Source organism: Sprattus sprattus (assembly GCF_963457725.1).
Source record: "Sprattus sprattus genome assembly, chromosome: 7".
In the NCBI taxonomy this organism is placed as follows: Eukaryota; Metazoa; Chordata; class Actinopteri; order Clupeiformes; family Clupeidae; genus Sprattus; species Sprattus sprattus.
This window is the reverse complement of record NC_137926.1, coordinates 13655307-13727238: the sequence shown is the minus strand read 5'-3', so window position 1 is coordinate 13727238 and position 71932 is coordinate 13655307. Positions and strand designations below refer to the sequence as shown.

The 71932-nt window shown below is 42.2% G+C and overlaps 4 protein-coding genes across 4 annotated transcripts; 1 reads left to right on the top strand and 3 right to left on the bottom strand.

The window, feature by feature from the left end:
* Positions 1–6035: 6035 nt before the first annotated feature.
* akip1 (A kinase (PRKA) interacting protein 1) lies at positions 6036–8222 on the bottom strand. The gene is made up of 5 exons (XM_080841720.1): positions 8089–8222; positions 7538–7796; positions 7339–7431; positions 6704–6853; positions 6036–6333 (listed from the first exon to the last, which is right to left on the bottom strand). The coding sequence occupies exons 2-5, from the start codon at positions 7706–7708 to the stop codon at positions 6190–6192; spliced, it is 558 nt and encodes a 185-aa protein (XP_080697846.1). The 5' UTR covers positions 7709–7796; positions 8089–8222; the 3' UTR covers positions 6036–6189.
* A 17118-nt stretch (positions 8223–25340) lies between these two features.
* Positions 25341–31967, bottom strand: tph2 (tryptophan hydroxylase 2 (tryptophan 5-monooxygenase)). Its single transcript, XM_080841664.1, has 11 exons — positions 31830–31967; positions 30819–30962; positions 30285–30468; positions 29459–29598; positions 29215–29282; positions 28798–28994; positions 28253–28388; positions 27660–27786; positions 27187–27282; positions 26678–26811; positions 25341–26486 (listed from the first exon to the last, which is right to left on the bottom strand). Exons 1-11 carry the CDS (start codon positions 31950–31952, stop codon positions 26312–26314), a joined length of 1524 nt encoding a protein of 507 aa, XP_080697790.1. The 5' UTR covers positions 31953–31967; the 3' UTR covers positions 25341–26311.
* Positions 31968–33843: 1876 nt separating this feature from the next.
* Positions 33844–47196, bottom strand: tbc1d15 (TBC1 domain family, member 15). Its single transcript, XM_080842739.1, has 17 exons — positions 47128–47196; positions 45949–46047; positions 45737–45811; positions 45412–45556; positions 44657–44861; positions 42353–42455; positions 41953–42159; positions 40971–41099; positions 40023–40126; positions 39649–39743; positions 38394–38510; positions 37735–37835; positions 36675–36774; positions 36457–36554; positions 36214–36330; positions 35662–35748; positions 33844–35435 (listed from the first exon to the last, which is right to left on the bottom strand). The coding sequence occupies exons 1-17, from the start codon at positions 47149–47151 to the stop codon at positions 35250–35252; spliced, it is 1992 nt and encodes a 663-aa protein (XP_080698865.1). The 5' UTR covers positions 47152–47196; the 3' UTR covers positions 33844–35249.
* Positions 47197–47429: 233 nt separating this feature from the next.
* On the top strand, positions 47430–66123 carry vps9d1 (VPS9 domain containing 1; the record flags this gene model as incomplete). The annotated part of the gene is made up of 15 exons (XM_080842702.1): positions 47430–47525; positions 47865–47937; positions 52246–52434; positions 53179–53338; positions 53853–53964; positions 55462–55524; positions 56040–56092; positions 56695–56782; positions 56920–57005; positions 57116–57624; positions 58469–58598; positions 59191–59396; positions 60584–60668; positions 64402–64506; positions 66012–66123. 15 exons carry the CDS (start codon positions 47430–47432, stop codon positions 66121–66123), a joined length of 2067 nt encoding a protein of 688 aa, XP_080698828.1.
* Positions 66124–71932: the final 5809 nt, after the last annotated feature.

Sequence of the window (71932 nt, the reverse complement as noted above, 5' to 3'; positions counted from 1 at the left end):
GTATCTGCTGGTTTACATCTGCTGGAGTAACCTCCATGAAAATATGATACGTGTTTGTAGTTGACTTATTTACGCCAGGGAATTGGCCCCTCAGAAGATCATAAAAATCTAATTAAATTCTTATAATCTCTTTCTCCCCACTCTAACTGTAGCTTTCTTGGAGAAAGACATATCTAATTTCTGTCTTCAGCATAACTGCAGATCGTGAGCCGTGAAGCCCTCTTCTGGAACAACAGCACAGCTCAACGCACTCTCAGCACAGGCCTTATAACGTCCAAGAGATGGGAATCTAAATAGGAATCTATTTAACTCCCACTCATCCAATTCCGCTCTCCTACGGACCTCCTGTATCTGTTCGCTAGTGTCCAAATGATTATCCAACCACTGCACTGATGAATTATAAATGATGGTCAACTATCATCTAGACACACACACACACACACAGGTACACACGAGAGTGTGGATGTGTGTGTGTGTGTGTGTGTGTGTGTGTGTGTGTGTGTGTGTGTGTGTGCTTGAAAGATATTTCATCTTCAAAAAAGTATTTTTTTATCACTTTCCTCATACTCCTTACACACTTGTGTCTAGAAAAAGTGTAAACTACTAAACTGTTAAACTGTTGGTAAGGTACTAAAATGTTTTTTTTGTCTAAGATGTTATGAATACAGGGATGTAGAGGATAATATTTATGAGATTTGTATATAGACCCTATTAAGTAGGAATTATTGTTTAGTATACAGCAGTATGTTAGAATACCTGGGATTTATATTGGTGTTTACTGAATAAGATAAACTAGATGTGTTTGCTTTATATATACCAAAGCTTGTTTTTTTCTATAGAATAGAAATCTATATTTAATTACGTATGGAGTTGTAGCCTATATGGCTTCATTTGCTATACTATGACAGATTATTTTCACTGTGTTGGTGTATTTGTCACTGACATACTGTAAAACACTGAATAAACCATTGATGTCAAATTAGATGATTATCACACTGGGCTATTTAATCAAACAATTCAAAATGTATTTCCTTCTTCTTGAGCAACTAAATTAAAGCAGCACGACGGATCAACAGCTATTTGCTAACGGTATGCTAGCAGCTAAAACTAACGAAATCTCTTGAAAATGTGCTGACTTTGACATTATGACAAACTAGACACTCAACGACTGTCCTTACACAGTCAAACATCAAGCAAGTGCAACACAAGACAAAGCAAGACGGCAAAATAAGCTACTTACAAGTTCGGCAGAAAGTAAACAAGTCAGGCTGTCGGGCTGCGGCAGGCAAAACTACAGAACGCAGTTAAATGCCTATGGACCCTGATATGGCAATGGCACGGAGGCGATTCTCCATATTAAAAGTCATTGTAGCGCCCCAATTTTTTTTAAGCTGTTATTTTAAGGTTAAACTGCTTATTCTTACCCTAATCCTGAAGTTTAATTGTTGCATAATGGGGCTTTAATCTAGAGAAAGGGGAACGGAGTCCCATTAGGTGGACAGCAATTTGTCAAGACGTTTACGAAATTATTTATCATGTTAAGATGTCAATATATAGTGCGTTAAATGTTATGGGTAATGACTATGAATACTTCTGTGAGTTCTGATATTTAGGTAACAATAAACTTTGTTAAGATTTTAATTTAACTTAAGAATTGAGTCGTTCAATAGCATGAACCCATGATGTATTATGTATTTTTAACCTTAAATTTAACTTTTAATACTATGTCCTGTGCCATGGTTCAGCAGCACAACATATTAGAATAGAAGTCTTAAAGTTTTTATTTTGACCTGTGATGGCAGCCTCTATGACTGTTGTTGAATATGGGGCCTTGACTGTAATGTAAAATGCTACCAGTATCTGACTTAAGACCAAGATATTATTAGCCAGTGAAATAAATGTTCAGGGCTGGGCCTCTGTCCTGCTTTCAGTGAAAGACCGAGATGGGAAGCATAACCTGTTGGTCTAAAGATCTTGACCATAACTGCAATTACTGGCAGTGAGATCACTCTACGTAATCTTCAAAAAATATATACATTTCTGTCTTCATGGAGCATTGCAGCTTAAATGAAACATGAACAGAATTGGACATACATTTTCAGAGACTAGATCAATATCAGAAATAAAGATAGTGCACTGTGCCATCAGTGAACTCTGCTAATGCTGTTACTGGAATGTTACGACTGCTGTACCGCACTGTAGCACCTCTTTAACAGTTGTCATGACATCACCAGCCAGACTCTCGCCATGCCAACCAGCACAAACAAAAGGACAGCTCCCCCTGGATAGCTGTCGGCAGGGACAGGCTCTGGGAATGCCTCCGAAAATCTCTAAGGCAATCTGATGGTATGAATTTATTTTTCTGTTCTTCACAGATACATTGGAATTAATGCTGCAGTGGCAGTTTTCTATGATGTATGATATGTGTATTCATTTACATTTTTAAATGCACATCAATAGGCCTTTTCTTCTTTCCTTGCAGAAACATGCTCAATGGCAACAATGTACGTAAAATCCCAGCCAAGCAAGGCCAGCTTCCTTCCTCTACTAATGGGAGTAACACAGAAGAACATCACTTTCATTGTGGACACGTCAGAGGCTATAACTGCTATGTTAGGGGCAGTGAAAGACTTGCTTATCCAGACTTTGCTAGCAAAGGCCTCACTCCGAGATTCACTCTTCAACATTGTCAGCTGCTCATACAAGGTACGTATGTAGAGTGTTTTGGCACCAGCTGAAACACTCAGCTGTTTTCTGTTGATAAAATATTAAATGTATATCTATATGCATGGATAAATTTGATCATTTACAGGGACTATCTGTCTTTCCCTTAAACCAACATTTTAAATTGGAGGTTACGCAACGAATGGAACCGATGTCTGAAAACAATCCCATTAGTAGGCTACTCAAGAAGATTTATGGGATATGTGTTTTAAATAAAACCTGTGGATCTTTTCACATTATCTTGCTGGCAAAAGCCAGACGTTATCGTTCCCCTGGGTACAGCTTGCCCAGTGCTTGTCCAGCTATAACTTTCCTCACTAGGGTCATCAGTGAGGTCAGTTTATATATCTGTGCATTCCATGTCTCCAAGGTAACAAAATGGAGGAATCTCTCTGTTGTTTGCGCTCCTGATACCGTGTTTGAAGTGCTGGGATGGATCCACTCTCTCGACACGTGTCCAGGCAGCGACCTTCTGACCGCTCTGGAGGCAGCTTTCTCGGACCCTCACTGCCAGGCTGCCCATTGGTTGACCAGTGTTTTGCCTGATCGCCCAGAGCATTTCCTGAGAGGGCTGTCCACCATGACACTGTGCCCAGTGCATGTCTTCTTCCTGTCCCATAACAGTCAGTTGGATAGTAGAACTTTGGACTTCCTTCAGTGTCTGACTTCTGCCACTGGAGGGAGCTGCCATCTTCTCTTGCTGGGCTTGAATGGCTCCATAGACAAGGCAAGCATTGAAGAGCAACATCTGTGGTGCACTAACTTCTACCAATGTAGACAAACTATTTAAGATGGGGACATGCATGTAAGACCCTTGAATTATATCTCTTTCTTGTAACATTCTTCTTTTCTTTGTGTTTTATGACAGGTGTCTATGTTGTATGCTGTCGACAGTGCAATAACCAGTCTGAGGAGGTCTGAAGAAAGTTGCTGTGGCTTGGGGAGACCTTTGGCACTAGCCATGCATTCTGTGCCAATCTCCGCTCACAGGCACGTTACTCTTTATACTTGTAGATAATCTGGCTGTCCTAAGCACCCTTTCACAGCCATCAGACGATTACATTTCAGATCATATTTTGACAGACTCCATGACGTTATGCATGATTTTTTCAAATCATAGGATTTGCATCCCGTTTGTTAATAATAATAATAACTGTGATGCGCATAATTGTTCAATTATTATTTGCAGGTTTCAGCAGGGAAATCCCTTCGCTCCCATAATAACTTGCAGTTCAGAGAGGACTTCAGGGTTCTCCCAGCTTTACCCTGGTTGCCGTGTCCTGGCCAGGAGGGAGATGGATGGACTATACTACATGGGGACCATAAGAGAACAAATCCTGGTAAGTTACTCAGGTATGACGGATGCATGCATGATTTCAGTCGCATTTCCAATCCTATACTGGTATCAGATCAATAGAAGCAGTCTTAGACAATTTAATAAAAAATGCAGTTTGAATACTTCAGTGTCAGCTTGAATATCTAGTGTGTAATCCTCCAGAACCACAGGGGAGTGTTCCTAGTGGAGTTTGACAGGCAGGATCCAAAGGACTCCCCAGATTCCACTTCACCATATCAGCTGGTATGTCCACCTGACATGGTGCACCACACCCATGCCCACATCCACAGCCTGGTGCCAGGGGACACTGTTCTGGCTCCGTGGGGTCCGGAGCTATGGAAGTATGGCCCTGGAAGAGTGCTGACAGGCTCGGAACCCAGGGATCCATTCAGAGGTAGGAGGTCAGGGTGTGAAGTGTTAGGAGTAAAAAAAAACTACATACTAAATTGTTTCCAAACCCGTGGCCATTTGCATGAAACTTTAAATGATGGTTACTGGCCTTTATCAAATGAAACGCTTTATCAAATAACCAAAAAGAGACTGGAGTGTGAGAGGTGTAAATTTGGACCACAGGTAGAGTTGTTCAGCATGAGTTTTGTGCTCTCAAACTAAATATCATTACAACACTGCAATGCCACAAAGAACTGGTAAGGGCCTGTTTTATGAATGAAAGGTATAAAGTGTATATTTTGTATTAATTAACTGATATAATTGATTTTTTTAAATATTAGATCTGAGACTCCGCCTTCATCTTTGCAGGGGTCGTAGTGAGTGCCCTCAGGGTTCTCTTTTGGAATGGAATAGAGGCAAATGTCCCTCCTGACTTGGCTGTGTGGATACCCGCCTCTCAACATGAGCACATTGTGAGGGAGCTCCAACGCCCTCTGCAGACCCAGTACATCCACGCCACCACTCACTGTGCTCCTGCTGTACTGCGGGGATGCTGTGTCTGCTCCATGAGTTGTTGCCACTCAGCGTCTCCGTGCCACAGCTCAGTGATGCCACTGAAGACCCTCTGTCTGCCGACCACCCACCACTTCCTCACACAAGAGCAGTGTCAGAGGGAGCAGCTTATGAGGAAGGTTGACCTTAAGCTGCAGGAGCTCCACACAACTGCAGCAACCCCCACCAGACCTCTTTTATCAGCCTTTTCTGACCGCGAGGATGACAAAGATGAGGAAGGTGACAGAGGATACCCAGGGCTGGAGCTTGTAAACCAGGCAGTGAACACAGACCTGTCCTTTCTGGGTCAAACCAGGGCAGAGCCCCAGAGCAGACCCAGCTGGAGGTACTGGAGAAGTAGTCCTACTGAACCTCATCATAAGAAACCCGGTAACTTCCTCTCTGGTACCCACATCACTGACACTGGCAAACTGGAAGGGACACACACATGACTAAACTTGTCCAATCAGTGTAAAACATGAATATTAATTAATATTAGGGACATTCATATGCATGATCTAGACAGAGGTACATTTTCAGCTGTTCCTCTGAAAAGTTGTTTTGTTGTTTTCAGAAAAGCTGGCAATGGGAAGCATCTTGCCTGTCAGCATCGGTTCACCCAAGCTTCAGATGAGACATATAAATCAGAACTCTGTGTTTCAGAAGATTCCCGGGTCAGCAGGGAGAAAGGCCACTATTCAGGAGATATTTAGTCTTACCAAACCTAAACTACACCAGAAAGCTAGACACTACATGTTAGAAGCTGGAAAAACTATGCAAGAATATGCTCAGAATGAGTGAGTATCAGTGTTTTTTTTATGTTTGGGAATAAAAACAAAAACAAATGTAGATTTATATTTTCTGTTTAATACAGTTATTGACCGATAACTATAAAACGTTTACTGTGGCAATACAAGGCAATTTCAGATCACTTAAAATGAATTGGATGTATGTCAAAGTCAGACTTAATTACATAATCTTACAAAAATATATATGAATATTTAAAATGTGCTTTTAATACATTTAATTAATTTACAGAAGAAAATGGCTGAACTAACGTTCAAACAAAGGCATTACCCATCTCAGTAGAGATCTCAATAGCAGCAGAAACACACTCACTCATGTGAAAGAACACAAACACACTTTCCATGTAAAGAAAGTCTTCACTGTTGATCATATGAGAGAGGTCAAATGTTAAAGGTGAGGCTCATGCTTTCTCCAGGGTTGACACGCACCACCTGTGTCTGTGGAGAGGCACCCTGTACACCAGCAGTGATGGCATAGCTTCCTGGAGACAGCGAAATGTGGAAATCCTCAGGTCCGCACTGACTCTGTGCAAACAGGCCACAGTTTTACAGTTAGGGGTGTGCTAAAGACTTCCAAAATAAGTGTATTTAGATACCAATTATGTATTGTGATTCATCTAAAGTATTGTGTTAGTATTTTGATTAAATGTTACAATATGATTGTAGAATCCTTAGAAATATTAAGAAGAAAATAATCTGTGCAAACCAAGTGAAGTGATTTACAAATTGCTTGAATAACAAGAAAAACTATTTGTTACTGAATCGATTTTCCTTTCACCTCTACCCGGTCAGAGTGTAAACAGTGGAACAGGTTTATACAGAAGACAAAATAGGAAAGGAGGGGAAATAATGATACATATGCTATATAGTGGACAAGGAAAAGCACACTGCAAACCTTCACAGAGTCCTTTACAGGTACAGGACTACGTTTCCTACTGCAGGTGGAGGGGGGTGGAGGTGAGGGTCTAGCTGGTCTACCTGAATGAAAGCGACATATATGTTCCCGATCGTGGTCACTGGGATCTGGAACTGCCTTGTAGAAGTTCTACAAAGTAAACACTCATGAATCAGAATGAAGCCTGGCCTTGGCACAGTTACACAACCAAATAGAAATGCTTTGCAGCTGTGATCAAGGCAAACTGAAACTGTGTACATTAAAAAAAAAATATATATATATATATATTAGCATCTCAAAGTAAGTTGAAGAGAGGTAAACTGAGCCTGCAAAAGGTATTGATAAAATAATACCCCCACCCCTCCCTTTAATCATTGGCTAAGGGACAAGCAGATACAATTTTTCAACAATAAAAATGTAGTGCTAACGAGTTCAGTTTTCAATGAAAGTTACATGATGTTAAAGGGAGAAATGTTTTAAGTGAGCCAACAGTGACAATCTGTGAGCTGGAATTCTGCAATAACTTAAATCTGAAAATTCTATAAATTCTTTAGTAGGCCTATTGTATTGGGTGGACTCGTGTTTTGTTAAAGACTTACACTAGAATTTTAGTATTATGACAAATGAAGGTTTACCTTGCACTCATAAGATGTATGATCCATGAATTCCACTACTCTGCCAAAGGCATTATCCAGACTATTCTGTAGATTGACTGGGTCTTCCTGTATCTAAATAAGAAAGCAATAAGCTTATTCACAAAAGATTTAAAGAAATGGAAAGTATTGAAACTTTAAAAAAAATCTAACCAACGTTCGGTAACACCATTATCCTAACCTTCTTATCATCTAATTGGTGTGTCTCCCCAGTAGATTCAGGTGAAGTGCGACTGCCATAAGGGCTTGTGTTCGACCAGCGCACACTCCGTTTGCGCGCTCTCTCCAATACTTCACGTCCGAGTTTGGAAGAGCGGTGAAGCGATGACTCTAGCCAGGAATGGCTCGTCATGTTCGGTGTGGCTGTGCAGAGCCGGCTAGGGCGCCTATTTTCAACCGCTTTACATGTCAAATCCTCGACTTGTCAGACAACTTGTAACCTTCAAAACCGAGATAAGAAAATGACATCACAATGGCAAATTGTTTCAAATCGTAAGGCGTGTCACTGTTTAGCTGAGAAGCGGAAGTTCAGTAGGCTAGCCTACAACAAATGTCCGCTGGTCTTCGTTTAACAAGAATTCGATAGCCTGGTTGAACCCTTAGGTTTAACTCTCAGCCAGCCCTTTCTTATATTGGCTTTTACTCAACTGTCTGCATGCTTTTATGGTCAAGGCTACTGAAAACAACAAACAACAGCTCACAACCAATGCTGAACTATTTTCAGTTACTCACGAAGCTCTCTTAGTAGGATCACTGTGCCGTACGCATAATCGGTGGTTGTTTGTTCTGTACACTGAATACTTGCTCTATGCGTATGCCTGCCACCGCTGTATTGAAGTACCGTGGAATCGTCGCGCGGCTACACGGAAAAATCTTATTGCATTTAGAGAGGGTGACTCCTCGCGCAGTCACTCATGGGTAATTACTTTCTCCTAAACCCCCTACGCCTCCCGCTTCTTTATCCATAACAACACATCCGTACAGCATTAAGACGGTCTTGAAAACAGAAACTAGACGTCTTGAGTCGCTTTCACTTCCAGAAGGATATTCACATATGTATACATACACACGACACACCCATATGCCCACCTTAAGAATGACACCATTACATTTAATCAAATTAAAAGTCAATGATGCAATGTGAAAACTATAGGAACCTCATGACAATTCACTTTTTGCCACTGCATAACACAGATGACACTGATGCACAACTGTAATTTTCTGGGGGCAGTATTAGTGATGCTGGCAACTTACAATCCAGTCTAGATAATGAGACTGATGATAAGACTGTCAGGTGGGTTGCGGGTCTTCCTGTGACTGTGGAGGGAGGAGATATGATGTTTAATTAAGTCTCAGCTGGAGTTGAGCAGTAAAGTACATCAGTGTCTGCGTGAAAGCCCTGTGACAGATGTATTGTCCTGATGCGTCCCTGTCAGCTGACCCTGTCCACTGACCACAGTCAACACTTACCTGATAGCCTGGGTACATGTTTAGGTGCTCTTTCGCCTCACAGCGCGCACACACACACACAAACTCAACTCACACTCAGAAACTTCCTCAACTCATAACTGTATTCACAGCACACATGTGCTCGCACACACACATACACACACCTGAATCCTCCATTTTTCTCTTAGTGCTCGTATGGGGGCACAATGGAGGAGCATGAGTTTATGCAATCCCTTGCAAAGGACATTTCCCACATATACAAACCCCCCCCCCCCCCCACCACCACCACCACCATTTCTGCAGCCTTCCCACTAATGTGCATGCCTAGTGGTTCTGGTGTCAGTCATGAAACATTCACAGGCCCATCTAAAATAAGACAGAATGGGTAGAAGGGAAATAAAGTATGAGGGGAGAGAGAGTGTGTGTGTGTGTGTGTGTGTGACAAAGCGAGAGAGGAACATAAATCTACAGTTTGGAAGGAAAAAGGCAGATTTTTTTTTGCATGAGAACAGCTGTAAGCGGAGTAGTGGAGCACATTTGCGATTTGTAAATCTCTATTTGGAGCAGCCGTGCAGGCCCTGAGAGGCAGAATGCTCATTATGTATTGTCATGTTGATCCAGAAAGAATTCGATAGCTCCTTCGCCCTGCTCCCAACCCCCAATCCGCTGCTCAGCAGTGTGTAAGTGTGTGTATGTGTGTGAGAGAGTGATCCGCTGAGTTCAGCCAAGCGCAACACAATGTAGTGGTGTTTGATCCACGTGCCATCCACACACGCCATCTGCTGCAGTGGCAGCATCACACAGTCACACACGCGTGTACACACACACAGAAAAAGATCACATGTGACACACACACAGTAACACAAACGCATATGCACACTTAAGCACATAATTGGAAGGTCAGCATTCATGACATGTTTTTTTTTTGTCTGAACAACCCTATTTACAGTGGATATATAATTCAGACAAATAAAAACATAATTTCTCAGTGCACACATGCATACATTATATACCCTCAGAAATACTTCCATCTCTCAAGACAGTGTGAGGGATATCAAGACCGAAGAATTGTGTGTGAGCGTTTATATGCATGAATGTGAGTATGTATGCTTGCATGCATGTTAAAGCTGATGTGAGTGTGTGTATGTTGGGGGGGGGGGGGGGGGGGGGGGGTGAATAAGTGACTGGGGAGATGAGATCAGGGATTTAGGAGCACATAAAATTACATCCACACGTGCAGTTCATGTTACATAAGCTGTAGTGCTACTGCTGTCTGCCTAATGCACTGAAGGAGCCAGAGAGAGAGAGAGAGATGGATAGAGAGGGAGGGATAGAGAGGAAGAGTGAGAGAGAGAGCAACAGAAGGGAGGAAAACAAACACTGGAGTACAGGGAGCTCAGAGCCACGCAGGATCATGCATCTCTTCATACCTCTCTTTCTGAGTGTTTCTCTCAACCCTCCCATCCACACCGGCACAGACTCGGACCATATCTAAAGGTATCAGAGGTCGTCAGGCTTCACACTGCCTAAGGATATCTGACATTTTGCATTGAAGACCAGTGTCATAGCACTGCTAAGAAATGCTTGACCCGTTGATACTCACCTGATTCGGCCAAGGCTTCTGGGACCTCTGCAGGACGTTTGTTGTTGTCCACAGATCGGCAACCCCTCGGGATGGGGGTGTTGTGGCCCCAGCTACTGTGGACAGTGTGTGGGGTGAGCTTGGGAGTCTCGTCAACTTTTGGGGCATCCGTGAGCCCCATCCTGCTGCAGACCACCGCAAAGCCCACTGTGAGGGAGGAACTGCCTAATGCTACAGAGACAACCAGCAGCACTGACACAGGTGAACTACAACCTAACTCAAGGTTACCTGTACAACTACAGTTATGTTGCGGGAGAGTGTCATATAAACATAAGCTGCCTTGATAAACTGTACAGCACCATTTATTTATACAGCGTGCTGAAGCAGTAATGGGGTTAGCCCAAAATACAAAACATAGAAACAAAAATGTATATTATATGCATTTAGTGGCGAAAGATGGCAATACTATGAATTCAGTTGCAAGCATATCCACAGGTTTAAACAAAAGTTGACTTTCATTTTTATTACTGTTAGGCAATGAGAACATAAGTGCTACCGTGTTTTACAGTGAGTTCATGATTGAAATATCATTTTTTTTTTTGGGGGGGGGGGGGGGGGGGGGGGTCAAATGCTTAGATAATTACATATCAATTCAAAGTATACAACTTGTAAACATCAAGTTTTAATTAGTTCAGATGAATTTGTTTAATTGAGTAAACAATCCCAAAAGAAAAAAAACAACGATACTCCAATCACACATGCTAGACACAAGCTGACAATAGAAAGGTATAGTAACTCTTAATTACTAATGACAGGGAACAACAAAGAACATTTAATTACATATTAGCACACTGACACTTCAGACAACCCCTCTACACACATTAACACCATTTGTCAGTGAATACCGTGTACACCATCTTTGCGGCAGTTAAGTGCTTATAACGATCCCATTCCCTGACAGTAATGGCTCTTTGACCGTACACACAACTGCGCGCCCAATCATGGCACGTGGCACAAAAAACAAGCCAGCTCCACCCTCCGCTCCCCCTGGACCCTTTCCTGTCCAAAGTGCTGCGCTGCTCATCCTATGAGTGAAAGCAATCGGACCGGTAGGCAGGCTTTCTCTCGCTCCGGACCCACGTGGCAACTGGCAAGTGCTGGCAGTGCAGCACAAGCCCTTTTATCACTAGGACCTTTCTGTGGGATAAATAAATAATGGGGGTGCTAATCTTTATTTAATCAAGACGCTATTCTGAGAGACTTGAGAGTTTTTTCGCAGCCAACAGAGTAGGGAACTGAGGGAGAGTATGGAGAGAATGTGAGTAGCCAGAGGATCTTGCATCTTGCTTTGAGCCGGAAACAACTACGATTATTTTAGATATAGGTTTATTTAGGTTCCATTTGGAGAGTAGGCATCTCCCAGGTTCCAAATGCACAAACACACACATATAAGCACAAACACACCCACACACACACGCACAAACACACACACATATATGCACAAACACACACACACACACACACACACAGGCACAAATGCACACGCACCCAAATGGAATCTGCTGTCAGATAGTAGGCCATGGCTTTTCCCCCTGTGGAGTGATGGCCAGAGTAGCTTCAAACCGAGTTCTGCTTGAGTGGTTATCACTTGACTAAAACCTGCAAAGGTCCTTGGGAAAAAATGCACTTCGATGGAGGAACTCCAGTTTACATGTTTACGCTCAGCGAGGTGACTGTGACCGTACATTTTAAACCCTTAATGTTTCTATTTATGTATAACTAAATATATATTCATTACGGCTTGTGGTGTCTGCTCACAACAGACAATTCTGACCATCAGCAATTACTTCCATCCCACAGATTAAACTTTCACATTGCCAATACATAGTCTGCTTTTCTCACCCAATGCTGTTCCACCTTCATTCACAGAACTGAGCTGTGTGTCCCTGATGCCCCCGCGGCGGGGGTCCTACTACGTGGAGTATGGCACAGGGGTGTCCCTGGGCTCGGTGCTGGTGTTCTGGTGCAGGGAGGGCTATCAGCTTGTGGGTAGAGAGAGGGTCTCCTGCAACCTCCAGAGCCGCGCTGCCAAATGGAGCCACCCTCGTCCAGATTGTGAAGGTGACTGAGAAAGGGGGGGAGAGAGAGAGAGAAAGGGGGAGAGAGAGAAAGGGAGAGAGAGAGAGAGAGAGATGTGTGCTTGTTTATGTCCAACCATGTATCTGCTCACCATGTATGCATGTGTGTGTTTCGGTGTGTGTGTGTGTGTGTGTGTTTGTGTGTGTGTGTGTGTTGGTTTGAGTTTGTGTGTGTGTGTGTGTGTGTCTGTTTCCCTAATATTTTCTTTTAAAGTCTTTGTCATCTGTCAGTATGCCCTTGTGTTACTGAGTGTATGTTTGACCCTGTCTAACCCTCTTTAGACTTCACTGTCAAAACATGACGAGTGTTTACAGTCTATAGTGGCTTGTTGAAATTATGGACTTGCACATTACAAATAAAATAAAAACAAGGCAATGCCTACAGACTTTTCTTCTATAACCCACCACTAATTTCCCTTGACCTTTGGATTAATTCAGAAATGTCATATGACTAGACATATATGTTAATATACATCTGGCTTGGTAAGACTACCTGTGTCTGTTGTGTTTCCATCCTCTGTCATGGTCGTCTCTTCACCTCGTATTCCTTCTCCTCCATGTGGCCAGTTAAGTCCCTACTACACTCACGTATGCTTGTCAAATGACTGTATCGATGCTGACCACAACAATGTCTCCATCCAGGACTACCGAAACTAGACGACCACGGTCTCCGCATGGCTATAGTGGTCTCTTCAGTCAGCGGTGTGGTCATCATCTCTCTGACGGTGGCGTTTGTGATGTGTTGCATGCGGGATCAGCAGCCGGTGAAGAAGAAAAAGACGCAACGCACTGGGAGGACCAGGTACTCACCGGCCTCACCTGCTGACACAGAAATCAAATATCGACTGGACGTTTGTTTTAAGGCAGAGGAACATAGGAGGGCTAATGATCATGAATCATTTTACGTCGTAAAACAGACATTCCTAAATCCCCACTACTCAGAAGTTACATGTAAACAAAAGAAAACGAACACAAATGTTAGTGTTTTCCCTCATCTGCTCCAAACACAGAAACATTACTTAACCTCAACTTATATCACTCTCCTGGTCTGAAATTCAAAGTTTTATACAACAGCATAACGTAAACCAAGAGTGACAAGATGATGTCGCTGCCCTCCTTCTGTAGGGCTAGGCAGAAACGGAGGAACCCATCCCGGAGGAGTGCGGCTTGGTTGGAGAGAGAACCTGGGGACTGGGAGGTGTTCCCCCCACCCAAGATCTTCAATCTGTCCCAGCAGCTAGAGCCCCACGCCGCCACGGGCAGTCCTGCCTATTCGGGGTCCACCCGAGGATACGAGAACAGGGGCTACCACAGGTGGGTTTGAGGTCACGTCTGGGGTGTCACTTCTGTGTTAGAAGAAAAAAGTGCTAGAGATTTTTTTTTTTAAATAATATAGAAGTACATATGTTATGGTGTAAGATCAGGCTGTTTCAGAAAGATACAGAGTTCAGAATACGGCTCATCCACTGCAAAGTATGTATTTAAGTTAAAAAAAGTACTGTTTTAAAGGTAATGAATAGGTCAGCATTAATAAAGTAACTATTTGCTATCCTATTATATCTTCACTGTCCTTATTAGATCCCATTGAAGCAGAGGTACTTTCGGCCAGCTCCTCTCCCACCCTCTGCCTTCTCTATCCCATAATGACCACTAAAGTCTTTTGCATCCTGTTCCTTTCTCTCCCCCTCCGGTCAGAAGTCAGGACAACCTGAGGAGGACCCCTGCGGAGGTGTTCCACTCTGAGACCCAGCTCTACCGCCATCCCCACCTGGTGCTCCAAAGGGCTGCGCCTGGCAGCCCTGTCTACCTGCACATCTCTGCACCTCCGACCCTCAAGGCCCAGCAGCGCCCTCCTGTCTAGACTCCCAAGTCTTTTTGGTCTAGATCTTTCTGTGGGGTAAATGAGGTCCCTACACATTGGAACTGTCCATGTTGTGTACAATTCACTGACTTCTGGCTGGTGAAGACCACCTTATAGCCGGGAATGCGAAACAAGCACTTTGTTTTTTAAGGAGTTTTTCTGCCAAGCACTTTTGCAGTGGGTTGTCCTGTGTAATGGGGTGACTGCTGTTTCCAATGACCTCTCCTGCCTGCCTGTCTACCTGACACTCTGTTTTCCAAAGACCCTCCCTTGTATTTTCAGAGAAGATCATCACTGGCTCACAGGGACAGAAGGCGACGTTAAAACCTGACAATTATTATAAATCAAAAGTGGATTGAGATTATCATTTCCAGCTATCTATCAAGCTGTGACTAGGACTATCTGGAAGAGACTGCTACCTGCAACCCTATCCTGTGATTTTGTTTCCCTCTTACTCAAAAGGCGAAAAAACATTATTCTATTGTTTGTGCTACATACAAATATTTTTCTCTTGCTAACCTTTTTGTCACACTGGTCCTTTTAGATTGCACCTGTACCAAACCAAGAGAGATTAAACTAAATAAATGTACTATTAAATATTCACTATTGAAATTATGCTTATAATATGTTTTATTACAGCAGAAAAATGCGCTTTGTCCTGCCAGCATTAAAATGTCTTTTTGTTTATCACAGACAACCGATACTCTAACCTCAGCTGTAGTCAATGGTCTTTCTGCAGGCATTGCTCTAATTGCACTTTGAAAAGTGTATGTTCAGTGGTCCATTCTGATTCAAATCCTTCTGTAGTCTATTCACATTTCACTTATGTAAAGGTGTGCAGGTGTGTAAAAGAGAGAGAGAGAGAGAGAGTATGTGTCTGTGTGTGTGTGTGTGTGCATGTGTGTGAGTGAGAGAGAGAGAGAGAGAGCGACAGTGAGGGAGAGAGAGAGGAGGGAGAGAACAGAGTAGGAAGTAAGGAAGTCCCTTGTAGTCTATTCTCAATTCACTTATGTAAGGATCACAGAGTGAGGTGTGCAGGTGTGTAAAAAAAAAAGAGAGAGAGTGTGTGTGTGTGTGAGAGAGAGAGACAGAGAGAGAGAGAGAGTGTGTGTGTGTGTGTGTGAGAGAGAGAGAGACAGAGAGAAAGAGAGAGAGGGCGAGAACAAAGTAAGAAGGAAGGAAACAGGAGAGAATGAAAACCAAACGCCAGCTGAGCTTGTTAGTTGATCCCCAGTTTATGTTTCTGCTCACACAATACGTTTAGAGAGGATGGAGGATGAATATGCCATAAAGGTCTCATGGGTTTCTTCAGCCTGTAGATGACATTGTCCATGTGTGCAAAAAGGTCAGATTCACAGATGTCAAAGTGCCGATTGAGATTCACATCGTAGTGACCGGCCTGCCATGACATTGCCACCCTCTGGATGAGCATACCCAGCAGAAGGGTTTTTCGCTCCTTTTGAGGTCCTCATCTTGCTTGATATGTAAAAAAATTACACTCTGGTCAAATTGAATGGGTTTAGCAACCTTTGCAAGATCTTGAGAATCTACAGTGTTCTTGACCAAGCTCCAGAGTGCCTATCTTGGCCTGTGAGGCCCACTCTGTCCTGAATGTCTGTGGAGGCCCTCTGTTGCTCTGCTGCATGTATGAGTGATATGTGGCTCTGGTGCATCCTGTGGATTAATTCAAATTAGAGTGCTGGCCTTATTTGGACTCTCATGTTGGCAGTTGGTTGCTCTTACTACCTCCCTCTGTAGCCAGCCCTGGGTCTGCATTTGTTCAGTGTTTTTTCACACTGGTGACAGGTGCTTTGTTGAATAGGTTTGTTTTTTATAGCTAAAAAAAAAACTATGAAAACCTTGTATGTATTTTTATTGCCATAGTCTATTGGATGTTCATAATAAGGAGGAGTGTAAATCTCTAATAATGAAACCCAGATGATGCATTTTTCCGTGCAGTTTAGACTGTGAATGTTGATTCTGTACAAAGAGTCGTAGGCCCGTATAGATTTTACAAACGGAATAGCTTCGATATAGACTCGTTTCGCATGTCCCAGTTACTATATCAATAATTCAGTGAGATTTGGGGCAGTTGTAAAAAGGGCGCAGTTAATCGCTCGCAGTCACTCGCCTTATTCTCAGATCGCGTCTAACATACTGTGATGAACTCACAGAAAACCCGATCTAGGCCGTGGTATAATTGCCAGCAGCCTTTGATGAGCTATGTTTTACGGTAATTACCTTGTCAAATATTAAAAGAGCATAATTGGGACAATTGTAACAGGAATTTGCCACCATTGAAACAAGTTAATTTGCAAAAATGTGACACCCTTGGTTTGTAAGCGACTATCCCGCGCTGGGATTTTGAAAACAAACGATGTGCAGATTACAATTGATAGAAAATCCCTCAGAGATCACTGTTTCAGTTTGGATAAATCATGGCGGATGCCTAAAATGCTTAACATTTAATGTAACCTTTCACACTGACATGTTACAATTGTAACTCGAAAAGCACTCGATTGCTGTCTTTAGATAGAAAATAGAGAGTGTTACAACGTTCCAACAATTTAATTTACGAGCAACCATGTCTGTCATCATAAACGTCACCTTAGCAGCCAGGACATGGAATTAATGGTTTATGACTTATTCAGCGTTCCAGCGTTTACCTCACAAAAAGCCACATCGTTTCGCCGCGCGCAAAACCGGGCGGCCACGCGACCAACAACTGCGGACAAATGACTACCTTTCTGACTGCTGTTATAAAGTAGTTCTTTCAACAAAATGAATGATTCGCATCGGAAAGCCGATAGGTATCTTATGAGCTTTCGTTTCAAGACAGTGTTAAATTCTCACCATGGAAGTTCAGGTAGGGTATCAGACCTGTTCATCGTTCCTGAGGGCAAGCGCCTTTTTCAGACTAATATTTAGCCGCATCTTAATAGCCCACACCATGTAGACGAATTAAACAATCACAAATTAATAGGCCTATAGTTTAGGAGATTTCTGCTGCATTAAATCAAATGATTGATGGAATTATTGATTATGTTCTGTGTTGGGCTGTAACATAATCCTTAAAAATCTTAAGAATCAGAACACTTGAACATTTGAATATATATATATATTGTAAAGTGGTCTTCAACCTACAGATGGTTCAAATTAATATTAATTTGTACAATTCCTGCCAAGCTAATGTAATTTGCTTTCTCTGGCAGAAATGAAGGTTTTGCAACCAGTGTTAAAATCCACATTTAGAAATGCCTTACACATTTCTCCAAATGATTGCAGCCTATACGTTTACGAGTGATTATCATTGTCTTTCTCAAGTCCTTAGCAAGTTTTTGAATCCCTATACTCTCTCTATGTTTGTTGGTCTAAGCACCAGGCAAAGATAAAAGCTTTTGCACAAGGAAGCATGGAGTAAACGTGTGTGTGACCAACCGCTTACTGACCCCGCTGACCCCAGACCACCTGCAGTCCGTGGCACTGAGTGTCCCAGGCCTCTACGCACAATTTCAGCAGTACCCAGCAGACACAGGCCTGTACCACTGTGGAGAGCTGCAGATCTACAGGCTACCCAACGTCACCCTAGAGGGAGACTGCGGGGAGCCTGGGGAAGACTCACCCATTCCAAACCTCTCTGCATTTAAGAATGGTGAAGCAGTGAGAGGATCTGAGCAGAAGAGTGAGTCTGCAAGCTTGAGGGAAGTCAGTCTCTCAAATCACGGCGATGTGCAATCCCAGATCAGTGATGCAGACGAGTACTTCACCTGTTCCTCTCCCGACACCGCGCCCTCAGAGGTCACAGAGAGTGACGGCTTTCACTCTGCCTGTGGTAACCTCCCGTCCCCAGGGTTTGCCGGCAAAGACGACGATGAGCAGGTCTCCGTGGAGTTCAAAGGTCAGAGATACCTACGCCTGCTGACCCCCGCAAAAGGCAGGGAGGAGGACATGGAAGCCAGCTGGGTGGTCACAGACTTCACAGAGGCTGGGGAGGAGTTGGTGTTCTCCATGTGGCTGGACTTCATCCGGCCCCAGCCGGTGGTGCCACACTGGATGAAGGACCTGGAGGAGGAGAGCATGTGACACGACAGTCACTCCTTTGTAAGGGAGCACTGATCAGCTTTTACCATTCAGCTTCAGTGGAGGAAGTTTAATAAACATTTGCATTTGCCCAAATTAGATGATGCTCTCGGAAATACATTTGTTTTGCTGATGAAATTATTGGAGAACAGCATACAGAGGTAATAATAATAGTCTAGTCTTCAATTAAAGATTTTCGGCAGAATAAGGATTGTTCGATCAAGCAGTTGCCATAAGCTTCCAAAAGCACAACAGCCAGGTAACTAAAAACTGTGAGGTAATGAAGGGGCTAATTATAAAAGGGAGAGCAAGAAGTGGCATTTTGTGGGCAAGATGAATCTGCACTTAGTCTGAAAAGGGGTCATTTCATTGATCTTGTAAATGCCAGATAGTCATAGATCGTTTCGCCCCACTGAAAGAGAGGAGAATGCAACTGTTGTACTAGTAAACTTGGCAGGACCTAGGCCTATGTATATATTTTTAAAACCAATAATCCGATGTTTGTGAAAAAGATTGTACTCCAACTGTCATGAGAAGATTACCTAGTCCCCAATGCTCAGTTTGTGTTGTGCATAGTCCTACTTGTGACTAAGTTAGGACTATGCACAACACACACACAGTGGGCCTCATTTATAAAACATTGCGTAGAAAGCATCCTACATTTTGTCTAAGACATTTCCTGAAATGAGCGTAAGTGAGATCCACAGTAAACAGACGTACACACAAAAAACACGTGTACGCCAATCCTTCGGTTATAAATCACAAATGGTCGTGAAATTGTGCGCAACTGAATCTCCGCCCTCAAAACGCCCCTATTTAATCTAATCAGCATATTATCAATGCACAAACAGAGCGCATCCTCAATGCACAAACTCTCTGTGACAGTGGCAAGCAAGAAAGAAACATGTAAACAGAAGAATTAAAGTGAAGCTGACATCGACGTTCTGCTGATGGAACAGCAGATGCGGGCCAAAACATCGTTAGAAAGCCTGTCTGGTGGCGTAATGGCAAAAGCAAAGTATTTGACATGTAGTAGACACGTCTCCGAAGCACCAGCACCAAGGCTTTGGTGCGTCCACTACCTATGTGCTGTATTGAAGTGGGCTTTCTAGGCTTACTGAGTGTGCGAAATCTGCATGAGAATACCCTGTTTTACGCAGGAAATCCTCTTTCACATTTTGCTGGGCACTGTATGGAAATCTAATAAATTGCGGGCATATGGGATAGTAGCCTATACTGCGAAGAACATCGGGCAAAATTCTGCTTAATGATGACGGGGATTGCTCGACTGGTCTCCAATTTCTCGTAGCCAGGAATCCAAGAACGGACAATACCTGAACGTGTATGGCCTGGTTGACTCTGGTGCGCCTCTCTAGACGAGAGGCCATCTGGGCACAACGCTCTCGGCAAGCGGTACCTGCTTATCAGACATACATCATCCTGTGTCAAAAAGTCTGCGCGATCACACGAAAAAACCTCTCTCTCCTTATTGCGCAGTTGGCAATATGCTCTAACAACGCCAATGCAGCCATATCTCCTACTGAAAACTAAGCCACTATTAGTCTTCTTATAGGCTATAAGTTTGAGCGAAATGTTTTACACTTGTGAAATTGAAACGGAATGCCTATAATATGTGAATCTCATTCATGTGTAAATTATTCTATTTGATTTTATTGAGCGAAACATTATTTTGGCCTTTCACCATTAGCCCAAATGAAACTGCGTGTCGGCTGTCTGCGCTCGGAGAGTCCTGAATTCCTGCAGTACTCCAGTATTGCCGCAAGGAAATGTACTTACACGAACTGAAACCAGACGTAGAGATACGTCCTTTTCTACGTCTAAGACGGTTTTTATAAATCTGTACTTAGACGTGGATTTGATCGCACGCACAGTCTAAGATCAGTTCTGTGCGTAAGTAGCCTACGTTTTATAAATGAGGCCCAGTGTCTGATAAGGCAGCCAATTTGTCTAATCATTTTTTATTTTGATAATCTCGATCCTACACAGCATGAATTGCAAGACATTTGTTATCTGGAATATATCGTTCTTAGTTTGATCTTCGAAACACATTTTCTCAAGTGATGACCTGATTTGGACAATGAAACTGGCGGTATCATATTGAACAACTAATTATCGTACCGTAGGATAACTTCAGTACCCTAACAGTCCCTATCGACCATCCTACGATAAATAAAGCCTTGGGTCACGCTTAGTTAAGCTTTTACGTTTCTCTGCTGGCCTGACGAACAACGTAGCCTAGTAGGCTACACTAATTTTAGCCTTACAATTACATTAATCCCAGACTATAAATCAATGCTCATTCATCTGCGTTTTGTCATAGATCATGAAACGTCCACCGCTTTAGTAAACACAAGTAAACAAATGTGTGCATTCTCAAAAGGTGAAGACTTTCTGTTTTAAGGACAGGAAGAAAATTGATTAATGGTGTTACGTTCAAATGGTCTTGTTCCTTTCAAACAGTAGATTTTAGCAATCATTGACATAAGGTTTCGGTTTCGTGTTCGACCTATAGGCTATAGCCTATCAATCCGAACAAGTCGTCGTGTCCGTGCATGAGAGGCGGGAAGGAAAGGCAATTCTTTCGAGCTACACTTCTTCTTGAAACATACTTCCGGAGATTTTCGTGAGTGGAGAATTTCGGTCTGATATTTCTCATCAGTGTAACCCCTTATACAGTATATCACAGTATATGCAATAGTAGTTAAACGACAGAATATTATATCCCTGTGTAGACATTTTCTTGAGGAAGTAACTTTGTTCCCTTGAGTTCATATGTCAGTGTTGCTGCTGCAAAGCCCAACTGCAAAGCCCAAGGTTAGGCACGGATATTGATAGTTTATGTCTGTTCAACTTTTCAGTCTGTGACTCCGTACCTGTGTTGTCTTCAGATCAATGGAAGTCAATTCAGGAGAAGCCATTGCAGCTATTGCACTGCTGCATAGCAAGGAATTCAAGTTGCTACAGGCATACTGCGCCTGGCGGAGGAAGGGGTCGAGAAGAAGACTCTTTGGTCAGTCGCCCGTTGCTTTGAAGACAGAGCCCCACACTTTCCAAAGCAGAGCAGTCCAAAACAGTACCGGGTGGATTGCAGTAGGATCAAATTTGAGGGCGAAGAATGCACATGCACAAGGATCAAGTGGTGAGGGACATATAGAAGAGGGAGGATGATAGCACCTCTTGTTTAGCCAGCTGCTATCAATCACTAAATATTATTAAATATTAGGTCACTGTAGGTAACTGTTACTTTCGTCATGATGCTTGACTTTGTAAATTGTGGGTTATATAGGTTTGTTTGGTAGCTTTACAAAGAGGAACTTGATATGAAAGGGGGAAGCATAGTGAAGGGGCAGGGAATTCCCAGACAAGGGGAAGCAGGCAATAAGGAAAGAAACAAGATTATCACTATACCTTCTTGATTTCTCAGGGGATGACCTGGGCAGTGTGGCTGACAAACTCACCCAGATCGCAGACAATGTAGGTCTCGTCCCTGATGATCTAGTGACTGACAGTGGCGATGGTAGGCCTATTTTTCAGGACTTATACATCTGAATGATCTACATAAAGGGAAACATTTTGGCACTCATTTCCTTTTAAACATTTAAATTGTATATAACCGTCACTGGGTTGATATTTCATCTATTGCAGATGTTATCCAGAGACTGGTTGAACTCCTGAAGGTAGCTGGAGATGAATTGGATGCAGAGGTAAGCTTAAAAAACATGAGCTGTTCTCACAACATACAACTCACACTATTTTCATCCAAGAAGCCTAACCTCCGGTGTTGGGGAGTAACGGAATAGACCTAAATGTAACTGAGTTTAAATTGTCATGTGTAGGTTATTCACTCTCAAATTCAAATAATAATATTTCCATAAACCGGCAAGCATGTTCACTCATGTCGCGTTTAAAGCAAGTAAGTCTGGATGTCTTTTAAAGGAACAGCCAGCAGCTGATGATGCTAATTTAAATGAAGAACCAAAAGAGCATAGCCCGTTTACTCGCAATTACGACTCATCTTATATCTCATCTCGATTCATCTCAGCTTTCTTCCAAAACCAGTGTGTGGCATTTGCCAAACCATGTTGAGCAACGAAGCAATGAAACCATTGAAATTGCATCGCCATTTAGAATGAAAACATACACATCTCAAACACTCTGACTTCTGTAAAAGGAGGATGCGACTCACGAAACATTTGAAAGGCAGAAGCTAAAGTATGTAGAACTGGTAGCAGAAGCAAGGCAATGAGGGTGGCAAGCACAGTAAGCTAAATCAACCACAACACTTGAATGTTGGATTTTGGTTCTTGATTCTTGAGGACGATCACTCAAAGGAGTTTTAAAAGAGTTGTTTGAGGCTGCTGAAAAAGAAAACCAGTGTTTGTGGCTAAGGCACCTGCAAACTACTGAACTAACCTAAACTAAAACTGAGACATGTAACAATGAAACACCACTTCAGCACTGATGAAGATAGGTGCCTGCTTGAAAACCCCAGTGAAATGCTCACGAAGGCAGCTTTGTTGTTGTTGTATGCTGCTGCTCAGGTTCTATGGTTGGGCAGTCATGTTGTTACCATTTAACACTTTTGGGCTACAGACAGCACATGTTATACTGTGAGGGCTTTTACAGATCAGGGGTGACATGCAGAACATGTCTCCAGCCAGTTGTCCGTTGTTGTTTTATCTATGCTTGGGCAGTTGTTATATTTGTTAGGTTGCTGGTTATGAGCATGTGACAGTTAGACAACTGGTCACTGTGTGGGAAGTGCCCAACCAAAAGCATTAGTAATAAAACATCTTTTCCTGTGTATTAAACTAAAATCAAAAATGGAAATATAAAATCAGTTTATCATGTTTTCAGCCAACATATCCAGCCAGTACATTTTAGGCCAGCCATGGGTCCAGGTTTCTTGACACTGTGTGCTACAAAAAGGCTTGTAACTCCTCTTTTTGATTGGTGTTGGTAATGTTGATCAGTTCATAGATTATTTGGGTATTGTTAGTTTTGGTAGTGATTTATGTTACATTGCTATTGTAGGGTTTTTGACACAAATGAGGTTAATAATGTTTCATGGGCTCATAGGCCTGTTTAATGATTAGAAAATAATAATAATACTACTAATAATAATAACAATATATCAATCCTTACTGCAAAGGGGGATCGTCTGTTGTTGATGGTGGTGGTGGGGTTGAGGGGTTGGTGTTGGTGGTTTTACCATCTCAACGTCCGACATAACTTTCATCCACAGCTAATAAAATGTATGACAATGCTGATGTCATCCTAAGTATTTAGAATATTTTATTCACCTTGTGTAATCTAACCTAATACATTACAAATGATGTCTATCTCTGGTGCATGGACTCCATCCTTTTAATTATCTCTAAATGGACAAATCTACATAAAAGTATTAAAACAAAAACAACAAGGCTTGCTGATTTACAGTGGGTATCAGAGTAAACCTACTGAAAGGCTGACTAGTATTTTCCACTACCCATTCCGCCTCAGCTTCAGAAGAACCCAGCGCTGGTCAAACAGCTCCAAGGGTCCTTCTCCTATGGCTTATTTGAGAAGATAACCAGGACCTTCGTGGACTGTGCTGTCCCCTCACGGACCGGCAGCACACAGAGCACCCAGCAGGCCCAGATAGCCATGACCTGTGAGGTGACCAGCAGGCTCTCGGCACTGGACCTGCACCCCATGAACCGGATCATGGGCTTTGGAGCCCAGTTCCTGCAGCAGAACTTTTCTGGCTGGGTGCGACAGTCTGGAGGCTGGGTAAGTGGATAGCCCAGACCACAGGGCTTTGTTTGACTGGAACCAGCAGGAAGCACTACATAGCGTCTTTCTAAATTCTCTAAATGCACTCACATTCATTTTATATTCATATATTGTATACTGTACATCTTAAATTCACTTTATATGCACTATATTCTTGATCCCTGGAAACATCTAGCATCCATTAAAGATGCAGTCCGCTGTGCTAGTATGACACACTTTTAGTCATATTCAACGGATTGCTCATCACGCCCCCTAGCTGTCCGTTCAGTGCATGTGCTTAAAAAAAAACCTCCAGTGTTTGTACACAGTCCAGGCTCAGTAAACATGAAATAAACACCACTGTTAAATGGCTTGAAGCGAGCCATAAATAATTCCAGCTAATGAACATGTTGTTTTGGGAGCACAGAAGGGAGGGGTGTCACTTTATTTACTGCTGAGTTTTGCTTTAGAAGAATTGAGGATGGCATCTTTCCTTAATTTGGAAAGAGATTTCCATAATATTTCCTCAGTTTTTTTGGGTAAATTGGTCTAATTATCTCCATGCACAAATCTATTTTGATATATGTAGGTTGCAGTGTTTTGACAAGAGCGTGTATAAAGACAGTGTATAAGAAAACATATCATGAAACATGAGTGTTCATATGCTTTCATTTCATTAAATGCCCATACACACACACAAACAACAAACAAACAAGCAACAAAATCCTAACAAACCCAGACTTTAACCTGATATCGCTGTTTCTGTTTCCTCCAGGAGAAAGCTTTTGATGGACAAATCGATGAAGACGATGAAGTCCAGTGAGACAAGGAGTGCTATATTTCTGCTATTTAATGAACCAAAGTTGTGCCAAAAGTGTAGTGTAGACTTTGTCCTAAAATGATCAGACTGAATATAACCAAGAGGTTTTATTTTTAATGCAAAACGTAAATTCATGTGATCAGCTGTTTTATACACCAGAGAATGACAAATATTTCAGATTCAATGTTATATTCACAATACATCCTAGAATTAATGTTTGATCAAACATAGACTTTTTGCATGTGAAAAAAAAAAACATAACTGATCTTCACACTTATCTTAAATACATTTAATTCTTATAATATTTGTAACACTTCTGACAGCACATGGTCTACTATTCGCTTTTGGGAAAAGTTTTTACACTCTGCAATGGACTGTGACTTTTGCATGTGAATCATTATTCAAAGAAAACCCTTTTTTTATTCAGTGTGTATATGAGTGCCTTGTTAGTCTGATATAAGAGTAACCTTGACAAACATGCAGAGGACATTTAACATGCCAGGATAAGCTAGGCGATGACTCCACTTTTCAAATTATGTTAATTGGTTGTTCATTAAATATATATGCGTATATCAATTTAGAACTGTATTTACCTCTCAGGATGGCAGTTTGTTTTTGTTTTTGACTGATCTGTCATGTGACAGCACAACCTGATTGACACATTATTATTTTAATGTGTTTTACTTGTAAAGCACTTTGGTCAGCGTGAGCTGTTTTTAAATGTGCTATATAAATACATATGACTTGACTTGACTTGACATAGAAGACTTAATTTAACATGCTCTGAGCCATTTTCATCATGGTGGGTTTTAAAGGTGAAGAGCTCACATTCAGTACACGGTATACAACAGTGTGTTGACATGTTTTGTTGGTGCTCGTCTTAAGAAGAAAACCAACATTGTACAGGCTTTTGCAATGACAATTATGAACATTACCACTGGCCTCACACTGAAATAGCTAGGTCTGAGTGCTAGGTGTGCCAAATAAAAGCTGAATTTCTGTGACACTTGACTGTTTGAAATCTGAAGCTGAACTAGTCCTTGTCTACATTGCATTACATGATAAAGTAGCAATGGATTTGGTAGATAAAACAGACATCGCAGTGAAATGCATTTAAAGGCATCTTGAATTCGCACACATGACGGCTAGAACTAACCAGTGACAAAGTGCAGACAGTTTAAATAGGATTGATAAACATTACTTTATATACCAAGGTATCTATTAATCCTGCAGGATTGATAAACATGACTTTATATACCCAGGTATCTGTTCATCTTGCCCAGGGCATCACACACTGTGGTGAGGTCACTACGTAGGTCCTGTACCACGTTCTCTATGCTTATGGTGTCCTTTAGAAGGTCAATGCTCTGTGTGTAGGGGTTGTAGTACACAGAGAACGGCCTCTTGATTGTTTTGGCGAAATCCCTGCGGAAGGAAAGTAGTCACTTATACTAACAAATTATTTCTCAACTAAATGTACATCTTTGATTGGTCTGGTCCTCAGAATCATAGTGAGAATACCTAAGTAAAATACCTTGCACAATGGATATGCGTATAGATGGAGGTACATATATACTGGCTGAGCAGATATTAGCACTTGTTATCTGATATTTTACCTCATTCTTTCTTTGGCCTCTTCGAAACTCTCTGAGACAAAATAAACCTCCTGGAAGGTGGTGATGAGGCATTCCTGATCGCAAGTGGTCTTCGGCTCAAACGGCCTCACTGTAGCCTTGTCTGAGAGTGCATGCTGCACAGCAAACAGAAATAGTGTAACCCAGTAACCCTTAAAAATAGATTATATTTGAACTTTTCAGATTAGGTTCCTTTGGCTGAAGTGGCAGATCAAGGCGCAGACTTCACCAAGTATATGGATTGAATCATGAGCATGGAAAACCCATTCTGAAATTTTATTTAAAAAAAGTGCCAGCTGAATTAATAATTGTAAATGTAATGATTAAAGCCATGTATGCTATATACTGTATACATAAATATGCCATATATATATAGCATACATGGCTTTAATTATTACATTTACACTTATTAATTTAGCTGGCCCTTTTATCATCACGGTATAGATATAAACTTTCATATATACATAAGTTGGAACGTTCTTGTATATTACCTTTAGTTCCCCGATGGAGGAGAGCAGACCGGCTCCATATGCTCTCAGTTGCCCTCCCTGTTTGCACAGGCCAAACTCGATGGTGAAGAAATAACACTAGGAGAGACACATAAGAGAGGAGAAAAAAGCAAAACAAATTGACACAAAATTCAGTTGTGAAATGTCATGCCACGGAGAGCGGACAAGCGTACAGGCGACTTAACTTTGCACATCAAACATTAAGAATGGAAATGCCACTGCAAAGAGCTGTGACCTTTTTAACGCTTTTCTCATTTCTTCACATTATGCTAAATAGCTGCCACTCAAAGATTAAAAAAAAAGACGACGCATCAACTTGGCACACATCTACCACATCAGGGACTCTGGGAGTCGGGTTTATCTCCCCCGCATGGAAGCCAGCGCAGGAAGTAAAGAAATTACATAGAGCAGGAGCGGAATGATGGATGTCTGAGAGACAGAGAGGGGGCGCTTACCGTGGCGAGTTTCTGCACATCCTCGTCCCTCGCTCCTAGGGAAGCCAGCCCGATCTCCTGGGAGAACTGAGCAAATTTGGGGTCGGCTAGCAGGGGAACGTGACCCAGTAACTCATGGCATGTGTCCCTGTAGGAGATGTTTGATGTTTATTGTCTGCACCAATATGCCAAAGAAAATTCCTGGTAGGCGTGAACTTTCTTGGCAATAAAAACAATTCTGATTCTAATACGACAGTCCGAAATGACTGGCCAATACTGTACAATAACTGAATAATATCTAATTAAAGAGTAAAGCAATGGGCCATGCAAAATACTCCACATAACATTCAATTTACATTAGGCATCTTAACAAATATCACAGGAGTGCTTTTAAAATAAAAATTCAGAGTTTAACAGACTATAAAATTTGTTTACATGCTTTAGAAATTATTCTATATTCTCTCTTTCAGATACTGGCAGGCTGTTTACAAAAAAGCAGGATTGTGTGTTTTAGACCTCACAGTAGGTGAGATTGGTTGTATAGTATGTCCGTGTATGTTTGTATGTATGTGTGAGACATTCCAGCAGGTGAGATTGTGTGTGTGTGTACTCACGGCTCTGGTGTGTACAGTGGGTCAGTGCTGTGACGCACATACTGTGTGCAGTTGAACACACGGTAGGCCAGGCCTGCTAGGAAGTCACGTGGTGACAGGTACCCAGCCACTGGACGCACCGTGAACCCTGACCTCTCTGGAGAAGTCAAAGGTTACATTCAGTCAAAGGAATGAAGAATGAAGAAATTTCATATCGATTTAGAATAAGAAACATACAGTACATATACGAAAACTATTTAATAACCATAAAACTATATAAAAACTCTGTATTGGATATTCAGTGATATTGTACATCAAAGGATACTCTGTTATATTTTATGTTTCAATGGGCCAGTTAAGTTGGAGCAGCTGCCTCCCTGTTTGTACAGGAATCCCAAATGATTTTGTAAAGGTTTCTTCTTTCACTGTCACTGAATATATGATTCATCATATCTGGAGTGCATCAGACAAGTCACTGCCTTCAGACATGCGCAAACACATACAGGCAAGAACCAACAATTGCACACACACACACACACACTGCAAGTGTTACAGTTTGTATTTACCTCTGAGAAACAAGGACACATCCTCCAGCTGGGGTATGTTGTCTGCCCGGTACCCACAATGCTTTGTGAGCAGTGGGAGGTTCTTGAGGTACTCCTGGCAGGCGTGGGTGGGGTAGAGCTTGGTGAGCTCGCGGAACACCACCCCCCAGGTCTTGACCTCCTCTTCAGTGTACTCAATGTGAGGTATGGGCTGCCCACTAACACACACATATATAAGGTTGGGCATCACTGCATTGGTGCATACAATGGCTGGATGCAGGGTCAGTCAGTTTTACAAATGAACACCTTTACAATATAAACATACGCCATGGCGGTTATTGAACTGTGTGTTATGTAAAGGTGTTCATTTGTAGAAATGATGAATTATGATTCATAATGAAATTATAAATGAAATTGGTATGTAGATGCTTCACTAACAATTTGTAATTCATTGCAACCTCCACAAAATACTTCCTCCGCTGACGATACACATTGTCTTTAAAGCCCTGGAGAACACAAAGAAACCAAAGAGAATTACAATATTAATTTAACTTTGAAAACATAGGACCAGATCATAGACTGTGAAAAAATCTGATGATTTTCCTGATCTGATGAAATCACTAGGCAGATAATTATGAACAGTAATATGAGAGTGTTTGTAAAGAATTAAAACCACACCCACTGGATGGTCGGCATCGAGCTCAGAGCCATACATCAGCACTCGATGAGAGCACTGGTCCAGCTCAGAAATCTTCTGGGGAAACCAGGGCACACCTTCCCCATCTGGTAACCCTCCCAGAACACACACACAGTCCTCACAGTCTAGGAGGGAGAATAGAAAGCATATAAATATCCCAATCAGCCGAGTTAAGATCATGAACCTTGACCTAAACATTCAGAATATCACGCATGATTAGTGAAGTAACGGTTCAATACAATTGTCTCAAGTCTCTTTACAGAGCCTGAACCCTGTTGTTTTGGGTTAATGTTCAGACAAAGTAGTAGCGATTTCTTTGCATAGACTATTTGTGCTGCCAATATATCTTACTCTGGCAGGCCTATACTATGAATTAATGGGTGAGTCGATGTTTTTGTTTCTCGGCTTTATTGTCTGTTCATTTACAATTTCTAATTTCGACTCTAAACTGTTAAGCTGCCTCTCAAAACTAAAACTACTCAAGAAACATGGATTCCTATAGCTTCATGAACTTTCGCCACTTCTTGTATTATTCTGCTGTGTACCGGCGGCTGTCCAGACTCCTGTGGTTCTTAACTTGATCTCGATACAATAGCAGTCGCAGCAATGGTTGACCAAAACGCGTAAGCGCCTCAGACCAAACCCCAGCTTTTCCAGTTCGGTCACAACATCGCACTAATTGTATTTAACAGATTGACGACAGAATATGAACAATAGGTTTGTGAACAAAAAAAACACAGGGCATGGAAATTCAACTCGCAGCACGAGATGTCCTCATTAAAGTGCTTAAGAGTCCCTGTGATGCACGTACCTCCGTCCGCAGACCACACGTGCTGAGGTGTGTTGTAGGACAGGATTTTGATGTGGTCTTTGAGGTAGTGCACCAGCTCGTTAAACTCTTTCTTAGTGCAGTTGAACTCGGCGTAGATCTCCACCTCCGTGGGGACGCGCTTGCACCCGCGAGACTCGATGTGGGCCAGGTTCACGTGTTTCTCCTTCAGCGAGGACACATACAGACGTTTACCACGTTTGATGCGCATGTGTGTGGTAATTAAGTTATAGACATTTCATGTAAGAACATACTAATATATGTTAAGTATATATGTTTATAAGTTCATAAGGTATTCAGAACCTCATACTTGGGGACATGTAATATAAAGCATGGTCATTGTTTCACCTTACAGTAATACAAAATGATTGTCATCAGACGTGGTGATCCTTTAATAATATCATACCTAACACAAATGGATTGCCTGAGGATTCATTAACTCAGGTAACTGGAGAAATACAAATGTAAAGTACTGTTCAACAACCGTCTAAAGGGAACACTCCAATACCCACTTACCTGAAAAAGACGCAAAGCCCTCACCAAGCAGCCCACTTCATTCTTCACAGAGAAGATGACAGTAGTCTTCCCTGGGTCGTGGCATGCACTGTTGACCTCTTTGTCAGGTTTCTCATCTATTCGACCAAAGGAGGTCCTACGAGTCTTCATAGAGGCAGGGGATGACAAGAATCCAGCACTTAAGATATGGTACTTAAATCATCAGCTCATATATGCAAGCGGGTTGATAAGGGATATTGATGGATTACAATGCATTCACAGGGGTTAGCTCCTGGGAATACTAGTCAATCATTATGCAACTAACACAAGAGCTACAAAAATTGTTACACCAGCATTTGCTCTAGAACCCAGTCAAGCGAAAAAAATGTATTCATTCAAAGTTTGTATTAAAAATGTTTGGGCTTTTCTAGCCTTTATTCAATAAAACAGTAAATGTGTGGGAGAGAGCAATACGGAGTGGGCTTGAGAAATGACCTCGGGCCGGAGACTAACCTAGGTCCTCGGGGGCACTTGACTTATTTATGGTGTGGGACGCCCACGCTACAGCTGCTCTACAGCTCCATCGGGAAGCAATTTTTTTCAGAATAAATTGATCAGTTTCGTCTGTGGTCTTGAGTTGAACTACATTAAGACTTCCACACAGCAAAAGGATGAAATGAATAAATTAACAAATTAATAAATAATTAAGACTGGATATTGATCCACCTGTGCTTAAGATACTATTAAGATATTTCATAGATTTCCTTTAAAACGCATGCCAAATTGCAACTCTGAGAAGCACTTAACAATGTTCAAAGGTCACAAAAACTATAAAGCACAGCACATAATTTGCATGAACTACCTGTCATCATGAATCTACATTCATCTACAGACATTCTTAGAAGATGGTCCACACAATGTGAAACATCTCATGGGCATTGCTTTGTTCTTTGCTACAACTGCATTGCCAACATTTTTCTTCAGGTTCTATGCAATTTTATCTCTTGAAGCTGTTTTTTTTTTTCGACTCACCATTTTCAATCCCTCTTTAAGCAGGTTTCCCCCAGTATGCTGCTGGTCAAACATGGCCGAGTCCAGGGACATGCCCCTGCGGGACCAGTACTTGCTGGAGAACATCATCATGGCGGGCTGCATCCTTGGCACCGCCACGGGCCCCTTACTCTTCAGTTGGGCTTTGGGGGACGCCATTGAGGGGACGTTGGGGCACGCAGAGGATGCACACTTCACAGAAGCTGTAGCTGGAGAAAGAGCTGAGACTCCCTCTGCGAGTAGAGCCCTTTTTATAGGATAGGTGTGATAAGCTACACATCCGCTCTCTCTCAGCCTCCTTCATCTCTCTCTCTCTCTCTCTCTCTCTCTTTCTCAGCATTCTCCATCTCACTTTCTCTCTCTCTCTCAGCATCCTTCATCTCTCTCTCTCTCTCTCTCTCTTTCTCAGCATTCTCCATCTCCCTTTCTCTCTCTCTCAGCATCCTTCATCTCTCTCTCTCTCTCTCTCTCAGCATCCTCCATCTCACTCTCTCTCTCAGCATTCTCCATCTCACTTTCTCAGCATCCTTCATCTCTCTCTCTCTCTCTCTCTCAGCATCCTCCATCTCACTCTCTCTCTCTGTTTTTGTGTGGAAGTGCACACTCCTGATTGTGTCGAGGGGTGGGGGTGGGTGCATGCAGTCCAGCCCACCTTACTTGAGAAGCGTGAACACGATCAGCCACTCCTTAAGATGGATGATCCAGAAGCTAATCCTAAATGCCTGTTCGCTGCAATCACAAGTACACTCAGTGACAAAAACAATAACATGCTGTCCAATGATGAATACTTAAGATAAAGTTTATTCACATATAGTTGTAAACAACTAATTTATAAAAATAAACAACTAATTTAATGGTTCAAACATTATAACATGGAAATTAAAGTAAAGCTATGACAATGGACATCAGTCTGGTACTAGATATTATAATTTATACTAGATATATCTGTTTTCAAATTATGGGTGGTAATCTGGGGTTAAAATGAATAGAAAATATTGAATATTTGTAGGCATTTCAATTGAACACAAATGAATATGGATGTAACATCATATTTTGTAAACCTCACTAGCAAATCTTACGTTAAGGTATTGGGTAGTGTCCATAGCGGTTTACTACTAAAGAGAAGTAGTCAAATGCTTGTCTGGGTTTAGACTCTTTGAAGACGAAATCATACTACAATCAGGAGGATAACCAGACTCAATGAGCACTGCCACCCCCCCCATGTCCACACAGACTTCCAACCACACAGATGACGCCACGTGTTTGTGGGTTTGACTGAATGAATGTCTGTTTGTCACAGGCTTTGCCATAATAATCAAAAGCGCATAGAGGCAAAGATAAAACTGCAACTGCGAGCACAACTGCTATCAGCTGGCTCTGAGGCAATTTCCTGTGGGACAGGAAATGAAAGCACATGGAATGGGGACGAGGGCCACTTTGCCTGGCTTTGTTGTGACGTTATGAACAGATGAAAGATATTTCTGGTGGGGTACAGAAGTGACTTCCACCACCCGTGCGCAGAGTCTAAATGTCAAAATGGGCAGGAGGCGCAATGGAATCGCCAACACCTTGGCTGAGACCATGGCCTGAAGTCCACAGGAGTGGCTGAAATGTTCAGATGTTCAAAATGTCACCAACAGTCACCTATCTCTGAACATTCAATCATGGCAGCCAAATTTGTATGCAAGTGTGCTGCTGCATCTCCCTCTTGGTATTTATTACTTGCAATGAGAAAAGATTATTGCCATTGTCATGCACGGTAATAAATGATTAATGAATACCAATTAGTCAGGAGAATATAAAAACAAAACATGCAGGCTGTCATGTTGGTTAAGCAGTAAAAAAAAATTACAATTTCAGTGATATATGTTTATAGTATAAATTATCATATTATAGCAATAATACAGTATGATTTATTTATACATACAATTTAATAATAGTATAAATACATACATTAATATAATTGAAGGCCCTAAAAACCAGGCCCTTGGCAACGAGAGAGGTGTTGAGAAAAAGAAAAACCATGGACGTGGAGAATTTCAAAAGTTACCACGACTACATTTTGGCGTCATCCCATTACGCTTAAGTTTATTGTAGACACAGTTAGTTTGCATCGAGGAACATCACTGTGCCAGCCAGCCTTCGAAAGTAAGGCCACTCCACTCCACTCATGCAAGAGGCACATCTGTACACAGCCTTCACCAGGTGACAGTTGAGTTTTCCAGCCCAAGATAAACAAATGATTACAGAACTAAGAGATATTTGTATGAGGAACACAAAAGAATACAAGTGAACCACTCGGGGTGTAGAAGCAAGTAAAGCAGACAAGCAGCATTTGTGGTGTGAAAGACAGATCAAATGAGCTCAACTTGAGATTCCAAAACTCTCAAATTTCTCAAAGTTGACACGGAACCAGCCTGATTAACCAGCCTGACATTAAAAAATTATTTAAAAAAAAAATAAACAAAAAGAAACCATCTTTATTATTCAATCACTCCGTCCATCAGAGATTTAAAAAATTAAGCCTGCTCACACTTTGCTCTGTTGTGAGGCACTTGCCCATCCCCAACACTACTCCCAAATTGGTGTGTATTTGACATTCATATTAACATTCTAGTAACGTGGCTCATAGACAAAATGTGGTTTGCTTTGGGAGCCGTTTGGATTTTCTGGTCACAATGCTCCCATAACATGTGCTTCGGCATTTAGATGATACCCAATGCCAACTTCTTCAAACCACTTAAGCGCCAAAAGTCGCGAACAGTTCCTATATGGTTGCTTTATGTAATGACTATTAGACTGAACTTCATAAGCATGGTCAATGATCAATCAAGAATGAGATGGCCAATTAAGTATGATTAAATTATACAATAAAGTATGATTTATATCACACTTACAAGCAAAATCACACTGTTTGCATCCCCCAAAAAATAAACACAGACCCTGTGAAGAGTGTTCAAATAATACTTATCTTATTCTAAGAATAAATATAAACCTTCGAAAGGCCTCAAAAATCAACACATACTGCAGCACTTGTTGATCTGAATTTTAAAGAGTTTGTGCATGGTTCAAAAAAGACTTACTTTTTAATTGTTTTCACCAAAACAAATGGAGACTCCACCTTTTTTTTTTTACATTACTAAAACTCTCCACAGAGTGGGAAGGAATGATTATATCAATGAAAGAAAATATAATACAAGAAATTACAAAAATAATACATTTTGGGTCTTTTTAGGCCCTTGTAATACATTCTTATTTATATATGTATCTCTATATATAATTTTCATTTTCCTCTGGACTGTTTACTCCGTGACCTCTGGTGTAAGGTGGAACTCTGAACTGTTGGTCACTCAGATGTGTGCGGTTGTAAAAAGTCTGTGTATTGCCAGTCTTTACGTTTCACTACGAGATGAAGGCTACTTTGTAGCCATTGGATGACGTTTCCGACAACTGTCCATGGCCGTTGGAGACGAGTTCACCGGATGTGTGCAATGGTGGCGTCAGGATCCCGTAGTCGCTAAGCTCCAACGTGGATTTATCACAAGCTGCTTTCAGTCCCAGAATCTCACTGACGGAGCAGGGTAAATCCTAAAGACCAAGGTAAATGTGACATGATTGGAAAAACCTTAGGACTCACATTAAAAGTGCAATATTTTTGTCAAAACGTTTTTGTAAAAAAAAATACATCATAATAAAAAAACAGACAGTTTTCCTGGGCATTACATGGCTAAAAGATTTAATTTTGATAACCAAATCTAACTAGGTGAACTGGTCACCACACTCGGCAAGGTGAATTGTCACCTCATAGACGTACCTTGCAGTTTTTGATCTGTAAACAGATAGCTTCGGATTTGTGAAGGATTTCTTCTATATCCAGTTTCATTGTCAGTTCATTGATATGCTGTTGAAGGACATTACCAGTATGCAAGATCAGAAACTGCAGTCCACAAGACACGCAATCCAGGCATGCAATATAACAAACCTCGGAAAAAAACATGATTCCATAATTCTGTAACATTTGAATTAACATTGGAAAGAGTTCTCTCGGTCATACACAACAATTATTTGAGCTCTAATTTGATCAAGTGGTCCAACCTCACACTCAGAAACCGCTCTGTATTCATGGAGTGAGAATGGGCCAAGACAAGCTCTAATACCAGTTTCTTAATATGAACCAAACAGGAAACTGCTAGTGTTCTTACCTTAAAGATCTAATTGAAACCATGTTGCTGTCCATGATCTAATTTGATCCAGTGGTCCGACCACACACTCAGAAACAGCTCTGTATTCATGGAGTGAGAATGAGCCAAGACCAGCTCTAACACCAGTTTCTAAACCCCCAACAGGAAACTGCTAGTGTTCTTACCTTAAGGATCTCATTGAAACCATAATGCCTGTCCATGATCTTCTGTTTCTCTGAGTCCAGAATGGCACAACACACCAATAGGTGAAAGTTTTGGCAAGGCAACCCAGTCCACATGACCTGAATCACAAAAACACACAAACAAACAAACATTACATAAGAACATACACAATGTCAAAACAATCTTCTGTCCTAAAGACATAAAATCTTACTGCACCGTCACAGTCAGTGTTCATAAACACACACCTCCCACAAGCGGAGCACATCCTGAAAGTGGAGCTCCCTCTTGAAGCGGATGAGTAACCACCGGAAACAGAAATATAAGTACCCAGAATCCTGTGCCTCTGTAGAAGACAACAAGCACATAATCAGTCAACCTGGCAGTTTAACCTGCAACGAACTATCAAGCATAATCACTGATTGATGCTGACGATGACCCTCTGTGCTTAAGCAGAACCTCTGACCTAGGTAGTTCCAGAACGCCAGGTCCAGTAACCGTAGTAACGTGCTGAGCTGGATGAGCTGGGTCCGCATACCCTGCATCTTCTCCTCAAAGTTCTCGTGCTGAAAGAAACAGACAAACATTTACAATTTAACATTTACAACAGTTACATTTTATCACACTAACCCTTCTGCTCAAGAGTCATCCAGTCATCCAAGCCATGCTGAGACATGACAAAATATCGCTCCTCTGAAACGCCACACAATTGTAGTGTAAACAAATAGATCTCTCTTAGTTTACATGGAGCGGCCAAATCACGTTAGGGGGCGACCAGTGTTTTCACCAGGACAACGCGCTTACTGATAAATGACAAAGATTGGCCAATTTCAACTGATGTGGTGGGTTTGAGAGTTCAACAGTGCTCAATATGGCATGCCATGGCAAAATATCATGTCTGTGGTAATGCCTGAAGACTGATTAACCCACAAACATTAGCACTAGTAAATACCTTCCAATGTTTGCTTTGTGCTTAGAGAAATACCCCTGTGGTTCATTAGCTGCAGTAAGTGATGAATTACTCTGATTTAAGGGTGTGTGCAGATCTGTAAAGCCAAATAGGGTTTAGTGTAGGAAAGCATCAAAGGAGTTGAAGAACGGACTCATATCCAGCTCCTTCTGCTGAGAACAAACATTAAAAGATTGACACGGACATTAAACAAATGCCCCCTTAAATGATCCCCAATCACCACATGTGTATTTCGATTTAAGCAAATGGTTAGAGAACAGGCCAGGCAAATAATGTTTTTCATTATCAATGCTGTTCCGAAGCTAAACACACATGGCCTCTATCAAAAAGTAATTGTCTTATTCAGACTCATCCAAGCGCTTACCTGCTTTTTTTTTTTGCTTTAATAAATGAAAGAAATGCATGAACTGGACTAATTAGGACATGTTCACCAAACACAAAACAATCCAAATATACTCTGTGGGGTGATCATTAAGTGGCATTGTGCTCAACTCTTATTCTTTTAGTTTAATTTAAATCACAAAACATTTGTGATATCCGTTTGTGGAGTTTTTACCATTTCATCCATAAAATTGACGAAGCACCAGAAGGCGTCCACTTCATTCTCCATGACGTAGAGGATGGGGGAGAGCAGGTCACTCATGCCCTGCACGTAACCTGCAAGCATCCACAGTGATAATATATACTATGAAATTATATATTAACAGATAAGGCTGTGAGAAAACATATGGGACAGAACAGGAATGATTAAACAAGTTATTTACTATTCCAACAATGGTGTATGTATGTATGTCTCTATGGGAGTGGTTTTATGAGTGTGTGCAAGAGGAAGAGGGTGAGGGGGAGAGAGAGAGAGAGAGAGAGAGAGAGAGAGAAAGAGGGAGGGACGGAGGGAGTGAGAGAGAGAACTATGTTTTTTATAGAATATTATTGTATAAGGTCAGGTACTCCCCTCACAGTGGCTTAAAATGTTTTGAAAATCATGTGAATTGTATGTGAACTTAAAATAAAAACATTTCCTGAAGACTGGCTCAACATAATAAGATTGAACACCTGTGGATACTGCTCTCTGGACAGGAATTAACAAGGAAAACAGCTCAAATGTTCATGTATCTAATGTCAGGCATGTATCCTTTGAGATATATAACACTTTCTTTGTTTAATTTATAGAAGTTCTTTGTCTTTAAATGAGCCAGAAGAAATACAATGACTCACCTAGATCAAAGTCATACATGCAGTATGTCATGAGAATATCGTGCAGCAGGATGAGACCGGGGTTTTCCAGACCCTCATAGAACTTATTGGTCCGGTCGGTCCGGTTGACATCTTTCTCTGTGAACACACACACCACTGCATTTCTGACGGTTGTCACTGCATTTCTAAACAAACACACACACATCTCCAGTAAGACAAAACTAAATACAGATGCAACTGGCGATCATTGGGGTCCAAGCAGTATGTGCGAAGCACCCCCAGTGACAAAAAAGTTAAGGAGGATCATTTGAATGTTAAAAATGTTATGTAAGGATTTAAAGGCCAGATGCATTTTGAAGATAGACCAAACCATCTCAGAGAAACAGAGGAAAACAGAGGAAGGCACATCTCCATCATCTATATGCCATTCTGAATGAGCATACACATTTTCATTAAGATTCGTCATTCACATAGGTTTATATTAGATTTATCAAAATTCCTTCTGGAGATGATGTGCTCCAAATTTCACGATGATTGGATGAGTGGCCTCAGATGAGTTCATTTCCCCGCCCTTTCCATTTTAAATGAAAAGATGGGATAATTTTGGGACAGAAATTGTCAGGAATCGGCCCATTTGATTTGTGAGCTTGGGAGTGTTGCTCAAACCCATGTGAATCCCAAGCTATGCACCTAGTGTAACGTAAATGTGCTTATTAGAGTTCCCCCTTGTGGCCGATTTGGTTCGTGTTTGGAATGTTCCATCTATGAACGAGCCTATGAAGTTTCAAAGCCACAATATGCAACAATTATACTTCAGGATTAGGGTTAGGATAAGCAGTTTAACCTTAAAATAACAGCTTAAAAAAAATTGGGGCGCTACAATGACTTTTAATATGGAGAATTGCGTCCGTGCCATTGCGATAGCAGGGTATATAGGCATATAACTGCGTTCTGTAGTTTTGCCTGCCGCAGCCCGCCGACCTGACTTGTTTACTACTAGTAAGTAGCTTATTTGCCGTCTTGCTTTGTCTTATGTTGCACTTGCTTGATGTTCGACAGTGTAAGGACAGTCGTTGAGTAACTAGTTTGTCATAATGTCAAAGTCAGCACATTTCAAGAGATTTCGTTAGTTTTAGCTGCTAGCATATCTTTAGCGAATAGCTATTGTTCCGTTGTGCTGCTTTAATGACGATCAGCCATTTACACTGGTAAACTGACTGCTGAAATCTAGGCTTAAGGTGAGGTGGAGGTGAGGTTTTTTAATTCTGTGTTTTACCTATGAGACTCTTGTAGTCTCTTAACCTGGAGTTCCTTCTCTCCTGCTCCTCACTGACGGACTTCCACTGCAGCTTCATCCTGAAGTACTCGTCTCTGTGGACCAGAGGAACAGACGGAAGAAATACATCAGCAAGTAACACACCGGTCATGTACCTAAACACACTTAGTCACACACAACATGTACATTATATTCACAACACTTTCTCACAATGACACTAACACATAACATGTACATTATATTATATTAAAGACAAATAATATATCATTACATACACACACATACAAATACGCAATCTACCATTTATAAATGTATGTATACAGAGATGTGTGTATAAACACATATAGTGTGTTCAAGGACTGTGGATATCTTACGTTTTCCTCCTCTGGAGGCTTTTCCTCTCCTCCGAGGTGCTGTTCCAGGTGTAATACCCCAGCAAAAACTTCCAGGCCTCTCTCCTCACCACATGGCACAATCCCTACAGGTGAACACACAAACATACAAGCGTGAACATAAACACAAACACACGGCTCATCAAGAAGAATGAAACCATGTTCACAAGGAAACAGTGAGACCTAAAAGAACATCCTTAAAACATTTACGACTTAATAGACTACTTAAGTCTGTTATATTTTCCTTAAGTGGTCAGAGGGTATATCCATGTAAGGGCTACCTCATGCACATTACTACAAAAAAGAACTACAACAGGTTTATTTTAAGCATGCTACTTTTTTTTCATCACAGTGTACACCATGAGATCTGCAGTGATGTATAAAAGGTTTAAAAATGCTGTGTAGGGGTCTCAAGTGGATTGCAACTATTTAAGTGATTGGCCTTCTTCCCTTACATACACAGTTTTTTGAGGGTCTTCAGTTTGTAAATGGCTTTGGGAACTATTAGGAATCATCACTCCTAAAACGAACTACTTTTTAAAGACAGGTCTGGATATCATAGGATGTTTTTTTCTTCAGGTAATCTCCATGCCAACAATCTCTCTAGCGTGGTAACAAATCGGATATGAGCGCATCATGACGACAAAGCACTGCTGGCAGGGAAGTGAAGAGAGTGAAAAAAGACTCGTAAAATGAGATTGTGATCCTCCAACAGAAAGCAATTTCATCACACGATGAGGATGACGAAGATGAAAACTAACATGAATAATTCACGTACAAGCAGCCATAACAAGCTAATGTATCTTTCTGCACCCAGATAAATAAATACATACACATAAATATTTATACATTTATCAAACACGGCAAAAACATATACCCACACACAGACGCTCACATTGTACACATAAACCTAAATGCAAGTGGATTTACCCCTTTGAATATCCTTTCTTTGAGCTCAGGCACTTTGCGCACTCTGCCCTCCTTGTCCTGGTACTTGACCCAGTCCGCCAGAGAGAGAGGTTCTCCCCGCTGGACCTCTGGCCTTGAGCCCAGGTCCACCTGCAGGACAAAACAGCCGAGTCGTCATGCCAACACATCCAGGGGATCCCTATACCACAGTTATTTGGGGATCAAACGCAAAATAATAAAGGGGCAGCCGTTAAGCATTATGTAACGCCCAGACCATTGCAACACCATGGCTAAAAGTTCTGACTGAGGCTGGGGTGAGGGCTTTCCTGCTACCCAACCCTAAAAGAAATGTACTGTTTCTGGTGCTACTACTGAACTGAGCCTTACATGACCTCTGACTGATCTCCCACAGAGAGACAGCACTCCATGCACAAACAATTAAGATGTCTGGGCTACTTAAACACTCTAGTGTAATTTATTGTTTTTCATTTTTGCTGGCTTGCTGAAGAGACCTTGTCTGGGAATTCCCTGCCCCTTCACTGCATTGCATTTGCTCAGTTAGTCTGGCCAACTATCATCAGCGATCCACTTCACTCACGTAATTGGACACGCCTTTAACCAATCAGACCAACGATACTATACAACGATACAACGATCGATAATAAAGCAAACACATATTTTTTCTGTATGAATTGTTCCAGGGCAAGTTTCTGTTCTGTTTTCAAAGAAAACTTGCCTTATCGAAGTTTTGCGGTGCTTCGGCGGCCACCATGTCCAATGTTTAAAAACTCTCCGTGCAGTAGAATTTGTAACGTAGCCGTGGTAAGTTTAAATCCGCCAATGGCGCGCCAGGTAGCCAAAAGCCAGTTTGTGATTGGCTCCAAGGATTGTGGAACTCTTGAAATGAACGGGTATCCATACTTGGCCAGACCCAGTTCTGAGGCAAAATCAATTTGGCCGGAAGAAGTGGGGCGGGACTTCCCAGACTAGAAGAGACCCTTACCCGGGTGATGACCTCGAACCCTGGCTCCTCCAGCTGGTTGATCTCCAGGCCAGGGATGATCTCCCCCAGGATGTCCGCCGCCACATCCTCCTCCTCCGCTGGCATCTCCCTTTGCTCCAGCTCCGGGCCGCGGAACGCGTCAAATATGTAGTTGGTTACCTTGGAGAACCCCCCGAGCGTGGCGACGTAGGGGTCCTTCTGCAGCTTCTGTGGAATCAGAACAGATTCATGTGGAACTGCATCAGTCCTGACGCGGCACAGGTGATGACACTCATGATCAAAATGAATCAATGATTTCACATCCGAGTGTTAACCAGAGTTGATGGGTGAAATCAGAGGTAATAAGCAGTTTTATTTACCTGAAAACCCACCAACATGTCTAAATACTCTGACCACTTACGTGAACCAGGCCATAGTTGGAGTCATCCAGAAGGTTCTCAAAGGACTGTGAGAGAGCTTTGTTCTGACAGCTAACAAGGAACGTTGTTTTGTCCCTCGGACACCTACAAAACAAGCACAGATGCCAAAACAAATCAGCTATGAATCAGACCAACCATGAACTTCCAACTGTTTCAGTTATATTTAAGCTTAATATGTGCCCTTTAAGCACAAAACTCTGAATACAAGCATATCAGCTTTGCAGACTGTTTTTTCAGAAGGTTCAAAACTTAAGCTACCATATTTGGGAAGCTGCATAGCAACCTGTCACATGACTCTTTCTTGACAGCTTTACTGCATTCAGCCAGAAATCATCAAACGAACCCCGTCGTAGCCTAATCCTTCTACCCTTATCCTTTCAAGACCCTTGATAAGAACTCTAATAACAGCTATCTGTGGTTTCTTTGCTGCTGCAGGCTGGGTTCGGTCCAACAGAGGCTAATCTGTCATGATATTTGGATCAGAGAGACGAAGAAAGAGAAAGGGAGAGAGAGAGAGAGAGATGGAGCTTTTTTCGAGACACTTTGGGTCTTGAAGGCCAGACATCCTTCTGTTTGACACCAAGATCACCAAGTCTGCTTTTACATCTCTTACACACACGTGATCACACAAAATACTCTTTCAGAGTTCCACACTTTCAGAGGCAATGGATTACGCTAGAAAATGTGGGTATTGTCATTCCAAAGACGTGTCGTCACAGAATCTGTGGAAGATAATTTGTGTTTGAGAGTTAAAAGCGCAGAACACCCTGCAGAGGGGTTGCGGAGCCATGCTGAGACGAGGGGCTCGCTGCAGGTCCTGGTCACCCGAGTCCTGTCTCCCTGCGTTCAACAACAGACCCATACCCTACCCTCATCACATCTCTTCCCAAGTTTGTGTAACTGGATATAGCTCCTGGGCACCATCTTGTGCACAAACAGTGCAGTGCAGTCCAACTAAACACAACAATGGAACTCATTCTCGATCTTTTTCTGTAATTCTTCAGAAATGTTTCTTACACGACTTTGCAAAAACAACGTAAGAGAAACGCTTCCGCTGCATTCCCGCACGCTTGAAAATGTGTTCATAAGCAGCCGAAGTCTTGTCAGCTGTGTTCCTTCCGATTCGTTTCTTAGATTGATGCGCGTTCTCGTGAAAGTGGATTTGCATACATTTTCCCAAATCCACACGAAAGCAACCTGTAACAGGTGTTTATTAATAAGATGGAGATATTTTCTTACGTTGAACTTCCGAAGTCCTTAAAACACATTCAAGAAGTCACTTTAAAACAAAACAAAAAATCGAAAAATGGCTACCACAAGTGTGAAGACAGGTCACGAATAGGAGTATAAATTGCAGTCAGTGCTACAAGCCAAAATTGCCACCGTAAGTGTGAAGACTGGTCACGAGTAGCCGTATAAATGGCAGTAAGTGCAGTCACAGTTCTCAGAGATTGGGTTTGGTGTTTATTTATTTACTCACTTACATTTGCAGTGTTCGTGTACATTTACATTCACATTCAGTCATTTAGTAGACACTTCGTCCACAGAGTTAAACGTAATTGTTAATGATACAAATATTCTCGTATTTATTCTTCTTATTATAATTAGTTTAATCCGAGGATGTCTGTAGAGTTGACGTGAACGCAATCACCAACGGGTTCTCACAAATTCAACCGTTAACCCTTTTACAGTAACACAGAGTTTTTTTCAAATGTCATTCCTCAACGCGATTCCTCAAATAACCACAAGATGGCCCGTGGAATCGCATTTGAGAAGAATCCGGCAGAGTTACGACTGCTATTTCGTGTTCTGAAAGTCGTCTGAAGTTCAGAAGAAAGCACAGAAGAAAAAACTATGGAGAATGGCAAATGTTTTCCTAAATCCACCGAAGTGGAGTTCCTTCTGAAATCCTTCTGAAAGTCTTCCCAACTGCTGTCGAGAATGAGGGCCAATCTTGTCAGCACTTGCAAAGCCTGTTCCTTCTCACTTTTGACCAAACGATGCTTATGTCTAAGTATACTGATAACAGAAAACCACTACAAATAGCAAACAGACCTATAAACAGGTAAAACTGACCTAAGCCAAAGGTTACTTTTATTTTACTTTTCATATCTCTCGATTTCCTACAACTGAGTCTGTTTTGTTCTGCTGCAGAATATTACAAGCCATCTGACTCTGCAAAGCACACTACGAAGTCATGTTTGACTACAAAACCAGAAAAAAAGCTCTGGCAATATAGAATAGCCATGCGACCACAAGTAACGAGGAGAGATACGAGGACTTACTCTGTTAAATGCACGCATCTCTGCAGGCAGTCCATGAACTCCTTGCAGCCTCCCTGGTGGAAGTGGATGGTGGGTAAGGTGGTGTCATCCTTCAGACAGAAGATCAGGTGTGTCCAGCCTTCCGTCTTCACTGTGACTGTTCTCAGGTCAGCAGCAGTGAAGGAGAAGGCGCAGCAGTTCTTCTCGTGTGTGTGGTAAGAGGTGCCTAAGTGGTGTCGTAACGGAGACATGCAAGCACGATGAAATAAAGAGAGCCTTGCATCAAAGTAACCACAACGTAGTCAAGACTTTCTGCAAGCATATAGACATTCATTCACACAACTGAAATACATTGACCAGAAGAATACCTTCCTACTGTGCGTGTCAAAGCAATGCACTGATGGGAGAGAATTGTACAAAAAAACACTGCCTGCTAACACATGCTTGAGCATGTCCTTGTCTAACAGCCTGTGGCAGGTCTTGATCACTTGTTGCCTTCAATCAATGCATATATGGTAGCCCCTCCTTTAAACTTTTACAGTGCAGTTGCCTATTCCAGGAACTTCCACTGCTCATCACATTTTGGAACCACATGATTCTTATTTCCAAGTTGACCATGCCAGAGAGATCCGTGTTTGTTACTCCGCCTCATCATTCAGTGTTGGAGCCCCTATCCTTCAGCAATCCTAGGAGTGTGTCACAAGTTCACAACTCGTGTAAGCCCCGTATGTGTTGCCTGAATCCAGAAGGATGAGAAGTGTGGCTGTGCTGCTCACCTTCTCCGTTGGCGTAGGGTTTCCTCTTAAAGGACACTGTGTTCACCATGTCCCACTCCGTCTCACAGCTCTGCTGCTGCTGGTCCACCACGTGATGTGACCTGTCACTTGGACACTGTGTCCACTCCACCACTGAGCTGGAGTCCTGAGTAAGTCAATACAAATACAGCAAACAATAACATTCACATTGAACAATGATGTTCATTACTGACAGTTTTCCCTTGCAGCATCACCACATCACTATCTTACTAACACATCTTAAATGTGATGTCTGGTGTCTGGCCTAAAAATGCATTGGATCCAGAGTGATGCAAACAGACGTCACCTTGCATGCACACAACATGTTGGATGGATCAACGGTGTCCTCCAGTGGTTTATATTCAACCACCGTTTCCCCATCCTGCAGAGAAAACAAGGAGAGGTGGCAAACATGCAAGTCTATGACAAGCATTAACAATGCAACCAATTACACAAGAGCTGGGGAAAGATTTTAACGCCAGTTACAAATAACGACTCGGGCATAAATAAATTACCCACCTTATCTAAGACACGCAGGTATCCTGATATTAGCAAATCCTGGTCTTCTACATCATGTGTACTTGAGTGCACAAAGACTCCTATATGTTCAAATAGAACCTGTGGGAAAAGATGATGTGTTTCCTTAGAAAATTCCAGGAGATTATTTTGTGATGTTGACTGTTTCTTGAGTACCAAGACAGGGAGCACATGTGTCCTTTGAATCAATTAATCATCAGGCACTTCAAAGAATCAACCAAGAACTTCAATACAGTTTCTGTGTACTTCTTGATATTTACAAATAAATTGTACCTGCAGATACATCATCTGTGATAGCTGTCAAGTAGTTGTCAATCAATTCTTTACAAAGCTACAATCTACATGCTCGCATTTCAAAAAAAGCAACACAGCCAATCAGAACAACCTGGATTTTGCACACTATTATAAGCGGTTCAAATGCCATACATTTTTAAAACGTTTAATCCCTTAAGCTGGACTGTCAATATGGCAATACCGCTAGTGTTTACAGTCCCTGTGCAGACTCATTCAAGTGTCCTAAAACATGGCCTCAACCTGGAGGGAAACATATTGATTTCACAAACAATTTACAAAACGGGGCAAGGGTTAAGAGAGAAACATCCCGGTCTGGTTCGGTTTCAGAACGACCTTTGATGACCACAGCTTCAGTGAAACTCAAAGATGTGGAGGCGCACATGTATGATGTTGACACTTGCAGGTAAACGTTGTCAATCGGCATGCAAAAGTCAGATTCAAAAGCATGTCATCATGAGACCTAAATAACTTAGGAAGATAAATCAGTCTTAGCGTACAACGCGGAACTGATAACTGTGGTAATGAGGTTTTGCTTCAATTGGAAACAGGAGTAACCTTTCGATTTGCCTTCGTGGCATCTCAGGTATCAACAGAAAAGCAGGTAGCCAGCTAACATTAGCTGCCTGTGACAAGCTAACAAGCTAGCTGGTTAGCTACCTTGCTAACATCCAATATGAGCTCTAGCCGTTGCTTTCAGGACATAGCTAGCTATCCAAGTGTGTACCCTCTTACCCAGTGACATTAATAGCCCACAATCATGGCTACCTTAATCTCGAGACCCAATACTAGCTTCTACAATTCGTCCGAAAAGGCGACCAATTTTGCCTAATAACATATATTGAAGAAAATCTTGATTCTTGCCAATACCTTGGGAGGAGTAGTAGCCGCCATGTCGACTGTAGTGCACAAACGACGTTGCACAGCTCACGTGCCCATCAGCTTGCCACAACAACACTGACAAGTCATCTTCCGCATGGTGTGTCACCGCGCAGGCGCATTCTCAAGCTGCTGTCATAACAAAACGGAAGTGATTGTACAGTACAATTATAGACCTCAACAACATGGACATCTAGTGTAATTACATCGTGACTGTCAAATTGATGTGAAATGGTATACATGTTCCATGAAAGGTGATTTACAGCGGCAGATTGCGACCGATTCCTTGCACAATGGCAGCCACCACGGATGATAACGTGAAACCTTTACAGACTGCAATGAGACTGGTTAAGACTGCAATACAATTGGACACGGTAAACAAACACAAGGTAGGCACAGACATTGCCTGTTTTATACAAATCGAGCACCAAGGCGGGACAGGATGAATAATCAAATGTTATAACATGTATACTGTGAACAACATGTGTGACATGTGAACTGTTGCCAGAAGCAGATGATTTTGACTGGTATGACAATTGTAAACAAGCAGGCAGCCAAAGTCCAGCTTCGCAGTAATGTAGCAAACCCTACCACGAAAACTTACGATTTCCCGTTTTAATATGTATGATAACAATACAGTTTGGTCTCTCTTGTTGTTTGCCTTGTCCGTTTGGCACATTACCACTGCAGTTTATAGTTGAAGTATAAAGCTACTTTATCTCCCACAGGAGGCGTACTGCGAATATTTGAGGAGTGTAAACTATATATCCCACGCCCTTTTGGAGGATGCATCTTCAAAACGTGAGTGTTACCCTGGTAACATATTTATGTTGAGTTAAAACACAACGGTGCTGTGATCTTTAACTTGAAGAGGGTCCCGTGTTGAACCTCTTTCACCCAGAACACCTGCTATTCATCATCTTGGTCATGCAGTTAGCGCAGATAGCAGCTGACATTAGAATATCATGGGGGCGTCACTTACCACCTAGGAAGACGATTGGTGGAAGGGAAGACGATCGGTGGCAGAAGTGATATTATCATCTGTTGATTCAATTACACTGACACCCTGTATTACAAGAAATGTACTTTAAAATCTTATTAATGGCATTTAAAGCTCTTCAGAATCTTTCCCCTGCCTACATATACCTCATTCAGACCAACACTCGCCCTCGTTCCTTGTGGTCATCATCAGCAGGTGTACTGGTAGTACCAATCATTAATTTCACCAGAATTGGGTACCCACTGGATCTGAGTGATTTTTTGCAACAGTTGCACTGAAAACCTTTTATGACTATATATGACTTGACTGGTGTCTTTTCCAACTACCCCCCGACTGAGACCATCTGTTCACGTTGACCATCAAGTCAGTCAAAATCAAAGTCAAAAACTAATGCAACTATTGTCTGCTGAGCAGTAACTCAGTTGACCTATTGCTTAGTCCTGCCCCCCTTAGTTACGCCCATCAGGCTTTTTTCAGAACCTTCACTTCTTTTGAATTGGGAACTAATGACAATGGATCACAGAGTATTTACCCTGTGATCTGAAATGACAAAATTGTTACCAGGAGGCATTCCATCCTTTTTTTCCACCATAATTATGACTGAATGTTGCAAGAGCAGATGAGAGAAAGTGGCACAAATCTGCAGCACCAGACGATTTTGCAAGCTACAAGACACTGCTGTCCTCCTTCTTAGCCAGCATCACTTCTGCGAAGAGCACCGCTGTTCAAGAAGCCGTCTCTCGATCCCACTCATGTGGAAAACTATCGGCCGGTATCACTTCTCACGCTCCTATCCAAAACCATTGAGAGGGCAGCTTCCAAACATGTCTCCGAGTTACCCTTGTAGCTTGGCTGTTCTCTCCATTGTACGTCGCTTTGGACAAAAGCATCTGCTAAATGACTACATGTAAATGTAAATGTAAACAAGGGTATGGAGCTAAAACAGGGAATTTAAGTTTCAACATTGAAACACTTGAGATTAAATTAACCTGGGGACTGAAAAGTTCTGTGAACTATAAGACAGTCATTGAAATAATCCAGGCTTTCAAGGAAGAACAAATGTATCACTTGATCCTTTTTAGTCACACATTTGTAGCTATGTCTACTATTCAATGTCAGCTTTCTGTCTGCTTTGGCGTGGAGGGGCAAGAAATACATGACTTGCATAGTTCTAGTAGGCAACACGTCTCCGACCGGGGTTTAATGTGTGTGTGTGGGGAAGACCACCCAGTTAAATGGGAGTCGTCCCCAACAAAACAAAAAAAATCACTGTAATACACCTTGCTACCGCTAGATGGCCATATTAGCCTAATAAAGTGAACGATGGGTTATGCTGCCACCACCTTACATTCTAAAACTGTTCGGGTTCGGGAGGGCACTCAGCGCATGATGAACTAGCCAATATTAAGCAGATACATTCTTTCTTTTAAATAGCAATGTCATAAAAAAAGGTCTACGCTCATCAACAAGCAGGACACCGTTCCATTCCACATTCACTCAGAGGACATTTGAATAAGTTAAACAATACGCGTGAGATATAAATAGAAAACCACTATGGGATCAAGTCCCTCTGGCACTGCACATCTAGTCTCGAAAAAAATAGCAATTCATCACCACAGTTAAATATGACACACTAAAATTGCATTAGGTACTCGCGACTGCTGCATTATCACATGAAATAGGCTTCAACAGACGCACTATCTAGAAAAATAAAAGTCCATGTCGGTGGGTTAAAAGAAAGCATCGATGTGTGCTTATTTCAGACAATAATAACTTAATGACCAATTCAAATGCGGGACATTATCTCTATATGCAGGATGCTAGAAAAGGGGTCAATATGCTGTGCAGTTGGCTAGCCAACGAAAAGCGGGCCACTTGCCTACACACGCTGATAAACGCCACTTCGATCCCTTTTGGAGACAAAATATTGATTTGGGGTGTTTTGGTTAAAAACAATAACATTTTGCCATGGCCAGTTATTAAAATACATGATTTCAGAATCGTTGGTTGAGTCAAGTCATTGGCTTTCGGTTATTATTCGGGTAATTTAGGCTTGCCCAAATTGTGTTTGGATATCTGATGAGTTTAGAAAAAAGCTTCAATATATCTCCAATCCGCCGCACATAACGTGTGCTATGTCAGCAGTGGAATCTTGGTTAAAGCACGACTTTCAATTGGCTACAGTAGGCAATGGGCGCTACTAGTAGGAGTAAGAAACATTCGGGGTTTAGCCCGGGCAGGGGGATTCTCCCCCTTTTTGTTTGTAATCCTGGCAATGTCCACGCAGTTTGGGACAGAAACACTAAGCCTAAAGACAAGCAATGGCAATCGCCTGGCTGTATGACACACGTGAACATTAGCATTCATTATACCACTAGTCTGGTCACTGACACGCAGCACTGATAGCCTATGGGCGAGGATGTCCGTCATAGGTTACCCATTAACTCGTGTTGATAAGGAGAAAATATTTACCTGTTTTTTAGACAGAAGATACATTTCATGTGATCTGCTTGAATATCAGAAAATAACGTCAGCCTTTGTTTGGTAAACCAAAGTTGACATAGGCTTGAGTGCTGTCTGAAGATCCATTACTTGGAAGATTTTAAAGTTGGATCTAAATGGTTCTCATCATTTCATTCCCTAAGCCTGGCTTTTGTCTAAAAAAAAACATCCTTTTCGTCCCTTATATCCACAGCTTTCAAGTCTTTCCTAGTGATTCAGGTAGCTAACTTAATCCAGATCATCCAGTATTTTGGATCAAATGTATTAAATCATTCTACTTTTTGGCTAGGTATGGTAGTTTCTCATCAGGTGTTAAATTGTGGTTGTAGATTCTTTGTGGATGAGAAGTCCCGTGAACGGCATAGCTTCCTAAGTTTTGCCCCATGTCAGACCTGGCCCAGTTCGATATAATTAGATTACAAATGTTATGGTAAAAAATTATCAAGTGTGTTAAATTCGTTCTTTATCGGAAGCTCGGATAATTTTAACAACTATCTTATAGCTCAGTGGAACTCTTTTAAGTGTATAAAATTAATTTCAACACAAGTGTTTCAAGTCCAATATTCATTATTTTTTTTTATTTTTTATCTATGCCGATTTGTTTTGTTTTTGTTTCTGTTTTAGCATAAATTCGCCTCAGGCCCTTGTACTTGAAACTACGCTGGTAGGACCTTCAACATAAAATGAGCTGGACGTTTGGGGTGGCTTTAACTGTAATACTTTTGGATGAGGGTATCTGTGGTTAAATAAGTATTGGATACAGAGGTCAACGTGGGCTGTGGCCACCCTATAGGGATTCCTCCGTGGTCCAATGGTAGATGATACTCCTCCCCTTCAGGTTCAGTTAAGCTAATCAGTGACTTCCTTGGGCGGATCATTGATCAGCACATCATATGCATTTGCACACAGCACTGATCATCTACATTTGTCCCCTTAAAGAGAGGCTTAAACCTGTCCTAACTGCACCAGTGCACATCACTGATTGGTCTTTGTCTGTGAGTTGGGTGTTAATATCCTTTCTCTTGAATGTGTATTCTTGACATCATTGGCTTTAACAAAATGATAAAGAGAGTGACTGCCCACTTAGTTAATTTGTAACTTGATACCCGAGTGTTATTGAAGGATGAGTGACAGTGTTTTGAATGTGCTGTTGACAAACACAAGCACATCTTCCCCCATGGGTTGGGGAGGAGTGCCAATCTGGATCTGGATCCAGAACAATGCTGTTTATGACTGTTCATATTACATCTGAGCTCCCACTTCATGTTATTGCCTTGCCTGTGATGGCCCAGATCCTTTTAATTAACTAACTGAAAATAAATAGTTTTATTGTTTTTATTATTACTGGGTGGTTTGGCTATACAGACAAAAAGACACATCTATCTCAAAAGTTATCTTCATCAGGTACTCTGAGGGGGATACTCGAGGCATTAAAAAGACAAAGTGAAAAACAATGTTCAATGTATTTATGTTTTCATTCTTCTCGGTACGTAATAGGAGACCGGCGCACATTAGCTGCTATTTTTTCTCTTGTTCTTGTCCATTGTGTTTTTCCCAATCATGACTTCTTTCTCTTTCCTTTCTCATACTTTTCCCTTCAATCACAGAGGATGAAATGGGAAGCATGGAAGTAGAGAAGATGCTAAAATTAACCGAACAGTGTCTGGAGAGAATCAAGTCATTTACTGCAAAACAAAGTCAGCCTCCAACCCCGGCCACTACACATGCAACCAACCAGACGTCTTCGACCAGCCTCTCCCCAGCCAACACTATGCCAGCCACACCTGAGAAGACAGGTGAACCTGATTTCATATAAATATAACTACTGGAAATAAACTTCAAAAAACCGAAATACATATAAACCAAATTGCTTTAAAAGTAAGCAATACAATATGAAGATATTTCCAAGAAAGCATCTAGCAATAAATATGCTCCGAAAGATATGTTATAGGGAAGCAGTGTTGGCATCATCTTCTAATTAATTTGACTGATAAACCCACCTGTCATTCCTACTAGCCATCTAGGCTATATGCACTATGTAGTCTGGGTCGGAAACCCTGTGGAAACGTAAGAAAAGCTTTGGCAGCATGACATTGCCAACAATATTGCAAAGAATCACCAGTTAGCATGCTAGCAAGCTTTTATAAGTGCAAATTGGGCTGTAGGTGGTGTTTTTGAATGCCTTTTAGGGAGTTAGCTCATTAGCATTAGACCAAAACTCCACAATGTTGCTTTAAATACACTAGTCCAGAGTCCATAACTGTCATTGCAATTCAATTGCCAAAGATCTTGAACAGATTTCCCTTAGAGCACATCTGAACTCTGAACCGGCCGGTCATGGGACTTTAAAAAGAGGATACATGGGTGGTATTTTCTCATATATATTGCTGAAAAGATTAGTGATTCAATCAGATGCCAGGCAATATTGTGACCTACGTGTGACAAATGGAAGTATAAAATCAAGTCAAATAGGAATAGGTGAATTATGCTATCATGTCTGGAGTCTAAACTGCCGCTTTTTACTGCTTTTTTACCATCAGTGATCTTGAATGACGCAGAGTCAGACCTACATTGTAGACAAGATTCTGGTGATCGGCTCCGGCATCGGCGGGTCCTATCAGAGGGCGAGGGGGCGACCACCCCCTTTCTACCCCCTGAGATCTTCCAGAGGCTGCAGACAGTGGAGACTTCAGATAAGAAGTGAGTCAGAAATTGGTGGTGACTGCAGTCACAGGAAAGGCTGATGTTCACCGCATTGCATAAGTGATCCACATTCAGGTTAACTTTTGTAGATGCTTAACATCATTCATTTGGTCAAATAAGTGTAGTCTCAATTAGTCACAAAATCAATCAACAACAGGCAATATATAGGATTCAAAAGCCAAAAAAACTGATGAAGATGATGAAAAACAAACCCAGGATTTCTAACGGTCACGCTTTTGGCGTGAGAGATATTTTTGCTTCCTGTCTCAGGCAAAAAATCCATTGGGTTCAATGTATCTCACGCCAAAAAATTACCTGTTTTGGTAAATCTCAACAACTGTAACAACTCACCCTAACCAAAAGAGTACAAGAGGTGTTACTGGTTGTTCCGTGCTAGCAACCACAGGTGCATTTCCCAGAATATTTAGGCCATTCATGTGTAACCTGTGGCTATTTTAAGATGTTGAGACACAGTAATGCTGATTACATGTGTTTATGTGTGGGATATCAGGGAACTCACCCCTATTGAGGAGGCGTCTCGCCTGAATCAGAAGCTGAAGGCAAACTATGAGGCTCGCCTGGCTAGACTTTCTCCAGGTCAGGCAACGCAGAAAACATCACTGGTAAGCTGGACTATTCAGTTTGAGCGTGGGTGTCTCCGCATATTTTTAATTCGCTTAAGTTGTGAACAAAATGTCTAACACTGATTTCAGAACACTAACGAGCAGTTAAGCATTTTTGTGCTGCAATTTTAACACCAAGTTTTCAACAACCAAAATGTTTTGTGGGAGGCCCAGTGGGTGTTGCGTGTTCTGTTCTTGCGCATGCCTCTCCCTTCTGACCAGGTGATCGCTTTCTCGCAGATCGATTTGCCGGAAAAGGGTCTTGATAATGTCATTACCTTGGAGCGGACAGCGACCCAAAGCGTGTTCATTGAGTTAGGACGTTGACGTGAGTCAGACTCCAAATGTTAAATGTTTGGAGCCAAGATAGTTTAGGGTACAGACGTCCGAAATTTGTGTCTTAAATAATACGAGTTTAGCATACACATGCTTTTTTACTTTTGAGCGTTTTATTTCGATACAGGACCCCGCATCGACTTTATCTTAATGCGCGTTCATATTCACCTGTTAGCCAACAAAAGTTGCCCGTCTGAAGCAAATCACAGAGGCTGGATATTTGTCTTTTGTTCGTATGACTAAAATGTTTCGACGACGTCGAGAAAACCAGACGGCCCCCCGTTCTCATTGGAAATCACTTAAGACATTTTTGAAGGTATGGGTTTCATTGTTGAGTTACCAAAGATGGAGTGACATTACTGGAATACAATAGGTTATGCAATTAGTCCGTTGTCAAGTTGGTTGGTTCATGCGATACTTTTTCTGAATATTTGGGCATTGTTTTGAATTTGTTTATGTTTAGTGTCATGTTTTGGGTAACTTGAGAACATATGTTGTGCTGAAGGATGTCTTCAATCTCAGAACTGAGAGGCTTAGCTATTGCTAAAATCAATCATTCTGAGAATAAATGTTGATAAGCCAGCCCGGTTGGGATCGATCAGAAAAAAATATTAAGCCAGCCAAGCAATGCAAATTAGCATTTTGATCAACTCTGTGCGCGCATTCATAGGGACATTCATTATGGCTCATAATCCACTCCTTTCAAAAAAATCAAACCAATTTAATTGTGATTAAAAACAAACTATAATCACCAGAAACAGAATGCTAGCGAAAGATACTTGCACCCATGGGTTTGAGCTTCCTTGCTAGCACACCTGCCTCCATTATCCAGGTTGTGAGTTGTTTGGTGCGGGACTGTGCTTGTCCACATAAGGCAGATTACATGTCCATTGAGTGGCAAACTCCCATGTAGTTTACTCTTTAGTAGGCTATCGAAGATCACAGGGGGAGTCACACTTAGTTAGACGACAGGGCAGGGCTAAACAGGAGCAGACAATTTCGTTACTGACCGAGTTTAACGGGTGAAATTCACCTTCAGAGGTATATTTATTTTATTTTGTTTTACAGTCACAAAATAGAAAAAACATCATCTGCGTGTTGGGGAAAAAAGGGGTTGCCTTGTCTTTTAATTTCATTAAACGTCCTTCCTCTTATCCGCAGACCCTCTCTCTCCAGCGACAGATGATGGAAAACCTCATCATCGCCAAAGCCAGACAAAATGCTGTATCCTTTATCATGCTGGACTTGTTGCTTTATTGCTGGACATGTAACACAGGTGATCTCCAACTGTGGTTGGACCTGTATCACTCAAGGGATTTAGGTTATAGCCATATTCTTCTCGGATGGATGTCTAGTGGTTATAGCTCCGAAATCTGTCTGGTCTTGCATGTCTTTGTTTATGTTTTTGGTGGAGGGAGGTCAAACAGCGACTGTTTACTATATGTAATCCCTACTGTGCATGTGTTCTCATATAGATAGATACACTTTTAAAAAATAATAGGAAGGAAATATGCATTACCAGGTGGTGGCATTGTTTTGACTGTTGCAGTAATTTAGTGGGTCTGTGTTTGTCCTTATTGCTCTCATTGTACACTTGTCATCCACTACTGTGATGAATAACTTGGGGTCCTATTGAGATAGTAACTGCTTAAATAGTTTAAAAAGCACCGGTGAAGAGCTTAATAATTTGGGAATAAAGTCTTGTGAAATCATTAGCTAATTTCCTTAGCTTCTCCCAGCTCCAGAGGAAGATGGAGGAACGCAGACTGAGACTTCAGGAGGAGGCCAACAAGTAAGGCTTTGCGTTCTGTCACCACGTCTGTAGTTTTCTCAGCTTCAGCTATGGACGTCTTACAGGGCCAGGTGTGCCTTCTGGATAAGAGTAGAGAAATTCAATTACATTTTTTAAAAGCAATAACTGAGTGCTGCTGACCTGCCATGACGATATCCTTTACCAAACCCACGAACATGAGTGTCATATTGCTTTTATGCAACAGCTGTACTGCCGACTAATTCATTTTGAAGACGCCAGATTGTGTGTTCTTTCATTTATTTCAATTTTGTTTATTCATTCTCCACTCTGAAAAATAGTTTCAACCTGACTGAGAGGCTATGAGTTTGTACTCTCACCTGTGTCTCCATGTTCATTTGTACATCCCCCCTACTCTATTTGCTCATGTTCCTTTCTCAATAACTGTCAAATGTAACGTCAAATGCACACCTGTCAAATGCACACCTTTTCAATAACGCACGCCTTCACATTTGCTAGATTGTTTCGTTGGTTGAAGGACCCGTAGAAGCATCCTTGGCTTTGAGAATCACCCGTCATTTGGGAATAATTTGTTGATTTGTTATTTTGTTGTTTTCTAAGAGTTATTTAATGTTTGTGTATAGGAGATTTGCTTCCTCTGGCACAATGTCAGCAGATGACCAGGAGCAGCGCTTGCTGTATGCTAACGTCCTTGAATATGAACAAGATCATGTAAGTGACCTGGGACCTACTTTGGAGCATGCAGTGACAGTGTCAGATGACAGAGATGATTTAGTGTGGTACAGCTAATATCCTGTTGTGTGGGGGGGCTGTGTGGAAGGTTAATTCATGTGGTTCATGTTGTTAAGGACTGGCCAAAGGTGTGGAAGGCAAATCTGAAGAAGAATCCTGAAGATCCCGCTTTGGTCTCCGGGCTTGTGAACTACATACTTAGGTAAGGCATTCAGGAAAAAAAAATCCAAACATCATTTTAATACATGCTGCAGTGTGAGTTGCAGTCCCCAGCTGGCCCATTTTGACTTCTCTCCTCCTTTCTTTCTCCAGCTGCCCTGACCACCCTGTGGTACAGCTGCTCCACCGGCTCCAGTATCGCATCTACAACCACCTCTACCCCATAATCAGCAAGTGCGCTCCCCAGAGCCCTATGGTGGGCATCCCGATCAAGCCCTCACGCAGTGCCCACAGCCTGCTCCTCCATCCGGACGGTTCCCACGGCAGCAACCCAGGCGTGGCCCGCTCTCTGTCGGACATGTCGCTGTCCTTGTCGCTCTCACACGACCAAAGCTCACACGACCACAGCTCACACGACCAAAGCTCCCACTATGAAGAGACGGATGGCGAGGACCATCACGGCCATGCCTTGCCTGACCACGAGAACTCCTTTGAGGACTTGACGCAGTTCCTCACGCAAATGGACTGGGGCCAGCGCACTGACCTAAACTTGACCTCTGACCACATGCATGTGGAGGTCGAGTCCCACATACAAGACCAGGAAGAGCGGGCCCTCAAGGAACACCTGAAGACCATCGTCAAGGACATCCACAATGCCATTGGTATGTGTGTGTGTATGTATGTGTGTGTGTGTGTGTGTGTGTGTGTGTGTGTGTGTGTTTGTGTGTAGGAAAGAGAGAGAATATCTGCTCTGCATAGGACATTTGTAATACTTTCTGATTTATCATTGACTATTATGTTGTCTGGGAATTCCCCGCCCCTTCACTGCATTGCATTTGCTCAGTTGGTCTGGCAAACTACTCAACAGCGGTCCACTTCACTCACGTAATTGGACACGCCTTTAACCAATCAGACCAACGATACTATACAACGATACAACGATCGGTAATAAAGCAAACACATATTTTTTCTGTATGAATTGTTCCAGGGCAAGTTTCTGTTCTGTTTTCAAAGAAAACTTGCCTTATCGAAGTTTTGCGGTGCTTCGGCGGCCACCAAGTCCAATGTTTAAAAACTCTCCGTGCAGTAGATTTTGTTGTAGCCGTGGTTAGTTTAAATCCGCCAGTGTCGCGCCAGGTAGCCAAAAGCCAGTATGTGATTGGCTCCAAGGGTCCTGGAAATCTTGAAATGAACTGCTATCCAAAGTTTGCCAGACCCACTTCAGAGGCAAAATCAAATTGGCCGGAAGAAGAGGGGCGGGACTTCCCAGACTAACTATTATGTGCATTTAATGCAAAACTTTACACTTGTGTTAAAAGTGCTTTTGTTTGGGGGGGAACCGTAGTGGAGCGTCTGCGTCCCATACAATACACAGGTCCAGCACCCACAGGGACCCGAGCTCGAATCCACCCCCCACCATCCCATCGATTTAAAGTAAGGGAAAAAAGGCATAAAAAAAGCCCCCTACCCCCCATAACAATTCTTTTTGTGTTTTTGTCCTTGTAGATCGACTGTTATCACTGTGTCTGCTGTCGTTTGAATGCCTCAACACGGCGAACGCCAAAGACCAGTGTGTTGCCAGCATCGAGGAGGCTTTCTTTGCTCCATTATGGTGTCCACTTTTGGCGTTATTCAGGTACAGTATTAATAATAATAGTAATACACTTTATTTGTATAGCACCTTTCATGCAAAACTATGCAGCTCAAAGGGCTTAAATTACAAGAGCTCAGTCTTACCTCTTCAAAATTAACTTTTGTTGCATTCTTGCTTAAACTTTGAGGATTTTTTCTTTCAATTCAATGGATACCACTAAAGGCGCTGAAACATTTACTTGTGTTGTAGTTCTTTGATTCTGAGATCAATGACTTTTAAAAAGTATGAACAGCATGATGTCATATCACAGGAAGGAATGAACCCAAGATTTGTCAAAAGAGAAGCTGCCATCTTTTTCGTATTAAGAATAAACACAGTGACTTGACCTTTGTAGGTTCACAATGTCCACACTCATTGAATGGTACTGTGGTCATTCCATTCGAACACTAGGTGGAGTTCTTGAACTGTGACGAGGAAAACCACTGTTGTGAACAATTGGCATTACAGTGTTAGAGACAGTACTCGCAATGTAACATTTTCCATTTCCATTCCAGTATTTAAATTGGTGTAATGCACCTAATGTGGCTGCCAGCTATACTAAGGTTCATGGGTCTTGTGTTTGTGTGCGTTGCAGAAGGGTGTACCATGAGCGAGAGCTGGCCTTCGAGATCAGCGTCAGGCTGTACCGGGATGTGTCGCCAGGTGACCTTGGCATCCCACCACAACTCTTCCCCAGTGACCCATCTGTGCTCAATGGTTTGTACCCATATGAGCTGGCAGTGCAAGAGCTGAAGACGCTGTGCAGGGACTGCTGTCCACAGAGAAAGCTGGAATGCATTGGTAAGCTGGGCCTTTTCCATGGATGAGGTTTTACTGGCGATTTCGTCAAATATCAGAGTGATTTGCATAGGCTTGTGTAAAGGGTTTTACAATTAGGATAATCTTTGCATGAGTGAACACAATATGTCCATGGCTGAGAGACCTTGTTTTCTTGTGAGGATGGATCATGTTCATGCTGTACCCTGAAAACTGACCTTCCCTGTCTTGTCACACGAATAAGAAGATAAGAAATGAATTCCCTGTAGATTATGTTATATTGCTGGAGAATGACATTTAGATTTTAAATGTATATGTGTGAGAACCATCTGGAGACTCTTCCCTTCTGAACTTGGCCTGAAGGTGCCACCAAAATTCTAGGCTTCCAAAGCTCAAAGGGTCGATTTAATACCCTGATAGGCCTGTTCTTTGTGGTGCGCTATGGTGCAACAGAAACGCCCACTAGCTTTGGTGGCAGGGCTGAAACACTACTGTGGTGGGGTGGCAGGGCTGAAACACTACTGTTTCTTCTAAACACATGAATAACGTGCTACATGTATTCCGTTTTATTCCACCTTGAGTTTGATTACATTTACAGTCATTTAGCAGAAGCTTTTATCCAAAGCGACGTTCAAAGGAGAAAACAATCAAGCTACGAGAAAACAATCAAACTACGAGGACGACACCAGGCGCATGAACTTGTTTAAAGTAAAAAGAGGCCGTATATAATTGTGCAATAAGGTTTACTGAAGCCTTACTTGATGCGTTGTCATTATTTGCTCATCAAAACATTGATCATGGATCTATACTCGACTTGCTTTGCCTACTTTTTCAATCTTTAACTGTAGCCCCCTAAATGTTTCGGTCCGACCCTAGAAAACCCTGCAAAAGCTTTCACCATGGTGAAATTGACGCACAGATCCATCTGTCTCCGGCACTTTGCATCCCAACAGGGCAGGCTGGGAAAGGTCTCTACTGATTGAATGAATGTCATGATAGGCATACAGGCTCTAACCACTACCAGTATCAAGGACACATTGATTCAACTGCAGCTGCCATGTGGCCCTATGCTGGTGTGCGGGTTTGGTCTGATCACCTTGGATAGTCTCTATTGTGGCAAAGAGATCATTGTGTGTGTGTGTGTGTGTGTGTGTGTGTGTGTGTGTGTGTGTGATTACTGTACTGAGTTGGCTGCTGTTTCTCTTTCACAGTAAGAGCACTGAGGCTCATCTGTGCGTGTGCTGAAGACTACCGCTTACTCAATGAGGACAGCTCGCCTCCCAGAACAGCTGCTATGTGAGTCCCGTTTTTTCAGAACTCTCACCCACCCACCCGCAAAAACACACACACTCTCGGAAACATACGACAGATATTTGCACACACACAGTCACTCTTTCTCTATTACGCTCACACACGCATAACTGATATATATATATAAACACACACATCCACACACGAGAAGGTCTCTCCTCCTTCCTGTCTTTTTTTTATCACACTGCACAAAAACATTAGAGCACAGATTAAAGAAAACCTAAAGTTGGCAAGTGTTCAGCCGACCTGCCACCCTCTCTCTCCTGTCCACAGCGCGGTGTCAGACCTCATCAGGCCCCAGAGTGTCCGAGTCGCAGTAGGGCTGCTGCCTTGGCACTCTGCCCCCCGCCAAGCCCTCTGTGCTGGGCTGCCACTTAAGTGGGTCGGCCTGTCTGGAACACACTCGGGCCCGGAGCAGGGGTCTAAGGAGAGGGGAGGAACGGGTTGGGTCAGACTGGACCAGAGATCGGAGCAGAGCAACTGAGGGCAATGGTGTGTGTGTGCAAAAAACACCCCCTCCCCTCCTGTCCTTTGTCCCTGTACCGTTCAATCCAGTGGCTTTGAGTCATTAAAGCGTTTAAGAGACATTGAGGTCATGTCTCCCTCTCTGGGTGTTGTCGCCAGCAAGGGAAGGGGAGGGGAGGGGAGGGGAGGTGGGGCTGGTGGAGTGTAGGATGGATATACAGCCATCTCGGTTGCTCAGTTGTCAGGTGGTGCGTTGTAAATCACTCTGTTCGTGTCTTGCAGGACTATACACATTACGCACAAATCTGTCTCTAAAAATCTAGTTTTTCTCCCCAAATATAAACATTTAGATGGGACATTTCTGCTATTTTATGGACCTTGTTTGGTTTCATTAGGCTACTGCCAGTGAGTATTTCCCCCCTCCGTTACAAGAAGGTCGGTTATAAAACAAGCGGTTTGTTTGAAAACAGTTCAGTGGCGACACAATTAGAGGCGTTTCCGACTGAGAGAGAGCGCAAGGGTTTGGGTCTGGGTCTGGGTCGGTGTCGGTGCTGGAGAAGTTCAGCTGGCTGTGAAAGGTTGTGAATCTCATGCTTCCCCCTGCTGTGCTGACCAGGGGGGGGGTCCTTTCATTTTTATTATTTATTTTTTCTGTGTCCAGCTCTGACCCCTTTTAGTTTGTGTTTGCTGGTGAGAAAGTATGACATTACTCATGCATGCATGGACACGAACAATCGCACATTCTCACTGTTCCTGTGCACTCCCTCTATCGCTTTGTCTTTCATGGTGTCTTTTTTTTTTTTTGCATTACTCAAACCACACACACTGCCAATAGTCACTTCCTCCTCCATTCTATTAACCCATTTCTTTCTCCATCTCTTCTTTTGTGCGGTGACCAAATGGGAGTTAATCGGTCCTCTCTACTCGCCTTATCTAATCTAGCCCTTTGTCTTTCTCTCACTTCCACTTTCTCTCTGTCTCTCTTTTTCAGTCTCTCTCTCTCTCTCTCTCCGCTCTCCCTTTCCATCTATCCCTGTCTCTCTCTTTCCGTCTCTCTCTGTCTCTCTCTCTCTCTCTCTCTCACTTTCTTTCCCTTTATCTTTCTCTCTCTCTGTCTCTCTCTCACTTTCTTTCCCTCTCTCTCCCTCTCTCTTTCTCTCTCTCTCTCTCTCTCTCAAACATCCAGACTCTGTCATCCGATGACCTCACTGACAGTCACTCGCTTGGTACATGTTCAGGGCTCATATTCGAGATTGCAGCAATTCAAAACCTAACCCGAATTACGCTGGTCACTATGCATTAGCATTCATTGTGATGTGTATTGTATAGATTTTGTAAGTCGTATTGTTTGAGAAAAGAAGATGTGATTAATACTCTACAGAGGGCTGTTCGAGGAAGTGTGTGTGTGTGTGTGTGTGTGTGTGTGTGTGCATGCATACCTTACTTGGTTGTAGAGGATTCAGTTTCATTAAGGCCAGGGAGGAAAGGAGATACCTAGGCACCTTCTCACGCAAGGTGTCCAGCACCCTAGTACCTGCACAGACTGACCGTTACTCACACAGGAGGCGGAAGAATATCAGTACTTGGCGCTCGATATAATCACACTCTCATATTACGTCTTTACTCCGAGTCACGCAAAGCATTATATTCTCACTCCTCATTATAATTTGTGGTTACTCAGGTTGATTTACATGGATACCCGGGAAAGGTCATCCTTAAGTGGAAGCACTGTTGGAAAGCCTCTCTATATATGAAAACCAACACCACTGTTTACTCAAAAGCGCTGCATTCAGAAATATAAAACGGTACCTATCTCTGTTTATGAAAATAAATTAGTACCCATCATGAACCAATCAAAGTTGAGATTAGTGCTTCCTCTGCTGTCACTCAAACGTCAGCATTTCTCTAGAGTTATCAAAGAGTTACGACCACTGACCTTAAAAAAAAAAAAAAAAAAAAAAAACATCCTATTGGTCTCGAGCATCAAAATTGAAGCATGTGTATACTTACTTTTTTATGCGTAGGCCTAAGCCATCCAGAAGGGCATATTTGCAATTTGAGAATATCTTGCAAGGCCAATGTATTTCAGAGCTAAAACATTCCAGTAACACACAGCAACCCTTTTTTCCCCCACTGCTTTCAGAAGATGTGACTAGTATCTGTCTTGCTAGTAGTACTGGAAGGAGATGCGGCTAGCCCGTGGTTTTAGTTTTTTTTCTCTTCTCCCTCTTAGTCTGCAACATTACTCCCACAGACTAACCCTGCTTTTGTGCCTAAGGTTGCAGCTTACACTTCAGCGCATATTAAGAACGGTTCTTACCGCCCCCCCCCACATTTTGCCACATTTGATGAGTTATGGAGATTGCATGCCTTATGTCCAGGACGTATGTCGTTGTTTTTACACTTGCCACACGTGCGGACCCACTCTACACACGGTATGGCGACCTCTTGGGCATTATTTCATGGCTTAGACAGAAAGTAGATCTGTTTAGCTCCTGATCGACCCAGTTCTCTTACACTCATCATTCATAGCAGGTTGTTTTATAGGTCTTCACATTCCAGGACCCTTTCTATAACCCCCATATGAGAGCTGTGTCTCACGGAGTGACTGAAGGGGAACCATGTTGAAACCAGTCCCAGTTTAGCAAAGTCCTAGAGCACAGGCTTGTTTTGAAAGCAACTTGCTAGGAGGGGGGCAATGAATGGCAGTGGGTTATATAGCTAATGAACAGGGCAGAGTTGGGCTACTTCCCAGCACAATCGTTGCCTGCCTAAAGGCTTGATCGATGGCATTTCAGCATCTTGGTTGCATGTATCTAGTTCCCCTTATGAGAGGCGTCTCTCACTTCGTTCCCTTGGTTTCAGAGAAACTGGATATTCTATCAAAACAATGAATTCTCGCTTGTTTTTACGCTGTTGTGGTATGGATGCTGTAATTCTGTGCTTACAGGTTGTTCATTTGAAGTTTTATATCATATTTGTTTTGCTTTGAAGTATGAGGATGAGACCGCCATATAAGGCTTGAACATCTAGACCATCTCCATTGCCCTTGCATATTCATTCTGATCTGTGAGCTTGTAGTAGAGTTGCAGATTGAAACAGCACACAGCAGTAGTGAATGGTACCTTCATCGTGTGTGTGTGTGTGAATGGTACCTTCATCGTGTGTGTGTGTGTGTGTGTGTGTGTGTGCTTTAATGTTTGGCCGGGTCTTAATATTTCTGTCTTTCTCCCTTTTGTGTGTGTGTCTACAGAGGTGCAGATGACCTGTTGCCCATCCTGTCCTTCGTGGCCCTGCGCACAGAGCTGCCTCAGCTGGTGTCTGAGTGTGCTGCTCTGGAGGAGTTCATTCACGAGGGGTGAGTAGTGGCTGGCTCTCTATCTCTCTCTCTATCTATCTCTCTCTCTCTCTCTCTCTCACTATCTCTCTCTCTCTCTCTCGCTCTCTCTCTCACTCCATTACACCTAAGCTCTGTCCATGAACCACACACAGTCCGACCCCACATCTCCACTGTACACACACACACACACACACACACACACACACACACCTACTTCATACCACAGCCCTCCACCCATGAAGCCACACACCTCCAGACAGATTCTTTCCTTGCGTGTCAGTGCTGAAGGCACCAGCAAGTGCTATTTATCTGAGGCACGATTGCTCTTTTACAGGCTGGTTAGATTGGCACCACCCGAGGAATTTGGGGATATTCTCGTCAGGTTCTTGCTTCGTCTATAAAAATACAAATAAAATCCCACTAGATGTTTATGCAGCTCCGTGGTTTGGAACAGGCCCGGCTGGAGCTTACACAGACTTGCTGGGAAGGCCTTTTAGCGTTGGGAATGCCGCTGCTTTTGTTGCTGATGCTGCTCCTGCTGATGCTGTTTGCCGAAAACTTAAATGATCAAAACGTTTATAGCCGATTTAGGAAAGTGGCTCTTACACGCACAACTGCACATTTGTGTTGTGCCTTTCCCTTTCTTCCATTCAATTACTTGGACACACACACACACACACACGCAAGCACGCAGGCATGCACGCACACACACACCCAGACACAAATGCATACATGCACCGACATACACTTTCTCTGTGTCCCTATCCCTCTTACGCCCCCCCCACCCCCCCCCCCCCCCCCGCCAGCCCACTACGTTGTTACACACTGCTCTGCTCTGAGTTTCCCTCCTGTCTTGCTCTCATTAACTCAGGGTCACCCAGAGTTGACGCAAACCTGGTCCTCTGCCTCCTCCCTGAACTGCGCTCCCACCCACCCCTCTGGAATACAAAGATAAAGACACGCATTACACAGTCATCCAATTGATTTAATTCCCCCCTTTTATCACCCAACACGAAAGGCATAAATCACCCATGTTCTTTTCAACAAACTGTAAACAAGGACAGATGAAATCAGTTACGAGATGCATTTTATTTAATGCTCGTCACTCTGTTTGCCTGCTGCGCGACAGTCTATTTGCATAACTACTGATATGAAGTACGGTTGTTTGCAAATGCAAGTTTCCTGTGTAAATCCTGGTTAGTTTTGGATCAGTTCTGCCCATAGGCTTGTAATGGCTGCCTTCTTTAGGCCCTGGTCACAGGTTATTGTTTCATTTTAATTCTGAGACACAATCACCGATATATATTTATCTAAATCTTCGACCCAAATGCACATTTTATTAGGTGATATTGTGCTTCCTGGGCATTAAACCCATGACATTGGTGGTGTTACGATCTTACCAACTGCACAAAGAATTTCACATCTTGTCCTGTGTATAACTGAGATTGACTAACTGCTCATCCTTATGAGCTGCAGAGATCTTAGGACATGTAAAGTAACCCCTTGATGTTTGTCTGTCTCAGGTACCTGATTGGGGAGGAGGGTTACTGTCTCACCTCTATGCAGAGCGCGCTGACCTATGTAGAATCACTGCACACCTTGACCACGCCACTGGCCAACACTAATCTCATCTGACTGGTAAGGCACACTCATACACAATCCATTCAACAGTCTAACAGGCTCTCTTGCCCAAAATGGGTATTCTTACAAAGGCACTGTCAGTACTGAAACCAGTTGTTTCTCCAGTCTAGAGGAAGTGACCTGATCCTGATTCAGACTGTGAGACACTGTTCTGGTTTCAAATATGAATAGACTGAAGTGTTGATCTAGTGATCTAAATCCCAGCAATGCAAATGTGTTGCAAATAATCTGCTGCAGTGATGTGTTTGCAACAGTTAGGCTTTGTCTTGTCTTTGACACCTGCTTAGATTTGCTTGTCTGCCTGGCATGGTTTTACATTCTGGAAGGTAAAAAAAGTGAGTGAAGCAGAGTGAATCATATGGCGACTCCCTCGGGCTGTGTACACAGAGCAACGCAACTCCTAATTCCCTGTGACATCGTCTCCCCGCCTGGCCCCAAACTCCTTGTGACACAATTATTCTCCTTTATCAAAACATTTTACTGGGCTTCGCTGGCTGTCTGGGGCCCTGTCACATCCACTCGGGCTCCCAGGAAAGAGGAGGGACTCGCCCTCTGCGTTGTGGGGACGATACAATAACACCTCAACATCCACATCCGTTTTCACCGGAACCCGTTGTCAGGAAGACGGAAGATGGGTTGTCGATGTGACTGACAGTGAGCAGTGGTGTAGTCATGTCGTCAAGAGTCGATTAGCCATCCTGAGAGTGACTCTTTAGGCGTCTTCTCTGGAGGCTATTTTGACTATTTTTAACCAAGCTATTTTGACTATATTTAATGCACGTCTACAACTTCACTTCAGTCATTTTTAGAATGGAAACCTGTAAGCAACCTTTTAATGAGCACACAAGTTGGACTTATTGAATAAGATGGGAAGGTGACAAGCTTGTTTACATGGTGACGTGCCAGAGACTATTCAGGCAAGGTTTGGTGCCAATTGGTCATTGAGTTTGGTTATGATTAAATTCCTGGAGGTTCCAGCTACTGATGAATAAGTACCATCTGGCTCTGGTCCTGCCTGTGTGTACAGCAATGACACAGACTTGTATTGTAATGAAAATTAATGTTATGTAACATAACGTAATATATGCTTTAATGTTTGGTTGTTTTCAGGTGAGGCCTCAGAGACGTGCTCAAGGAGTGTTGCTGACATGGCATGCTGTTACTGGGAGGAGATGAGGTTCCTGTGATGACTCAGTCGAACCCAACACAGGACTGCAGACCCCCCCACCCTCAACCACCCTCCACCCCATCTCCATTCTGTAAATACCCCCCACCCCGACCCCCACCCAAACCCCCTCCAGCATCAGAAGTCCCTTTGTGAGCACTCAGGTGTGTCGTTATGACGATGCCCCACAACCATGCCCCACGTTTCACTGGCTTCTACTGACTGAGGGGGGGGGAGGTAGGCTGCATACTGATTGTGTGAGTGATTGATTTTTCTAGGGTGGATGTATGTGTATGTGTGTGTGTTGGGTAGATGTGAGTGGGTAGATGCTGTTGTGGGCAGTTGCAGGCTGTAGTGAAAGCAGGTGCGGAGAAAGAAGGGGCCACATCAGTGAGACTCAGGCAACAGACTCGACCAGACCAGGCACCAGGTAGTGCTGGCAGACCTTTTGTGGAAAAATCTACGGTCACTTCAGTCAAGTAATTTTATCAGTATACAGATTTTTCACACCAAATGCATGATGATATGGCTTATTTTAAATGCCCACACAACTCCTCCTGCATTTTTAGATTTTGTTATCAACCAAAGCCTGATATTTTACTAATTGAAGCACTGTTTGCTACCAAAGAGTAGTGAGTGTGTGTCTCTGTGGAGGGCTCATGTATTGCATTACTTATCGAGCAACTTGTAAGGAGTAAGGAGATTATATATGAATGACAAGATGCTTAGACGGATATTATATTTGTATGTTTAGTTTCTAGGCTTATTTTAAAGTAGCACATTTATCACTTCTCTGCTTGTACAAAGAAACAAAGTGACTCTAGAGCTTTATTCTGTATGGAAAAACAGTGCATCAAGTGTAGCAGAGAGAAAGACAGTTACCAGTAAGAACAGTAAACCTGTCATTCCTACTGCCTTTTCGCTTTTCATGTTACATTACATTCCACAGCTTGAAATGTAATGAGCACACACACGGTTTCATAATCAGTGTTGTGATATCTATTTCTGTTACACATGATGCGTAAAAATACTTTTTTGCACTTTGGTTCATGGGGAGATGATTTTTCTTTGGTGAATATCGTGTTACTTTAGCCACGATCATGAACACTTAACCTTTAGGTCTGCACTTCTGCCCTGTGTATGCAGAGTGGAATATTGTGCATTGAAATGAGCTGTGTGTGTGTACCTGAGGGCGAGCGTGTGTGTGTGTTTGTTTGTATGAACAGATCATGTACGTTTCCTATGCTATTTGTTCCCTTAAAAAGCAAGATTGGCTTCCAAAAATCATCTCCAGATTTCTGTCGTTATTTTGTGACACTTCCCCTTGAGACTTGCTTAATTGGGGTGGAGCTTGCGTCGAGTGGCCGATGCGTGATTGTAATGTGCTCCATGCAGTCACATCTTCACAATTACTTTTGTGGTGTGTGGGAACTGGCCTTCTTTGTGCCCCTGTCCCACATGTTCAAAGTTAATGATGAATGTGTTGAATTCAGTTATCAATGAGCCTTTGAAAAGCAGGCATTAGCTAGAGAGCTTTTGTTCTGTTTATTTTATCTCCACTAAATCAGTTGATTTAGTTCATCCTTTATACCCAAGGCTGGACCTGCAGTCCTTTTAACCACTGCACTATCATGTACACTAAAGTTATTGTTTTGTTTTCTGTTTTTTTTTCTTGTTTTTTCTATTAGATGCTTTTTATTGAGGTTGTATAAGGGCAAGGTCTCAAGAAATGTGAAAAGAATTGCTGTATAATATGGCACAAACTATTGTATCATATTGTATGTATCAGAAAGTATGAATTATGACTTTTCCTGAATGTCTTAACACTGAATAAACCTTTTAAATGTGTTTGTACAGATAGCCATATCATCTGCTGTAGGCAACTCTGTTAAAGGCACGATGTTTAACAGATAAGAAAGCAAGGCAGAATTATGTGTGTTTGTATCGTTATTTCTGTTGATTTTTATTTGTTTGTCAGCTGCCTGTTGGCTGAACCATTTTTATAATAAGTATTATAATGTGAATATGCAATGGATGTCTTGGCTCTTGGCATTACTCAAAAATGCAGATGGCAATTTTATATGAAGCTGCCTCTCAATGTTTTCCCAATCTTTGCTCGATTTGGAGGATTTAAATTGGTTTTGCTTTGTATGTAGAGTTCTGTGTGCGTGTGTGTGTGTGTGTGAGTGTGTGCGCGTGCGTGTGTGTGTGTGCGCAAGAGAGAAAGGTATGGACGTCCTGGAGTTTTCTAACAATAAAGATATATCTAAAGAAGTTGAAACTGGATCACATCAGTTCTTCCCCGTGTCTTCCGTGCCGTCTACGTTGGTTCAAAAGAAACAAGAATTTACACCGCAGTACTAAATCCTCATTTTTTTCTTAAACTTCATCAATCAGTCAGTCAGAACTAATTGATATGAGTTTATTTTAGTTTTTCCCTATGAAGGCACAGATGTACTACTTCAATTTCTTCATATGACTTTCCCTACCCCCATCAATCATTCGTCAATCTTTACTTTGTAAAGAAAAATCACCCTGTAGGTTGTGTCTGTTCTACCCCCCAGCTCCCCCTTCACTCCCTTCCCCCCTCTCTGGCCATCCCCACCCACCACACAGCCTTGCAGTTGCCCCGGGTGAATGGGCTCTCATCTGCTCTGTTGAATTAATATTTGTTTAAACAAGTGTGGTGGGCGCGGAAGCAGTGGTGGAGCAGCACATCAGGAGGTAACGTAGACCTGACTGGCGCAAGGAGGAACGATGATAGTGGCAGTAGTGTGTGTGTAGTGGGGGGGTGGTGGGCGGGGGCATCTATGATGTTGTAACTGCCAGATGGCTGGAGTATCCCAAAAGTTTTGAGGGCAAAGGAGAAAACATGCCACACCAAATCAAATGGAGGCTCTGCCAAAAGGACCCCTAGACCCACTAGTCTCCTTTCTCTCGCCTGCTGGGACTTTAAGTAACTTTCATGCCGAACTCTCTGTGTCTCTGCGTCCCCTCGAATCATTTCTGGTCCACTTAGCCTTTTGCCTCTGTGAGCACCAGTGTGCCCGTCTGAGCTCCACTCCAATCAAAGCCTGCTTTGCAGCGTTTGCTGTTTGGGCTGCTGACTGCTCGCTGAGACCTTATGTAGATTTTTATTTTTTTTATGTAGACTAGGGTACCTAACTGATAAAACCTTTAACAGCTATCAAAGACAAGGTTCATTATTTTTGTTTAAATCACATTGCTTTTGCAGGATTAGGTACTTAACTGATAAAAACTTTAACAGCTATCAAACACAAGCTTCATTATTTGTTTTCAATCACATAGCTTTTTCAGGAGCAAGTACCTAACTGATAAAACCTTTAACAGCTATCAGACCCAAGCTTCTTTATTTGTTTTCAATCACATAGCTTTTGCAGGAGAAATTACCTGACTCATAAAACAGCTATCAAAGACAAGCTTCATTATTTTTGTTTAAATCACATTGCTTTTGCAGGATTAGGTACTTAACTGATAAAACCTTTAACAGCTATCAAACACAAGCTTCATTATTTGTTTTCAATCACATAGCTTTTTCAGGAGCAAGTACCTAACTGATAAAACCTTTAACAGCTATCAGACCCAAGCTTCTTTATTTGTTTTCAATCACATAGCTTTTGCAGGAGAAATTACCTGACTCATAAAACAGCTATCAAAGACAAGCTTCATTATTTTTGTTTAAATCACATTGCTTTTGCAGGATTAGGTACTTAACTGATAAAACCTTTAACAGCTATCAAACACAAGCTTTATTATTTGTTTTCAATCACATAGCTTTTGCAGGAGGAAGTACCTGACTCATAAAACCCTTAACAGCTATCAAACACAAGCTTCATTATTTTTTTTTAATCACATTGCTTTGGAAGGATGAAGTACCTATCTTTACTGCAAGTGCTACTATATAGCACAATACATAAACATTGGTAATTCAGAGTGCTTTACAAATGAGAAAATAAAAGTAATTAAAAGGATTAGAAATGAAAATAATAAAGTAAATAAATAAAATGTGGAGTGCATTCAATCAGCTAACAAAAATCATCTGAAAACCGTTGGGTATTAGATTTGAAACCGGCAACAGTTGGAACACCTTGGTTCAGGAAGTTGGTTCCAGACCTGAGCAGCATAGCAGCTGCTTTACCATGTTTACTTCTGACAGTAGGACTTAAGTATTGGAGTAATATGGTAAATTATTTAGTTTTTGGTAAGAATTTAGCAGCTGCATCTGAAGCCGTTGGTGTTTTTATGAAGGCCTGTAAAAGACCATTGCAGTCGTCAACCCTGCTGGCATTATTTCAGTGTTGTCCTTATTCAGCTGAAGGCAATATTTAGATATCCTGCTGTTAATTTGGTCAGCTAGCAGCCAGGCCCAATGCCTGGTTGGCAGAGGAGGGCGGGGGTCCAGGGCCCAGAAGCACCAGACGTCCGTTCAGATTTCCAGCCGGCAGAGCAGAACAGCTTGCCAGCCATCAAAAGGGCACTACAACGCCATGACGGCCAGCAGGTCTTCGCAATTCTTCGTGAATGTCATTCACACCAACATGCACAATAATGTGTTTGATAATTTTATGTTTCAACGCTATTTCTGAAAGTCCCTTCTCCATCTACATGTCTGACAAT

Coding starts and splice junctions, on each gene's coding strand:
- akip1 (XM_080841720.1), bottom strand. CDS start 7,708: ATGACGAGCCATTCCTGGCTAGAGTCATCGCTTCACCGCTCTTCCAAA. Junction 7,432..7,537: donor ACCAATTAGATGATAAGAAG/GTTAGGATAATG, acceptor TTTCTTATTTAG/ATACAGGAAGACCCAGTCAA. Junction 6,334..6,703: donor CTGTAAAGGACTCTGTGAAG/GTTTGCAGTGTG, acceptor CTGTTTGCACAG/AGTCAGTGCGGACCTGAGGA.
- tph2 (XM_080841664.1), bottom strand. CDS start 31,952: ATGCAGCCCGCCATGATGATGTTCTCCAGCAAGTACTGGTCCCGCAGG. Junction 30,469..30,818: donor GGGCTTTGCGTCTTTTTCAG/GTAAGTGGGTAT, acceptor TCCTCGCTGAAG/GAGAAACACGTGAACCTGGC. Junction 28,995..29,214: donor GTTGCAATGAATTACAAATT/GTTAGTGAAGCA, acceptor TGTGTGTGTTAG/TGGGCAGCCCATACCTCACA.
- tbc1d15 (XM_080842739.1), bottom strand. CDS start 47,151: ATGGCGGCTACTACTCCTCCCAAG. Junction 39,744..40,022: donor AGCCTCCAGAGGAGGAAAAC/GTAAGATATCCA, acceptor TCTGGTCCACAG/AGACGAGTACTTCAGGATGA. Junction 36,331..36,456: donor ATGTGCTCCGCTTGTGGGAG/GTGTGTGTTTAT, acceptor TTTGTGATTCAG/GTCATGTGGACTGGGTTGCC.